Source organism: Hyalella azteca, unplaced genomic scaffold (genome assembly GCF_000764305.2).
Source record: "Hyalella azteca isolate HAZT.00-mixed unplaced genomic scaffold, Hazt_2.0.2 contig14337, whole genome shotgun sequence".
NCBI classification, from domain to species: Eukaryota; Metazoa; Arthropoda; class Malacostraca; order Amphipoda; family Hyalellidae; genus Hyalella; species Hyalella azteca.
Genome location: NW_025944227.1, coordinates 24,405 through 88,693, shown reverse-complemented (window position 1 = coordinate 88,693; position 64,289 = coordinate 24,405). Strand labels below are relative to the sequence as shown.

Below are 64,289 nucleotides of genomic sequence, written 5' to 3'. Positions count from 1 at the left end.
CCAGTTGCCACTCCCAGTTGCCACTCCCAGTTGCCACTTCCAGTTGCCACTTCCAGTTGCCACTCCCAGTTGCCACTTCCAGCTGCCACTCCCAGTTGCTACTTCCAGTTGCCACTCCCTGTTGCCACTTCCAGTTGCCACTCCCAGTTGCCACTCCCAGTTGCCACTTCCAGTTTCCACTTCCAGTTGCCACTCCCTGTTGCCACTCCTTGTAGCCACTCCCAGTTGCCACTCCCAATTTCCATTTCCAGTTGCCACTCCCTGTTGCCACTCCCAGTTGCCACTACCATAGTTGCGTATTCTATAATCATTTTCTGTCATGCTCAATTTTTCCGCACCTATTCAAAATCTCCCGACAGTTAACGGGAAATAAGATCAATTTTTGCAATGCATTAATTATTTCTTAAAAATTCTCTTCGTATGCTAATCTTAATTATTCTTGGCTTTTTTTTGCGACATATTACACTGTATTTTCTGGAACAAATTCTGTTATTGTATACCACGTGTTTTGGTCGAATTGATTTATACCTTCAATCAGAGCTTGGTGTGGGTGTTCATATTGCTATTATTGGACTAATAAATTGCCCTTAACTACCTACTTTTTATAAAAATCCAAGTTTTAGGTATTTTGTTTATTCTATTTGTTTTATTACGCAAGTTATCAACCCCATAATAAGGTTAATTTCATTCATATTAAGACACTGGTTCATATTAAGACACTGGTTCATATTAAGACACTGGTTCATATTAAGACACTGGTTCATATTAAGACACTGGTTCTGAAAAACTACTTCCTGAAACTTGCCTTTTTATCTACCGTCATCTGAAGAAAAGTTCCACTCCCTGATAATATAAACCAACGAATTCTCTGGTCATGATCAATCGCACATATATCACTATTATTGAACTAACAAATTGCCCTTAACTACCTAATTCTTATAACAATTCAAGCATTCGGTATGTTGTTTTTTATTCTATTTTTTATACAGGGTGTCCCAAAAAAAACGATACCCAACTTTGAATGGCTGTAACTCAAAAAGTAAAAGAGTTAAAAAATTTTGGAAGGTCAGGATTTGTTTCCTGTGTTTTTCCGCATCTCTCCACCAAAAATCAGACAGATCGTTGCAGCCAGAAGCGTTTGATAGAACTTTCAGTGGCATGTGCTAAAATCGTGCTTGCGCAAAGTTTTAGTAAGATCATTTCGCATACTCATTATGTTGTCTTGACATGTTTTCTTTTCGCTGTTTGATTTTTAGCGCATTTTCTCATTTATGAAAAAAATGCACTATTGTGCTCGCCATGTCTAGTGACAGAGAGCGCATTTTCTCGTCGACGAAAACATGAAGTCACGGACGGACAGACAGACGGGCAGAAGGACGGACGGACAGACGGACATGGCGAGCACAATAATGCACTTTTTCATAAATGAGAAAATGAGCTAAAAAATCAAACAGCGAAAAGAAAACATGTCAAGACAACGTAATGATTATGCAATATGATCTTACAATAACTTTGCGCAAGCACGATTTTAGCACATGTCACTGAAAGTTCTATCAAACGCTTATGGCTACTTCGATCTGTCTGATTTTTGGTAGAGAGATGGAGAAAAACATAGGGAACAAATTTTGACCTTTCAAATTTTTTAACTCTATTACTTTTAGAGTTACAGCCATTCAAAGTTGGGTATCGTTTTTTTTGGGACACCCTGTATAACCTCAAGTTATCAACCCATAAATAAGGTTAATTTCATTCACATTAACACACTGGTGTGCTGTGTTAACAAACATTATTCCCTGTTGCCTGGCCAGACTGGGTCAGAATGACCCACTCAGGGACAAAAAGGACATCTCCATTTGGACAAAGTATCACTGATTTTTGTGAGTGAAGCGTAGGCTGACGTAGCGCCTCAAAAGTTAAGCGAGGGAAGACGATTTCTTACGAGGGAAGATCGTCCTGAGTTACGGCCCCTGCCCTCGGCTGTCACCCTCGTTTATATACTCGGGCGATATGCCGTCGAGTTCAACTTATTTGTGTCCCAGCAGGCATATGACGTTGAAATAATGTTGATTGAAGGTTGTTTTGACGACGTCGACTCGTAATCAAGGTATCTTCGTCATTTGCCTGATGAATAAAGCTTGAACTGAACTTTGACAATTTAGAAGTCGATGCTAGATCAATAATACGATACTAGTCAAGAATTTTTGATCAGATTGAAGCTAGAACGAACTCAGTGTATGGGCAGAGTGAAGTCAGAGTGCACAGAGTGAAGACAGACATAACCCAGAGTGAAGACAGAGTGAACTCAAAGTATAGACAAGGAGAACCCAGAGTGAAGACAGATTTAATTAAGCCAAAGTGGAGACAGAGTTTAACAAGTGGTGAGTAGAACTAGAATAAATATGGCATTGCAGTTCTCCAATGGAGGCTTCAAACACATAAGAACAAACTTGTTGAGACTAACAAGTGCTGAAATAAATATTATTAGAGCTCTACAATATTTAAAGTGAAAAATAGTTGTTGACTCAGATATTATAGTCCATCTTGTATAGTGAACAAGTTGTAACTACTGAATTTTTGTTGTACCAAATAGAATTTATGAAAATAAGAAAGCACTCACTAATTAAGAAGGTATATCCGCACTTGATAACTAAACTCAACTCACTTCAATGACCCTATATAAACATCACATCCCCTAACATGTAACTCGGGAAATAATTCTTTGGGCGAGACATAATAATTCTATAGTCGAGACAATATTGACCGAGGTACAATAGCAGGTCGCACATGCAATTGTTTCAGCTGAATGATCATGAATGCGAGCCTTCGTTACAGGAGTCATCATGAAATGTTGTGTCGCTGCGTTGCCAAATATGTCCTCAAAAGAGCTACGCTAGCGTGAAATACAAAATCGAATCATTGGTGAGAAACTTCTTGACTGGCGTCAATAGAGGGCGTTTGCCTACTGTGCTAGTGCTGCTAGAATGGACGCTCTCTAGGGCACCTCAGTGAGGGACAAGAACAAACCTAGAGGACCCAGTGAGGAACAAGAACAAACCTAGAGTACCCCAGTGAGGGACAAGAGTAAATCTAGAGTACCCCAGTGAGGGACAAGGCAAATCTAGAGTACCCCAGTGAAAGACAAGAACAAACCTAGAGTACCCCAGTGAGGGACAAGGCAAATCTAGAGTACCCCTGTGAGGGGCAAGAGTAAATCTAGAGTAACGCAGTGAGAGACAAGAGTAAATCTAGAGTACCCCAGTGAGAGACAAAAGCAAACCTAGAGTACCACAGTGAGAGACAAGAGCAAACCTAGAGCACCCTAGTGGGAGACAAGAACAAATCTAGAGTACCCCACTGAGAGACAAGAACAAATCTAGAGTAACCCAGTGAGGGACAAGAACAAATCTAGAGTACCCCCAGTGAGGAACAAGAACAAATCTAGAGTACCCCAGTGAGAGACGAGAGCAAACCTAGAGTACCCCGGTGAGGGACAAGAAGCAAACCTAGAGTACCCCAGTGAGAAACAAGAGCAAATCTAGAGTACCCCAGTGAGGGACAAGAGCAAATCTAGAGCACCCTTCGTTAGGCNGTTTACTTTGTCGCCGCGTATATATACGAAACAGAAATCCAAACCATACACGCTATTTACTCACCTCCAGTCACCGTGTTGATTGAGAAAATCAGTTTGTATCTGCAGTCTACGAACGAATTTTTTTCACCAGCCTTGTAAATCAGAATTAAAAAGCTATGTCTCTGTATTCGTGTGTAAGAAATGAACCCAATTCTTTCGTTAGCATCCGAACCTGAAAGTTGGACAGGTTAATTTTTTATGTTATTTCAAAAGTTCGTGAATAATTTGGCATTGTGCAGAGAGAAGTTACGTAAATTGAGAATAATGCAATAACGTGAAAAACATGAATTAGGAAAATACTTGAGTATTCTAATGGCCGAAAGCGCGCTTTTTATCCATGGTATTTATTCTGTGATGGAATTTACTTAGTTATGTTTCCAGGATGGAAAATTTACAGAAGATAAAGAAAGCTTTAGTCACCCGGATGTCGGAAGAGGATGACATGAGCTCGAGGAACTCAAGCCTACATCGTCTAAGAAGATTTTTACACGTAGGAAGGCGTCATAATCTCGAGTTAAGAGCTTTGTTGTAGAAAGTTGTGTACGATTTTCCCACCTTTACTGACCACTTCTAGACGCCATCACCGACTTGAGCCGCTATAACTGCCTTGCTTAAGCCGCTAACTGTCTTGTTTAAGCCGCTAACTGCCTTGTTTAAGCCGCTAACTGCCTTGTTAAAGCCGCTAATTGTTCTTCTTAAGCCGCTAACTGGTAGCCAGTATTTGTGTTATGCATTAAGCATTGTGGTCATTTCACGGTCGGCCGACGCTTCTCTTTTATGAAGACCTGCTAATGAACTGCGCTGGACTTCACTAGCTCGAGAGTAAGAGGATTAACAGTAATTATGAGGAGTGTGGCGTGTTCTGGTGTTTTCTTAATATATTCAGAGCAGATGCTGCTGCTGGTGGTGGTGGTGGTGCTGCTGCTGGTGATGCTAATGGTGTTGGTGCTGCTGCTGCTGCTGGAGCTGCTGCTGTTAATGGTGATGGTGCTGCTGCTGCTGCTGCTGTTGGTGGTGCTGCTGCTGGCGTTGGTGCTGCTGCTGATGGCGCTAATGCTGCTGCTAGTGTTAGTGCTGCGACTGTTAGTGCTACTGGTGTTAGTGCTGCTGTTTGTGATGTTGGTGCTGCTGGTGATGGTGCTGCTACTGGTGGCGCTGATGCCTGCTGTTGCTAGTGTTGGTGCTGCTGGTGGTGCTGGTGTTGCTAGTGCTGCTGCAATGCTTGTGTTGCCGTATGGAGACTGCCCAAAAGCAATCGCTCTTGCAACCCACTTTTGTCCAACACAAGGGCGTATCACTGCTACGTGCAGAAAGTGAGTCACTAACTTACATGACCCATCAATATTTATGAGTGCTTTACAACACTTGCATCGATTCTTCCATAGAAGATAATAACTTATGTTTAACGTGTGTCCAAGCATCCTTCGCTGTACAACACTAGCATCGATTATTCCATAGAAGATAATAACTCATGTTTAACGTGTGTATTATGTTTAACTTATGTTTAACGTGTGTTCAAGCATCCTTCGCTGTTCAACACTAGCATCTATTCTTCCATAGAAGATAACGTTTCGCGCGCGCAGAAGTGCCCACTATACAATTGACTGGAAGCCTTCGACTCTTGCAGCTGCTACACTCGATCGCACGTCGCACAAATCTAATCAGTTTCCGCTTAATGATTCGATGAGAAGGCAACACGGACGGTGTTAACGCTGTCTCTTATACACATCTAGATGTGTATAAGAGACAGCTTATGTTCAGCTGACATTTAACGTTGGACAATTACAATAAAATTATTTAGATCGCGATTTTTTGGATTTTACGAGTTACTTCGGCCTCTATAATATTTAAATTTATTAGAAACTTTTTGAGCGGTCATATTGAAGTTTGGATTTTAAGAAGTTTATTCAAAAATGGCAAAAAGTTCTACAGGAAAAATTATTAAAATTTAACTCGATGCCAGTCAATGTATCTGAACAACCGTAAATTAGTTAACCTAACGTTTATTCTCAAGGTTATACATGTAACGTGATTTTAAAGACATTAATTTAATTATAGGATACTAACGATAGAATAAATTATATTCTCGAAAATTCGAACTTCGATGGTCAGTTATTGCCAGCGATTTCTATGCAGCGGCATAGAAATCAATTATCTTGATTATAATTTCTTGATTATTATACCATAAACTGATAAAGCAGTATTTCGTCATTCTAATTACCGAGTAACGAATATTCAAAAATTTCGTTTAATATTCTTACAAGTTCTTACCAGAAAATATACTTTTAACAACAAAGCCATTAAATAATGCAGATGTATCTGTATAATGTATATATTTTTTATATCAAACCATCGGCATAGAATGGAATGCTGAAGGGACCGCAACGGCTGGGACGAAAATATGCACGTTCTCATAGGCGACCAGCTGTGAAAATTTTGGAACAATTAGAAGAAAGATTAGAATACCATCAGAGGCGTATACATACCACACCATAAAAAATACGACTGTGGTATGCTTACCATCGGCGGGTGTGGTACGACTGCCACGTGTGACTGGCTTGATCACAAAAGGGCGGGAAACAAGCATAGGTCATGCAGTGCTATGTAACGTCTCCCGCGTATGTCTGTATGTACATACATACATCACTGGTCATTTATGTAATGTATGTATGTCTGTATCTATCTATATATGTATCTATTAGTATAGGCTCTGTCTCTTATACACATCTAGATGTGTATAAGAGACAGGCTCCCATGTATGGAATTTATGCAGGACTGTTTAAAACCTTTTAATCTGTACTTCTATTTTGTGTAACATTTACATGTTACCCCAATAATAATAAGGTCTCCTTATTAATCGATAATACAGTGTAATGTAATTCTATGTTAAACTTTTGATTGCGCAAGTTAGCTGACGCATAGCAAACTTACATGGGTCACTCCCTGTCTCTTATACACATCTAGATGTGTATAAGAGACAGTGCTAATGGTGTTAATGCTGCTAGTGCTGATGGTGCTAATGGTGCTGCTGCTGCTGCTGCTGTTGGTGGTGCTGCTGCTGGCGTTGGTGCTGCTGCTGATGGCGCTAATGCTGCTGCTAGTGTTAGTGCTGCGACTGTTAGTGCTACTGGTGTTAGTGCTGCTGTTTGTGATGTTGGTGCTGCTGGTGATGCTGGTGTTTCTAATGCTACTGCAATGCTTGTGTTGCCGTATGGAGACTGCCCAAAAGCAATCGCTCTTGCAACCCACTTTTGCCCAGCGAAAGTACGTATCACTGCTACGTGCAAAAAGTGTGTCACTATTATAACATGACCCATCAATATTTATGAGTGCTGTAGGAAAGGTCGAAGTTGTTTTTCCGCACAACCCACAAAGCCCGGACAAATTACCCACACAGGACCGGATTAGTGAGGTCGTCGGGTGGCAGATAAACAACCGCTGAAACAATAGATTTGTTCCGCTTATTTTTCGCGGTGTATGGAGGGCCATGTGAAATTATCGCTCACTTCTAGTGTCTTTGTAGACGTGCTGTCACTGAGGGAATTGGATGGGTAAAATTGTTCAAATATTGGCGCGCTGTCTCACCTACAGCATGAGCTGAGAGCTAATGTGATGGGTAATATAATGGTTGAATTAATATAGTATTAATTGGTTGAATTAATTTATTATTAATTTATTAATTTTATTTTTTATTATTAATTTATTAATTAATTATTATTAATATTAATTAATTAATTTAAACAATGGTTGAATTAATATAGTATTAATTCAACCATGGGTAATATGGTCTAAATTGTGACGCACTTTGCCACCCTCAGCGCGAGCAGAGAGCGGACTTAACAGTGATACGTGCTTTTGCCGGGCCAAACTGGGTCAGGATGACCCACGCAAGCGTCAAATGTGCATCTTATTTGGACAAAGTGTCACATTTCTCTGAGTGTATACTGTTACGGTGATGGTAGGGAAGTGGGTGAATTGACGATTTTATTTGACGATTTTAATCGTTATTTTAATTTAGGTCGAAATTATTACATTTCACATGTTTTGTGAAGATCAGTTAAGCTTTTGTTTCCAATCCAATGTAAATTATTTCAAGGTAAATGTTTTATAAATAGGAACATTAATTAATATTGTTACACAAAAGAGCATACGTTACACAACACGTTTTAATGTATAAAATTATGTAGTGTACATGTGTCGTGTTGTTCCGATATACATTCAGTGTATTAATGAACTCCACTCTTTTTCTGATCTTTAGTAATTATGAACAAAAACGACCTAAGTTCGTCTTGAATAAAATCAATTAAAACATGTGATCTGGAAAACCAGCCCAATACTCTCAACTTAATCAGTCTAAATAATTATTTAATTTAATTACGCATCTACTTTCAATGTTATATATTCCATAAATGTACTGTAGATGAAAATTCTAATTAAAACTCATAAATGAATGATTTGAAGCGTGGCGTGACGCATTAACCAGAGTGTTGGAAATCGTGAGATTTGGGCCACACGCGTGATCAGAGTCAAGGCCTTTTCCCGGCCAATTTGGGCCTTTTTTCAATTACGTTGGCCGGTAAAAATCTACGTTGGTCTTGAATACACTTTATTTTTCAACGTGTAAATAACCAGAAAATTTGAATTTTTGCATCACACATTGCAAATTTGCTAGTATAATTGTATTTTATCGCTTTATTTCAATTTGAAAATAACCCGAAAATTGAAATTTTGCATCACACATTGCAAATTTGCTAGTTTAATTGAATTTTATCTGTTTTTGCCTGTTTTGGGAACGGATTTGGTCGTTTTCTCGGATTTAGGAGCCAAGATATAGGCGTGGGAACTCCGGTTCTAACTACGGAAGTGATTGGTGTTTCAATTCAAATATATTTATCTCCAAATCTAATCACAAATTATTTATCCGATGTTTGAAAGGACGAAAATTTGAATTATTAGTCATCGTTTCTATTTAATGTATTTAGATTTTATTATCTTTAAATTTAATTGAAACATTTCGGAAGTACTATTAGTTTATTTAAACTTTTCCTTCTAACTACGTTGTCACGATCTTAAATAGCTTTTCAATGGGCTCCCATGTATGGAATTTATGCAGGACTGTTTAAAACCTTTTAATCTGTACTGCTATGTTTTGTAACATTTACATGTTACCCCAATAATAATAAGGTCTCCTTATTAATCGATAATACAGTGTAATGTAATTCTATGTTAAACTTTTGATTGCGCAAGTTAGCTGACGCATAGCAAACTTACATGGGTCACTCCATCAAAAAAATAAAAAGCAAAATTCACATTCGTCACTCCATAAAAAAAATTAAATAACATAATTCACATTTGTCACTCCATCAAAAAAATAAATAACAAAACTCACATTTGTCACTCCATCAAAAAAATAAATAACATAACTCACATTCGTCACTCCATCAAAAAATTAAATAACAAATCTTACATTTGTCACTCCATCAAAAAATTAAATAACAAATCTTACATTTGTCACTCCATCAAAAAATTGAATAACAAAACTCAATTTTTTCATTCCATCAAAAAAATAAAAACATAACTCACATTTTTTACTCCATCAAGTCAGTTAACCTCTCACACCTTCTAGTGTCTTTCCATCTACACGGAAGTGTCATGCACTCAGAAATTAATGCGCTATATTGTCCAAATATTAACACTCCTCTTTTTCTGATCACTTTGTCAAGATGACCCACACAGGGCAAAAAATGCATTGACGTACGTAACGGCCCGTCGGTGGAAGGACGTACGTATATATAACGGGCCGTCCATTGGTTGTAATATCATGTGGATTTACGCATGTTCGCTTCATTGAAACATTTTTAGTTTTCCTATTACCAATTGTTGTTAAGCATCATTTATTGCTTCATAAATAAATCAGTGGGATTTTGTCCGAATTTCGATTCAATTTTCGCCGTAACGTGTGTCATCATGACACACTTTGACCCGGCTACGGTCAAAGTGTACGGTATCGGTGCAACGTGCAGAATTTTTCTCAGTATTTGGACAAAATTACCCAATAATTTTCTGAGCTTGTGGGCTTTTTCGCGCCTCCAAAATTTACATCGAACTTGTGTTCAAGCCTTGCACTATGAAAGTCCGTCTAGTCATATTTTAGCGGCCTTTAGAGTGTTGAAATAATTTTAATCTTTTTAAATATTAATTTAAATAATACCGATTGGTATTATTTATTTGTCTTTTAATTAAAATATTATTCGGAAGATAATTATTATTCATATTTTTATTATAATTAATGCCTAAAATTAATATTTGTTAATTTATAATTAGAAATAATTATTAACATAATATTCAAGATAGCTCTCAAAAAGGTTCTGTACAAATCAGACTCCTACTTAACTTTTCCCGGCTTGAAATGTCGCTCATTTTCGATCAATTTTTCTGACAGTATTGACAAAGATACTGAAATATTTATTTAGATTCCGAATAAAATATCGTGATAATATTGATAACTTTATTAATTCTATTTTGTACGATTTTAAACAATACTGTTTAGATATATGGACCCAGCAGCCTCTGTTATCTCGTCTGTTATAGACTATATTTTTTAAATGTTATGTTCATGTGCATTGATAGTGCTCATAAAACTTACTTTCAAGGATAAATTTTCTGCAAATACATTATTAATCTTTATGATATACATATGGATACGATTATAATAATGTGTATGATATGTATATTATGGTATTTTTATGATATGCATATGGATTCATAAATAAATATATTTTGATTATCTCATTATTGTATATTGTGTATTAATTCCTGCTATTCTATTTAAAAATATTTTTAAGCGTGATGTATGATGTATGCATCTAGCGTGTATGCTCACAATTTTGATGGATGCATATGTGGAATTTCTTGGCTGCATGATTCATTTAAATTCCAACGATTTAAAAGTTTTTCATGTTTCTCAATTGATTACATACAATGTTAACTTGTTTAATATTGAACAAACGTGACAGCTCTAAGTGCCTATGTATAATAATTGTCATAATAATTATTCTTCTAGTTACCAACAAGGATGTTATTAACATACACTCGTGTTTGGCTCAAGTAATGAAAGTTACTGGAAGTGGTGGAGCATTTTAAACAAGAAAGAGAAAACAATTCATTTTCAATTTGATTTCAAGTTTGATTTCAAGTTTGATTTCGAGAATTCAGTTTGATTTCAAGTTCTAAACACGCATGTTAAGTCCGGTGGTTTAAAATTAATTGCAATATTATCGTTCCAGTCAATAAAATTCCATTGAATTTGTTTTGCCCATTTGTAGCTTGGAGCGAGAGTAACATATATGTAGCCGCAACTTCATCGCATAGCGCGTAGCATTGTTTAGTAGTTGATTAGTACCCACTGCGCTACTTGTAGGCGCTATTCTTTGTTTCGACGCCAGCCGGTAAGGTGTGGCGTTCAGACGGTCATTAAAATAAGTTAAGGGATCCCATACATGAACTTTATATAACCAATTCCACACATGATAAAGGATCCAAAACATGAAATTATATCCAATGCCATACATGATAAGGGATTCCATACATGAACTTTTTATTCAATCCCATACATGATAATATTGGGAATCCCATACATGAACTTTATATAACCAATTTCACACATGATAAAGGATCCCAAACATTAAATTACGTCCAATCTCATACATGCATGATAAGTGATCCCATACATGAACTTCATATCCAATCTTATGCATGATAAGGGATTCCATCCATGAACTTGATATCCAATCCCATACATGAAAATATTAGGGATTCCATACATGAACTTTATATTCAATCCCATACATGATAATATAAGGGATTCCATACATGAATTTTATATTCAATCCCATACATGATAATATTAGGGATTCCATACATGAATTTCATATCTAATCCTATATGCATGATACCGCACAAAAACTCATCAAGTTAAACTTGCACATTTCTCTCTGCGTTTNATATCCAATTCTATATGCATGATACCGCACAAAAACTCATCAAGTTAAACTTGCATTTTTCTCTCTGCTATTGTTTAAATATTGAATAATGAAACTTTTTCCAAACTCCGTTTGTCTGCTCTTTCGTAATTTGCATAAAATTAAGTTACGCAAATAAAATTTAATCTCTATAGTTTGCATGAATTTTTCTAACGCACACATACATTATTAACTCCAAATCGTACTAAATGTTAAATCATATATCCAGTAAATACTGCAAATGAAGGCTATAGAAATTACAGGGTTATATGTTACAATGAGTGTAGTTGCTAACAATTTTGTTACAATGTAGTAAATAATGTTTTACATGAATGTCTTTACTGCATGTTAATTGTTAATTTTAATTTTGTACTGTTAGCATTTGTAAGTTAAAAAAGTGCGATGCATGTAAATCTATTGTTAACTCATTGTAAAATATGCTTCAGTGCCCTGCACAAAATGATCCGTAATCTAAATTGCACAATTGTATATTAACTTAAATTATATAACCAAGCCGGCAGCTAGAAACATTGGAGTTTCTTAAACATTAAGTATAAGAGTCAATGTATGTGGCCGTTTCTACTATTTTCAAGGGGCCCTTTATTCACATTTTTTTCAATATATTAATCCATAGAGGCTCTAATTAGCAAAAATCATGTTTTATTCTGGCTGCAGTTAATTTAATACGAATTGATCAAATTACTCATCACAAGGTACCGAGTTTTGCATTTAAACTAATTGATAAAAACTCATTATCATTTGTTAACTAGTTTGACCGATGTCCAATGGTATATATATAGTTATACCCGTCTACTCACATCATATTAACCACGCCTATATAGTCCGTGAGAAGTGAAACATTTCTCCCACTTATTATTAAAGGAATTCATTCAATGATCGCATTTAGTGAAGGACATGCAAAGCTCATGCGATCGACAAATAAAAATATTATGCATTTATTTATGATGAGCTTGAAGTTCCGATAATATTAGAAACAATTAAACTAAATCAATTTATTCTTTAATTTTCCTTCTCATTTCAGCATATAAAAACACACAAAAATATACGAAAAATGGAGTTTAACATTTTTTTTAAATGTATCTTGAAAGTTTTTGTGGCTATTAGGGATGCAATAAAATAGTTTTAGATATATTCATAGTTCCCTTCCTCTATGGGAGATAATCACTATAAAATAATGAGTTCCCTCTTTAAGTGATGTTTGAACGAACAAAAATCCATACGCGGTGGATAATGTTGGAAAAAATACCATGATAATCTCACAATTTTATTACCGCCAATTTTTGAATCGAATGTAATTATTCGTGAAGAATTTGTCATCAAAAAGTTTAGAATAGAGAATATTGAATTTTTTAACAAATGACGAACTGTTATCAAAAATTATAGTCTTATATAACAAACGTCTGAATTATTCCACGAGATATTCGAGCTCGAATTAACTCACCAGCTCAATACGAGTACACCGGTGGTTTGAAAAGCTATGGCCGAAAACAATTAAGAAATTTCTTATATATACATGATATCTAAAAATACATTTTTCAGACGTCAATTCACATACATTTCACATCCAACAGTTTATATGCACGATCTATACATAAATTTGGACAGAATATATTACAATAAGATTTAAATCAAATATTTTATGCCTAGAGCTGATGTCAGTTAGACGGTGAAGATTCTAACTGAGCCAGCTCCTGAGGCCGCCACGGCCACGACAGCCAGTTGTTGTTGGAAGATTGTCTTGGAAGGCGATTTGGCGAGGACGTTTCTTCCCTATAATCACTTTCTGATTTGATAGATTCTTCTGTTGGTGTTGATGGAGCCTCTTGTTTCAGGCTATGTCGTCGCGACTTAAGTAGTTGGTCTACCTGTTCGGTGTGGTCGTCGGGAGCCAGGAGACTGGCTACGTCGAACTGTCGTTTGCGGGACGGTGCCACGACCAGTTGAGAAGATATGTGCAGTTCGGCAGAGGGTAAAGGAAGACTTATTGGTGGGGGTGTTGGTGGAGGAGGTTCAGGAGAACTATCGTCGTCCACGGTCAGGCCCATGTGACGTCTGACTCTACGTTGGGCCCGTCGGCGTCTGAAGTCACCCCTGCTGAAGTCGTCCATGTTTGCGGGGTGTATGGCCCAGTAATGGCCTTTGCCGTTTGCTGAGCGACCAGCCTTTACGAAACAATCATTCAGTGACAAGTTATGTCGTATAGAGTTCCTCCAGCCGGGGCCTCTCGTTCGGAAGTATGCGTAGTGTTCCAAAATATATGAATAAATTTCGCTCAACACCAGTTTCTTCTCGGGGACACTGAGGATGGCCATCGCTATGAGCCCGATGTAACTGTGCTGGGGCTTGGGTTCTTCAGGAACCCTATACAGGGTTCTGGGGTCTACCATGAACCTGTAGGGGTAGAGTGGATGATAGGCTGGATGAGGTTGTGGCAAGGGAACGTGTCCCTGTATTGGCGGCAAATGGAGTGGTGGATGAAGTTCAGGCCGTGGCCAGTTTGCGGCGGCGATCCTGATGCGCTCGGCAAGCGCTAACTGGTACAACTGATGAAGTCTTTGCTGTTGTTCAACGGCTGCCACTGCTGCTATTTGCTGTTGACCCATCTGTTGTTGCTGCTGCTGTTGACTCATTTGATGCTGGCTACTGATGATAGCCTTCACTGCTACCGGTGCGACAACAGACGTCGGCGGAGACGCCGAAGACGACCGAACACAAGCGACGGACTCCATTACGTTGGCCAAGACGTTTCTATACCTCGTGATTTATCAAGCCACGTTCACAAAAACCCGAATCGCGTTTATCAAGTTAGGCAAAGGTCGTTCACTTGAACACAACATGCACTTATTGGGCAGGCGACGTTCACAAGACCAAGCCTCGCGTTTATCCAGCTGGACAGACGACGTTCACAAGAACAAGACTGGCGTGCCTGTGATGAAGATGTGTCAGGCGCACCACTTTTCACGACCCAAATGAGCTGAACAAGGCTCCTCCTACCTTTCCAGAACCGCGCTGGATCGCTGCCTGCTACTGGAAAGAATGCTGGAATCGCACCGCCCTTCTGATTGGATTACTGGCTGCCACCAATGGAATAGTTGTTGGTGTAAACATTGATTGCTCTAGACCAATCAGAAGCCACTTGTTTGAGCAGTGTTTTGGTCTCGTGGGCCACCATTTTCCAAATATTGTGACTGAGTGGCTAGCGACAAATCCCTGCGACGCTTGAGGTTCTGACTTTGACAGACTTTTCTATGTTCACTTATGCTGGTCATTATATTGTTCATGATTTACCGTAAGTAATTATATACTTCATGATTTACCGCAACTATTTAGTCCCATGGTAATGCAATCACAGAGGCAATAACTTTCTGCCATGCTTTAGTAATCATTACCTCCTAATTCCAAAACTTATCAATATTATTCAACTACACCGCATAAACAAAATCAATTGAGTTTAGAATTATTCTTGAACGTATTAAAGTAAATTTTATATTTTAAATCCATAAAATTATAATTCGTCTGGAAATTTGTTTATGGAAAGCGCACGAAAATCGAAGAGCTTCATATATCGAGCTTTATTTCATGAAATTTTTTTATTATTCGATGTAATCACTCGATTCGATGTTAATAAATATATGTATCATTTATCTTATTTGCCTTGTATTTCTGATGACATATATATTTGATTACTCTGTTTATACCTCGATCTTATAACTACACCGAAATTTTAATTATATTTATATAGTTTAAATGCAATGTAAATATTATTTAACAGCTAACAAATATTAAATAGATAAGAAATAATAATCATAATAAAATATTTCTTGGAATCAAATAATAAAATAATTCTAATGACCGTATTATTCTTATCCCAAAGACAAATGATGTTGAAAAACGTTGATTTTACTGATACATCGTTGATTATTAGTTGATTTTGTTAAATATCGTTGATGATTATTATTATTATTACGATTATTAATTGATTGATTTGTTGGAACAACGATGATTGATAATTGCTTCTGTTGAAAGAAAGATGACTAAAAGTTTTTCTCTTGACACATCGTTGAACAGGAGTTGATTGTGGTGAACTAACGTTATTTCAACTTTATGTGTTTTTCGGCAGACAGTATCGCGTCCTGAGTGCCCATTAGTCTACGGTGATTGGGTGCCACATTTCAGTTATTGTTGTTCACACACAAAGAAATGGGTGGGTCGTACTATCCAAAAATGACGCATTTTGCACTTCAGATATGCGCCTCAGAGTGAGTCTGGATCGCCTGATTAAGAACAAAAAGTGCATCAATATTTGTACAAAGTTCATCATTTATTGTTTTCGGTTCTTCCTGCAGTGCTATAGTTAGTAGAAAAGTATAGGATTCATATGTTTTTTCTATCAAAAAAGTAACTTGTAATCATTGCTACACTATTACCATGATAACTACAGATGCAACGGTATAATTTTGGCAGAATCCATTCATCGTATTTGCTTAAATCTAATAATTTTTTGAAATATCACATTGCGTGCAAGGTTATGTGTGGTGATAGGCAATATCACTATTCGCATCATATCAACATGTATCATATATCACACCACATCCAAGCAAACGTTAGCTATAAGCTCATTTACCAACCCTGCATTTATTAAACCATTCATTCATCAAATGCATGTTTTTTTGTGAAGGGTAGCTGTTATAAATGCCGAATTAATGTTAAATAAAAAACGCGATTGCTAATTATCGTACGGATCTCATGTGGTATATTTATCTATGCGTTCTTTGTTCTTTGGTCGTTCTTCAAATAATGTCGTCCTACTTAATATTCGGAATGTTGGACTCGATAAGTAATTCAATTAATTGCACATCGTCGTAAACAAAATACTGATTTAATTGAACTGATTGCTTGACGAGCCATTATAATGAACGCTCATTTCAACTGCCGATCAATATTCTTTTGTAGCATGCATATACGCTGCTTATGCTGCAGTACAGGGCATTAACGGCAGTTTTCACAGCGGCGCTTGATATTTACAGCTGTTTTCACAGCGGTGCATGACATTCACAGCTGTTTTCACAGCGGTGCATGACATTCACAGCTGTTTTCACAGCGGTGCATGACATTCACAGCTGTTTTCACAGTGGTGCATGACATTCACAGCTGTTTTCACAGTGGTGCATGACATTCACAGCTGTTTTCACAGCGGTGCATGACATTCACAGCTGTTTTTACAGCGTTGCTTGACATTCACAGCTGTTTTTACAGCGTTGCTTGACATTCACAGCTGTTTTCACAGCTTTAAGTAAAATTAACGGCTGTTTATCCCGCAGTTCTTTTGGCACTTACCGGTGTTTTTTACAATTATTTATTATTCAAAAACTTGACGCAATACATGTTTTATCCCTGAATTACATTGAGTAAACCTTTCATGCACTCCGGCAACCTAAATATCAAAGGAACCGACGCAGGGTAACTTAAAACAAATAAAAGTAAATAAAATAAATAAATAAAAATAACAAAAAAGGCAACCATAACCGCAAAGCCGGTTATGGTTGATTCCATCCGTCGGTCCGCATGCTTCCGTTGCTCGTTGACAATGCGGACGCCGGCGATCAAAAATGCGGACCGCAGCGCTGCTTCATTGGATGATCCGCAGTGCTGCTCTCCGCCCATGCGATGTCCGTTCCGCACTCTGGGCTCCGCCCTTGCCACCAATCGCGGACGCTTTCCGAACTTTATCGATCATTCGAGAGGTTTTAATAGATTTCACGAGCTTCTCGGAGTGTTCTTTAAATCGCATGAGACCGTGCGACGCTCTGACAACATCACAACAAAACGCGGGCAATCGTTCATGAAGTGCAATCAAATATTGCATGCCAATTGAATCTCAGTCGCCGAATTTCCAAGAACAACTTATTCTCGAAGAGCCATGTCAGTCATATGCTAGAAGACATACATGAGTGAACATGATGGCTATACCAGTCATGTTCGAGAAGACTTTTATCATTGAATATTATGTCTACATACCGATCATGTTTTAGAAGAATCGTATATATATGAGTGAACATGATGGCTATACCAGTCATGTTCGAGAAGACTTTTATCATTGAATATTATGTCTACATACCGATCATGTTTTAGAAGAATCGTATATATATGAGTGAACATGATGACTATACCAATTAATCTATATAATACTAAATATATAATATAATATATACTATAATAAATATACTACTAAACGATATACTATATGGTCTAGATTAAGATATATGATTGAACAGGATGGCCATAGCAATCATGTTCTACAAGATTCATAAATGATCGAACATAATGAATATGCCATGCAATCATGTTCTATAGAAGACCCGTATATATCAATGAACATATAATGGAAGACATCACAACTTTCCTCACTATATATATACAGCTGGCGGCGATTTTTATATCTATGTGAAATACATAGACATATTTTACCCATAGTACATGTTAGCTAGTATATATAAACGATGATGTAGGTATTGACATACTATATAGATTTACTCTATTGCTTGATTAGAAATGTTGATAATCTTTGATAATCTTTTCCAATAGATCGACTACTAAAGACCTTAATTTACACATACTTCATGGAAAAATACGTTGTTTCCACCACTCGCGGAAGCACATTAAAATTGTAAGGTAATTAATGAATTAACTTCTTCATACTCTCGTCGAAAAAACACTAACTCGTACGCTCATTGCTCGTTTAAATCAAAATTGCGCAGCTTTTGATAAAAAAATAAGACTAATTTTGGCTTATAATACCAACTCTTTCGACTCAATACCATCTCTTCTGACTCGATCGAGGTACCATCTCTTAATTATTTTCGACTCAAAATACCACCTTTGCCGACTCAAAATACCACCTCTTCTGACTCAAAACACCTTCTCTTTCAACTTAAAATACCACCTCTTCTGAATCAAAATTCCTCCTCTTAATTTCGACTCAAAATACCTCCTCTTTTGACTCAAAATACCACCTCTTCTGACTCGAGATACAATCTCTTTCGACTCAAAATTCCTAGAGGCGCTATTTATTATAATAATTCTGGGTAAACCAAACAGGTTATTCGCGACTTGTTTCTTTAATATTAATGCTTGTAATTAATTAGAACGCTATTATTAGTATGAAGCCTCTCCTTGACGAATGATTCGAACTTTGAGTTCGACCAACAACAGAAAATGGTAAAAATGATCAAACTTTCGGTAAAGTTCTTACGACAAATAAATTATTTCCATGTAGAGAAAAACACAAGTTTTATCGGCTGCACTTTTTAAGAGCAATTTTCTTACAGCATTAATTGATATTATATTTACTCTCTGCATGCAAATTAATGTATTTGATTATATATACTAATAGAAAACATATAGGATAATAATTTGTGCTCGTAACTTATGTATTCCAATAGAAAACATGAGATAATTTTTCGCGCGGTATAAAATTCCCAAATTTTTTAGTAATATTTGAACAAGTACAACAGGATATCACAGTTAATCGGTCATATTTCCATATGTACCAAACCGAATGCTTAATATAACAATATTTCTAGTGAAAATTAATTCTTTGTTGTAATCAATCGGTTTGTGTGCATCGTTCCAAATTATTAAATCCTCATCTAAAGTTAAATTATCATTTTTTAACTATGCCATTGTGTTTTATTATAGAGAAAAGTCCCAGAGCATCTCTACATGTGATGGTCGGCCGAGCGCTAATGAGGCATGTGCGCCAGAGATAGCGATCACCCGCACGGTAGCCGAGACGCCGAGTTCTTCTAATAAATAACTCGTCTTCACCAGAACCTGAACCTTAGTTCGTGAATAAAAGTATGTGTATTTATTGAGTAAGATAATGTGTACTTATTTTCGTTTAAATAGAAATCTAAACAGTGGTGTTATTACAAAAAATAAGGTTAATATCGGACCCCATAAAAGTTATTTAACGAAAATAAACTACACATAGGCGTTGACATCTTATACGCGCGCCGCACTTCGCTGCCCGCAGTGAAAGCCTGCAATTATGCCTGGCCTTCTTTGTCTCTAGTCATCATTGCAAAGCTGCTTTAGTGCTTTTTTTTATTAATAAAAATAATTTTACAAGAATGTCAAGTACCATGAGTTGCTTGGCTCTTCAGAAATGGTTGTAGGTATGGTATGCGAAGAGGATACAATATTATTGAATTTACCGACATAACATATTAAACGATTATAAATCGTATTTATTTAGATGATATGTTGTTATATCGCTGGTATTACTTGAATTTGGAGAAAATAATTCATTCCTTCACGTAGGATGTTTACTTACGCTGGGTTTCTCCGTCACTGAACGACTGGGTAGGGACTGCAAAATGAAAAAAAAATACATTGCAATAATAGTGAAAACTAAAACAATAATGAAATCAGATATAATCACATTTGATTTCATACTGAAGGATGTGCAGTAGACAACAAAGGGTTTTCCACGTTAGGATATATGAGATAATTAAAGTATAACATTGATATAAGATTAACATTTTTATTTTACAGCAGAATTTGAGCAGTGAGTTGAGTGTTCGAGACCACAAGAAGCTGTGAATATTTTGCGATGTTTGATTCGGGGACAGGCCTACGGCCTAATGAACGCTGAAACCGCTTTAATATTATTATGATATATCTTTATCTGCTTGCGTTTCCAGCAATTCTTTTCCGAGATTTAGAATCTGGTCGAGACGTAGCTTCGAGATGAGAAAATGGTATTTAGCTTGGACTACTGCGTTAAGATGACAGGTAAGATTGTTCGTGCAAAAGCAAGTGTGACTGGCTAAAATGCTGGATGCGATAAGCATCCTCTAAACACATGCCTTTTGTTCCCGGGCCCTTCATCTGTTTGTGCCGCTAATGGCTGCTGCTGCTCGACCTCCGCAATTCCAAATCATTCTTTAAAAATTGATTTCAAGACTTCGGGTTGTAGCATTTATGTTACATGTCGTGATTTTTTATTTCGATGGTAGAACGATCATGAATTTGACAATTATAAGGTATTGAATTCCGATCTTGTATAGATAATAAACGTGATAAATATGATTTATATATAAATGTGAAATAAACATTCAACACATCCGCACTAATTGGGTAACTCGTCAAATCTGTAGAAGAACGGATGAAATAACCATTCATTTCCGATAAATTTTGCAAAAGATAAGCACAATGGATACAAAAGGCAAAGCAATGACGGGTAAAATAATAAATTTACTATTTTAGTTTCCATTAAAAAATAATATGTATTGCGAAACTTGATTTTAGTTTTCTAGGTAAAAATATTTCAAGTCTATCGGGTCGTGCGGGCTGCGGCAGAGGTACTGACTACTGAGGTTAGAGGTAGTACTAGGCTAGCTGGCTAGGTAGTGCGTACTCAAATTGCCAAAATTTTGCCAAACTTGTGCAATTTTGTTATTGTTAAAAAAAGAGTCTATTCTAATCTAAGCAGTAAGTGGTTGAAACTTGAAAGTGATTCCAAACTATTTGATGATAATCTTAAATTGATAAAACCAAATTTTATAGCCTATATTTGGGTTAAGAATGAAACTTTTATTGGTAATAGTACTAGCAACATGAAACTGATATAGAATATAGATTAGTGTAACTTGTAAGACAAAAAGCAACTATGATTTTTCTTGGTAAAGGTGGGTTGGGTAATTCTAATTTAGGGTAACACATTTAAATAAAAGAAAAAATCAATTTTTTTGCCCTTTTAGGTGCAATTTGGTCTGTTAATTTTATACCCCTTGTTAGCCTGTTAGGTTACAAATGTCCAAATCCAATTTCTAAGATATGCTACTGTATAGATTTGAATGGTAATATACATCTTAAAACTTTTTCAGCCTACAATTCCTGAAGTTTAGATGTAACCATCAGTATTCAAAAACTAACTTTAGCCTATTTAGCTGTAAACCTGGAATGTTTCACAATTTAGGTTTTTGGAGATCAACATTCAATTGATTTAATGCTGATTACATATGTCCCTATTGAAGAGTCCAGGCTAACCTCATGTCCTCATCTACATTTCATTCCATGTTCAAGTGATGGGCCCAGTGGATCCTGCATTGCTTGGCCAGATTTTGCCCCATGAACACATAAGCGTCAACTTTGGATTTGGATTTGTGGAGCCAGCGGCTTGTTCCTGCGAAGCTGGGCCTAAGACGGAGTGCGACTTCACGCTTCCCAACATTGGGTGGATACGACAAAACCCGTTAGTGGTTGCTGATCTAATATTCAACAAAATCACTCAATGAAATAACATTGGATCAAGTGGAAAGGTATAAGTCCACACAGGTGCATGTTTGCAAAAAAAATTGATAATTATAGAACAATTCTGTTTGAATGAAAAAAATTGGTGTTAAAAGAAATTGAGCATATATGTGCTTAATTAATATCATGAATATTGAATTCTTACTCTGATTTTCATTGAAATTCCTACATGTGGATTGATTGAATGTGTCCTCTCTTGGGATCTTGATTACGGTATACGTATATTGTCTGTTAATAATTTACATTATTACAGTTGTCATTAAGTTGTCATATGGTAAAAATACTTCCCCCTCATTTTAATAATAAAAAGAATAAACACACCAATGCAGTTACCTGTCTCATTAAAATACATTGAGATTACTAGTTTAGTTTGTTCTTATACAAAGTAAATGGTCATCCCTCACTGTCGAGGAATGTGTGCAGGAATTGCACTCATTGTGCGCTGTGCATGTGAATAATTATCATCATTAACACAGGTTAATGACTTATTTGGTTTACGAGGCATTGGGTCCATGTGTGCTTTGTGGTTATAAATTGCCTTCCAATTAAAGGTAAAAAATAGTTGCTTTAATAATCACTGTCAGATGCCATCAGCCAAGACTTGCTGTCTGGTCCAGCAAGCTGAATTTCAACTTCAGCAATTTCAAATTTGCCCAAATTCTCAACAGTTGATGGGAGAAATCTTAAAAGTGAATAAATGCATGCATCACTGCAATTTGGTCATCTTTATATTTTACTTCATTCAACATAATTTGGTACCTATTTAACAAATTCAGAATTAGAAGTGTGAAGTGAAAACTTATATCAAAACTAAATACATTAACTTCCAGCTTAAGGATTTTTATTTCCAAACTAATATATTCCTCAAGAAAGCTATAGTTGCGCACTATTTTCTCTTCTATTAAAAAAATAGTATCTGGGTCTTAAGTTAAACAGGCTGTGATTTATTCATTTGAATAATTCTAAAGATGACTTTCATACCTTCATGATGTGCAGTTACAGCCACAAGAAAAACATCAAATACAGCGGAGATGAGGTGGAGCGCATGGTGGAAGACGAGTTCAAGCTCTTCAAGAAGGCTGGGGGTGGCACAATTGTTGAGAATACAATCACTGGAATTGAAAGAAATTTGCTGGCATGTAAAAGGCTCATGAAGGCAACAGATGTCAACATCATTGCTGGCACAGGTTATTCTAGTTCTAGATTACTTGATGAGCTTTCTTTATTGATATATCTAAGTAATATGTACTTATTCAGTTTGAATCCTTAATTTTGCTGCTATTTCATATAGGTAAGTACATACTTTCTTTTCAAATTTTTGAAAATCAATGAAATATTTTATTTTGACATTTTAACATCTAGAAAGGAGTAGGTAGCTTTGTTGAGAGTAATTCTCTTTTAAGAAAATTGTTAGCATTTTGGAGAAGTCTTTCGCTGATGGATGCATTTCATGTTACTATTCTAACCAGTAACCACACAAATGTCATATTGTTGCCATGATTAAAATATTACATTCTTTCCTCAAGAATTATGGACATTCATTATGCATCATGAATTTAAATGTTCACATCACTTATCTATTATGGTATCAACATTCCCCGAGAGTTCAAATGAAATTAATGTCTCAGGTTTCTATGTGTCACCAAGTCTGCCCAGTTCAGTGCTAGCAATGAGCACAGAACAATTGTGTGAAGTAATCCTGAAGGAGGTAACCCAGGGTTGTGATGAGGACCCAACCATCCGCTGTGGCATTATTGGGGAAATTGGCAGCTCCTGGCCCATCACAGGTAAAACTTTACCACCTATGCCAGCAACTTAGCTAACTGAGACGTGCAGGTTTTGCTTGTTGATGTGTTTTTTTTTTTAATAGGTAGTTTGTAGCCCATCACAGTTAAAGCTGTGCTCCTATGCCAACAGTTTTCTGTGTGCTTAGCATGCTGAGTTGTGCAGGCTTTGTCCTAGTTAAAAATTATCGGAATTATTGTGTATTGAAATTTAGTGACGGACTATATCAGATGGAACAATCATTGACCGACTGCTTCCGATATAAAGTTAGTGACAGACTGCATTTGATGAGACAATCTGCCACAGACTACATCCAGTGGGACAATCATTTGACGAGACAGTCTGCCACTGACCGAGTCTAATAATAACTCCGCCATATTTCTTCCAGATTTTGAGCGTCGGAGCATCAGAGCGGCAGGCATAACACAGGAGCAGACAGGTGCCCCTGTCATGTTCCACCCTGGGCGCCACCATGACGCCCCTGCCGAGATATTGCGCGTGTATGCCGAGGCGGGAGGCGACATTCGGCATGCCGTCATGGCGCATTTGGACCGTGAGCTGTGCCATATTTCCTGCCGTTTGAACTCTGCATCATAGTTAGGGAAAATGTTTGGTACTACTATTTATGGTTGCTAAATTACTTAAAATTTTATGAGACAATATAAGACATAAAAACCTGTGAAGTTACTGAGCCTTTTATGTGGGCGTCCTGCCAATTATTACATAGACACAATCTATGGATGAGAACACGATCTAAGGATGAGAACACAATCTAAGACTAAAGATTTCTGGCACACACTCGGCTTATTATATAAGGCCGAGCTGTCATTTGTGCGTTTTCTTGCTTTTTCCCAGTCAAGATTCTAATTTACTTTTTGACATTCGTGTGATAAACATGTGAAAACGCTTCATCAATTATTATGTGACAGACATAATTTCTCAGTTTTACTTTCATGTGTAACTTTGCATTGTGCACATGTATAACAGGAATGCCAGAATAAATCAATAAATCCTACTTTTTTTACTTTTATTATAATCGAATTCAGTTCTATTGAGTCTCGAACTTAGTCTTTTTTAATATCATTTGGATGGCATACAGGTACGATCCACACCATGGAGGGTCTAGCAGAGCTGGCAGCCTTGGGCAGCTACCTGGAGTACGACCTGTTCGGGCTGGAGACATCGCACTATCAGCTCAACGCGGCCGTCGACATGCCGTCTGATGCTCAGCGCATCGCGCGCATCAAGCACCTCGTCGAGTGCGGCTATGCCGACCGAATCCTTATATCTCACGACATCCATACCCGCAACAGACTGGTATGACGTAGTGTCAAGTGTTTTCTGCTACTGAATACTTGGGTTTATTGATGATTCTCAGCTGTGATGACATGTTTTCAACTCCTGAGTAGATAGATTTATTGTTAATTCTCAGCTGTGATGACATATATGCCCGCGATAGACTGGTATGACGTTGTCAAATGTTTTCTGCTACTGAATAGTTGGATTTATTGTTAATTTTTAGCTGTGATAATATAGTTTAGATTTATTGTTAATTCTTAGCTGTGATAATATCTACCCCCGCAACAGACTGGTATGACGTGTTGTCAAATGTTTTCTGCTACTGAGTAGATAGATTTATTGTTAATTCTCAGCTGTGATGACATCCACCCCGCAACAGATGTATGACGGTATTGTCAAATGTTTTCTACTGCTGAATTAGTTAGATTTATTTTTAATTCTCAGCTGTAATGACATCTACATCCGCAACAGACTGGTATGACGGTATTGTCAAATGTTTTCTACTCCTGGATAGTTAGATTTAATCTAAATTCTCATCTATGATGACATCCACTCGAGAAACTGACTGGTATTGTATTGTCTTAATCAACTTTATATTTTTAATATATGTCACTGTATTTCTGGTCGACAAATGTTTCTAGATATCATGTTGTTTGAAAGTTTTACATTGCACATTTCTATATTTTACTTCCGATTTTATTGAAAGCGTCATTGATGAACAGAAAACCTCATTCTCTTTGTTCTTTCATGGATTCTAACAACCTACTTCTAATAATCAATTTTCTTGGACTAGCATTTGTTAGTACCGGTAGTTAATACCTGAGTGTTTAAAAATGTAAACTCATTAATTTTTGTAGACTGAGTACGGCGGGCACGGATTCTGCCACATCTTCGAGAATGTTGTGCCCAAGATGATCTCGCGAGGTTTGGCTCCAGACGTCGTGTCGGCTTTCCTCACCACAAACCCGCAGCAATGGCTCACATTCTCTAAGTAATGGGGCCATTTGTGGCCTTTTTGTGGAACTTTGTAACCTCTTTACAGTTATACGTGGCCTTTTTGTAAAACTTTGTGAATATTTGAGGCCTTTTTGTGACCCCTCTTGGAGGTGTAAAGTCAAGTGTTGGCCGATGACAACAAACGTTTTATCAAATGAGAAAGGTTCGTCACAAAATTACGTTTTATACATTTTTAGAATGTGTGGATGATAGAAAAGGATTAACTTAACCCAAGTTCTTGAATTATGAATTGTCATATGAGAACGATAATAATGAATTGTTTTTTCATATATTTTAGGACAACAGAATATGAACAGATGCACAACGAATATATAAGAGAGGCGACTTTAATTGTGCTGTGGTATCGGATCCTCCTAGTGAATGTTTTTCAATTATGAATGAACTTTGTTCATTTAAATGATTGCATTACCTATGTTTTAATTATTATTATTCAATTCTCCAAGAATATTAGAACAAATTTTATTTGTTTTTGAATTGATAGCTTCTACCGGCTTAGAAACATGGAACCACGGCCTTAGTTGTTGATGTTAACATTTGCTCCTAGTCTCTTGTTGTTATAATTGTTTGAATTATGAGAAATATTGTTTAAGTTTTGAATAGTTTGTTTAGAGTTTTTCTAGTTAAGTAAACTCGGGAATAGCTGCTGTTAACTCGTTTAGTTCTCGTGTGATACTTTTTCTGGTTGAATTATGTTAAAAAAAGCGGGCGCACTTGCCTAATTTTGCATTTTTAAAATAATGTTCTTGAGTTGTTTCGTGGATTGTATGCCGTGTATTTAAAAAGTTATCGTAAGTTAGGCCTTGCTGCTATGTTAAATGATTTACGGTGCTTCGCTACAGTGTGATATCTTGCCTTGTTTTGACTGATGTTATGGGTCCAGGAAATATTCCTGGTTTTGTTAGCCATTCTACTTGTTACTTGTTGATTATAATGTGAAATATATTTTTGTATTGTCAATTGGTTTGTCAAAAAAAAAAAAAAGTATGAGAACTGAATTTTTCGTTTTTGCTTTCCACTAAACGCACTACAATGTAACCTGCGAGAACTAGAATGCTAGCTATGCAGTGTCTCGTAACTCGGTCAGTGCTTTGCTCCATTAATGAAATGTTAATTGAACTTTGTTATATGATTATTAACTCGGCCCACATATCAAATCATTTAATAAATTCAACCTTCTGTGAACAAGGCACGAAAAGGAAAAGAATCGGCGACAGACCACATCAGGCCTACACTTAAGCGCCGAGATCAATATGTTATGTTATGTTATACATTTTACTTATCAAATTTGCTAAAAGTAGATGGTGATTTATATTAATTTACACATCAATGTTATGACGATTATTATACCCGCAAGGAGGCAATCGGGTTTACCCTATTGCTAGGGGCATGCAAACCCCCGGGACATCCCAGCACGTTTATACCAGTTTATATATATTAACATAACCAGTTTATATATACCAGTTGACATATGCGTATATTAACGTATATTAACCAGTTTATATGTATTAATATAACTGTTACGTGTGTGTGATCAGCTTGTAGAAAGATCACACATCTTTAAAAACCTTTAGCATAGGTTTTTTTAACTTGTATTCTATTTGTACACTCAGGGAACAGTTTTGTGATTAAATCTGTGAGTCAATTGGTATAAATTAAATTGGTCGTGACGATTCTTGAAAATAAGGGCTTTAGACGAGCTATTAAACGAGATTCCCTTATAATCTTGAAAACATTGACATAAGTGTTGGTATGTTCAGTCTTGGTCTTGCTGAGTCAGGGGTTCTTCCTTTAGTTGCTTAGCTTCTTAATTACACTTGCCGTCCATATAAAATCTAAGGGACAAATATGTCTATTTAGTTACGTATAAATTGCAGATATGAATTGTATTGCATTTTAGAGTCATTTCGCGCATCGATAGGAGAGCTCGTTATAATTTATAGTACGTTTTAAATTCCTGCTTGAATGCTCTAAACATTTTTTGTTTTCTTTGCAGAAATATTCATCATTCCTAACTTCGTGCCTGTTTCATTCCTTTAGTCTTCTAGCGCTGCCATTCTCATCTATATCTTATTTGTTTCTCGACATAAAAAAATTGAAATTTGTTGTAGTTTTCCGTCTCTGCATCTTGCGTTTCAATTGTTCCATAGTGCCACAAAACGCCCCGGAAAAACTTATTTTAAACACTCTAATATTGTCACTAAAAACTTGTATCTAAATAATCTAATTGAGTGTCTGACTAACACTAGAGACGTGCGATATAGAGCAGTTTTTATGTATCTTGTGCGTTATCGAAGATAGGTAATGCTCCACACTTCTTAGTAGCTTTAGATAGATAATTCATTCAAAGCTCCTGCATGTCTATTGAGTAATAGCCTTATTATTTTATTTTAATTAGCTCGATAATGTAGAGAAATTAATATTACTTTCAATGAACTTTCGATAGTTCAAACTTGGAGATTGAACTTTCCTCGCAACCAACTCATCCCCTGCCATTTTTGTTGCTAATTATTAATTGTGTCGTTCCCATCAGCCTGCTCACTCGCTTGTCTAACACCGTTTGCACTGAAAAATATCATTAACTTAACTAGGAAAGTCTTGACTGCTAAACTCAGGAGTCTTACCATGGTTACTTATAGCTGATTAATTCTTGATTATAAATTTTTTAACTCATTAAATCTTGTCTACGAAAAACTCGAGAACATTTTACGTGTGGCAAAATGTTCTCTTGGAAGAGCGACGACAAAAAGAAGAAGCCCGCCTCACGGAGCGCCCCTCGACCTCCACGCGATGACGCACGTCTTGCACAAGTATGCTATGTTACATTTCGTAATAATATGTGATATATAATTACGATTCCTAATAAATGAACTAGTAATAAAATGATTAAATGAATATTATCAGTGATTTTTTAGAACCTGCTGGAGCTACAGAAGACATGGTAATTTTTTTCTTGTGTAGTTGTGAACGTAATCTTACATTTATTGATTTGTACTATGACTAAAATCTCTACTATTGATGGCATCAGCAAAAGTAATACCGGTACAATCTTTCAATTGCAAATACATATTAAAATTTTACTGTTATAGATATTGTAATCTCTGTCTGTATACTGATAATTAACTTATCGTATACTAACTGTAATCCTCACTGCCGGACCTGGGGCCATACTTTCAAAATTCGTTAAGTTAGCGTAAGTACTTAAGCTCTATTTTCTTGTTTATGATTGCTGGACTTTGCTTGAAAGGCCGTCAATGATTGGCTGATGAACTTACGATTTCTTAACTTTTTTTGAAAGTATGGGCCCTGTAGGCATAAATATAATATCATTGCTAATATAATCAATGCATTCTTTAACTCAGCTTTAATTTGTTATAGATGGGCTTCGTAGGCGTTAAAGGAATAGACGACCACGAAGGTTGGCCTTCAGTCACGAATATCATTGCTTCATATTAATGTATCTATATTACATTAATATGGATACATTAATGTATCCATAAACAAAGCATTGTTTTTTGCGCATTTTCTCATTTATGAAAAAATGCACTATTGTGCTCGCCATATCCGTCCGTCCGTCTGTCTGTCCGTCCGTGACCTCAAGTTTTCGTCGACGAGAAAATGCGCTCTCTGTCACTCACTGCAGTGAGTACTGAGTTATATNCACAGTACACTACATATTTAGTACTCTACACTATTTATGTATACTGTACAGTACACTATGTATACCGTACAGTACAGGGGCCATACTTTCAAAACTCGCTAAGTAAACGTAAGTACTTACGCTCAATTTTCTTGTCTATGGTTGGTGAATTTTGCTTGAAATGCCGTCAATGATTGGCTGATGAACTTACGATTTCTTAATTTCTTAACTCTTTTTGAAAGTATAGGCCCTGTATGCTATATATAGGTACAATAAATTAGACAATTTATACAGTACAGTACGCTCTGTATACAGTACAGAACACCATGTTCAGCACCCATTGCCCACAGGACGAGCTGCTGGGGCTGAGCGAGACAGCGGCCCCTGAACCAACAAGCGTGGCCCCCAGAGAGCCAACACGCAACGCCCCTGTGATCCAGCGCCCCTCACCGGCCGCCGCAGGGGTGTCGGTGCTGGCGCTACTCAATGCCAGGATAGACAACTACGAGCGCGCCGAGGCTCAAGCCAACCGCGACAACGAGATCTCCAGGGCAAAACGGTGCGAACATTTAGTAATTAAGTATTAAATTTATGTAATCGAAAAACTCCATTAACTTTGCCACACTAACCTTCCAGGGCAAAACGGTGCGAACATTTAGTATTGAATGTATATTAAATTTATGTAATCGAAAAACTCCAGTAACTTTGCCACACTAACCTTCCAGGGCAAAACGGTGCGAACATTTAGGATACTGAATTATTAAATGTAGGTATATAAGTAGTATACATGTTAATAAATGCTTGTATATAATGCTAAAGGCACTGAAGGTTTTGTATAGGTTATGATTGAGGTGATCAAGAATGGTTGTCATTGGTTATCCAGGGCAAAACGGTGCGAACATTTAGTACTGAAGTATTAAATGTATATAAGAAGTATACATGTTAATAAATGCTTGTATATAATGCTAGAGGCTCTAAAGGTTTTGCATAGGTTATGATTGAGGTGATCAAGAATGGTTCTCATTCGTTATCCAGGGCAAAACGGTGCGAACATTTAGTATACCGGTACTGAAGTATTGAATGTATATAAGTAGTATAAATATTAAAAAATGCTTGTATTTAATGCACAAGGCTCTAAAGGTTTTGTATAGGTTATGATTGAGGTGATCCAGAATGTACGTCATTGGTTAAAGTTGAACACGTTTTTCCTACTTTTAATGGCTGAAGTTCCAACTTTATTCATCGAGAATATCAGTGAAGAACGAAAAACAGTGTTAGTATTTTGTTGAGTGAAAACAATGCTGACTTACGGAATAATGCCTTTTCTCTGTTTCTAACTAAATTGAGTTNGTTTAAATGCGTGAGCAGGAGAGCCCTACACACAAGTTACAAGAGCTTCAGAAGACCTACAAGCTCGCGGCGCTGGACGCTAAGCAGCGCGGGGATCAGGCCGCCGCCGTCGCCTTCTTCAGGACGGCCAAGCAGCTGCAGCCGCTGCTGGACGCCGCCCTCAGGGGCGAGCCTGTTGACATGACGTCACTGCCGCCCTCGCCTGCTACTGGTACATTTATTATATACTTTTATTATAAATCATGTTATACACTTTTTATACTCATAACATAGTCTGTAATTTTTGTATATAGTCAATTTATTTATAGTACCTAATATTCATCATGTTATACATTTATGAGTATTCTATAATAAAGTTATAAGGTTTTTCATACCTTATTATAGTTTCTGGGAGTGGTCAATTTATTTCATAATCTTATTAGAATCTCTAGAAATGGTCTATTTGTTTTTGGTTATTTTATCATCTCAGGAAATTTTTAACTGATGATAACCTGTAGGTAATTCTTGTTAAATGTATGAGCCACCTGCAACTGACAGATATAATTGATATCTGTATAAATGTTATAAAAAAGGGTGAAAGTGAAAGTTAAAGAAAGTCACTCTATAATTAGTTTCAGAATTTAGTCTCGAGTCGTGAAGCTTTTCTATTTAGAGTCCAGCAGACTATTTCATAGTCTGTAGTTCATGAGGGCCTTGCAGTTGCTACGCGAACACATTCGGTTTTATAAACTAATTTATCATATTATTTTTCACTTGGTAATATAGTTGGTACATATATAGTCAATGCCTAACACAAGATAATCTGGCAACGATTTGCAACTGTTGCCTCTCGCCACCCACAAGGGCCTAAGATCCCACTGTTAAATCCAAACGATACACACTTGATGCCCCGACTGCTAGTGACTGTACACTGCTAAGCGGTGACTGTACGAAGCCTCTCATGGCTATTCGTTCACAAATGTTTGAGAAACTTTGGTCTCGTGAATTTGTAATAACTATTGCATCTAACCAGTGTTTCAAAAGATACATGAAAACATTTCCGTTGTACTGAGGTCTGCTTTTTGCAATATATAAATATTATACATATGTTCTTTCTTCAAGCAGAATTTATAATATAATTCACAATGTGTTGACTTGGCCTGACCAATCCTGTTAACAACGGCCCAAATTTCCAGCAGCCCACACAACTGATGACGCACGTCTTGCACAAGTATGCTATGTTACCTTTCGTATTAATATTTAATATACAATTAAGATTCCCAATAAATGAATTAGTTATAAAATGATTACAAGAATATTATCGCTGAATTTTTTAGAACCTACTGGAGCTACAGAAGCCATGGTAATTTTTTTCTTGTGTAGTTGTGAACGCAATCTTACATTTGTTGATTTGTACTATGACTAAAATCTCTACTATTGTTGGGCATCAGCAAAAGTAATACAATCTTTCATTTGCAAATACATATTCAAATTTTACTGTTATATATATTGTAATTTATGTCTGTATACTGATAATTAACTTTTTGTATACTAACTGTAATCCTCACTGCCGGACCTGTAGGCATAAGTATCGTCACTAACATAATCAGTGCATTCTTTAATTCAGCTTTAATTTATTTTAGATGGGCTTCGTAGGCGTTGGAGGAATAGACCACCGCGTACCTAGGTTGGCCTTTAGTCACGAATATCATTGCTTCTATTAATGTATCAATATTACATTAATATGGATACATTAATGTATCCATAAACAAAGCCTTGTTTTTAGCGCATTTTCTCCTTTATGAAAAAAATGCACCATTGTGCTCGCCATGTCCGTCTGTCCGTCCGTGACTTCACGTTTTCGTCGACGAGAAAATGCGCGCTCTGTCACTCACTGCAGTGAGGACTGAGTTATATTTATTTTTCAGATGGGTCTTTTGGGCGTGGGTGGACTGGAGGACCTGGTGGACGACAAGGCTGACGAAGGACTGGAGGCTGAGCTGCTCGCCCTCATGGAGGAGGACGCCCCTCCTCCACCGAGACCTCCTAAGCAACAACGTAAACGCTTCTAGCCTTTTTTTGCATTTGTTCTAATTGTTTTCTTTTTGTTCCTAAAAATGACATTATAATTTGTTGGTCGATTGGAGATTTATTCTCGTTCGTTACCTGTCATATGTCTTAAAATGCCTCGTATCCTACGGAACAACTGAAATCTAGAATCGATTTTAAATCTACCGTCCGTTGAAAAGATATGATCAAAAGGCCAGTCTAGTCAAGAAAAGTGCAAGAATCGGCGACAGGCTTATGCAGGCCTATTTTTCAATGCCGAAGATACTATACTACTATACTATATGTGCCACATTTAGTGTCACTTTTATCCTCATTGTGACTATATTAGCTTAACGTTAATTAACATTAATTTTCGTTAACGAGGTCACTTTTGCATACAGGTGCAATTATAATAGGTGAAACTCGATAATTCTCGTGACATCCGAAGTATGCATTCCCAATTACGTGCATGTTAGATTCAAATTTTATTTTGTTATACTGTTATATGTTGAAATTACTAGGCGGTTTAATTACTTTCAACTTCTCAGGTTAGTTTTTTTGAGCAGAAGTCACTAGAGACAAGGAGAGAGCGGTGCTACCAGAAGGTCTACGGCAGCTGGACAACATGGTTACTGAATGCCTCTCAGAAAACTACGACGTTGAAGTCACGTCAGACGATGAGGACGATCCTGCTCTAATGGTGAGCTCATCGTCACAAATATATATGACGTGCTTCAATATTTAAAATATCTATTTGTCTATTTTGAGGCATTGATAGCATTCAATGTTCGTGATCAGTGGTCTATCTTCCGTGTGTAATTTAGCTCCTAACAACTTTCCTTGAACGATTTAGAGAACTGGAAACTACTCAACCTGCTCATAAATAAATATGAATGCCACCCAAAATATTTGTTTTCTTACACTAGATCCTGCACTAGGCTTGTTCCGCATTGCATGCACGAGACGGCTCAAAACAATTCATATTAACAATCTTCATTGCCTAAATACAACGCTGTTGGCTCCCCATTTCATTCATAATATCTCTTACACTGCATTGTACACTGTGTTACTTGGTGCATTAAATGGGGCGGTCAAATAAATAGAAATGTCGGGTAGATGAGATACGTTCCTATGTGTTACTTCTTCGCTACCCAGTAGAGAAGGCTCAGGAAAAAGCTTTTCTTCACAGTACACTACATATTTAGTACTCTACACTATTTATGTATACTGTACAGTACACTATGTATACCGTACAGTACAGGGGCCATACTTTCAAAACTCGCTAAGTAAACGTAAGTACTTACGCTCAATTTTCTTGTCTATGGTTGGTGAATTTTGCTTGAAATGCCGTCAATGATTGGCTGATGAACTTACGATTTCTTAATTTCTTAACTCTTTTTGAAAGTATAGGCCCTGTATGCTATATATAGGTACAATAAATTAGACAATTTATACAGTACAGTACGCTCTGTATACAGTACAGAACACCATGTTCAGCACCCATTGCCCACAGGACGAGCTGCTGGGGCTGAGCGAGACAGCGGCCCCTGAACCAACAAGCGTGGCCCCCAGAGAGCCAACACGCAACGCCCCTGTGATCCAGCGCCCCTCACCGGCCGCCGCAGGGGTGTCGGTGCTGGCGCTTAGAATGTACGTCATTGGTTAAAGTTGAACACGTTTTTCCTACTTTTAATGGCTGAAGTTCCAACTTTATTCATCGAGAATATCAGTGAAGAACGAAAAACAGTGTTAGTATTTTGTTGAGTGAAAACAATGCTGACTTACGGAATAATGCCTTTTCTCTGTTTCTAACTAAATTGAGTTATTTATTCCTGAGATTGTTGAAGAGTTACTATGACAATGATTTAAAATTAAATTAAAACGTTTGATCTCCAGAAAGTCGTCGAAAATGTTGAATAATCTTCCCGTTTTCTTACCAATCATCAACTTTGTTGACAAATCGTTGAATTCCAGATTCAGTCGAGGCCTCAAAACCCTATACCAGATGAAGAAGAGCCTGGAGGCCGGTAAGGCAATCAACGAAGAGGACATCCCTCCTGAAGTGGTGGTCAGGAGTGCGTCTCGTGCCGTCACCCCCACACTTCCCACCCCCGCTGCTACTCCCACGGGACCTCTCAGCCCCGAACATTTCACTCCAGCGCCTTCCGACCCCGCGACTTTTACCCCGACTCCTGCTTCCCCGAGGGAAAATTTACCCCCGCCTGAATTTCCTAGTAGGCCTGCAGCCAACAAAAGTTTTGAAGTGCCCGAAGCCCGGGATGCCCCTTTAAGAAAAGCCTCTACGTCGTCTCTGCCTCACGCCCTGGCTTTTACTGAAACCGTGCGTTTTCGATTTATTAAAAAAAAATAGGTATTAGTCTAAAAGTATGATACTTAGTTTTAGTTTTCGGTTTGACTTCAAATGAACTAAGATGAAATTATATCATCTCATGATAACAAAGTAAGATTGTCCCCAGTTATAACAGCTGAAGAAATTTACAGTAAATTATTTCATGTTCTTTCATTATAACATGAACATTACTTACACAGATAATTCTTGAACATTAAACATGAAATACAATATAAAAGCATTGTATTTAATTTACATACCGTGCGCATATCACATTAGTCCTGGGGCCATACTTTCTTTTCTATTTAGAGTCCAGCAGACTATTTCCCAGTCTGTAGTTCATGATGGCCTTGCAGTTGCTACGCGAACACATTCGGTTTCAGGAACGAATTTATCTTCTTTTTTTCACCTGACAATAAAGTTCACTGCCTAACACAAGATAATATGGCAACGATGTGCAACTGTTGCCTCTCGCCACCCACAAGGTCCTAAGGGCCCTCCGTTAAATACACACTACAACGATACACGCTTGATGCGTCGACTACTAGTGCTTTATGGAAAACAAAATGCTGCTAGTAATATTTGCTAATGCTACTGCTGGCATTAGGTTCTAATACGCTGTTCAGCGGTGACTGTACGGAGCCTCTCATGGCTATTTGATCACAAATGTTTGAGAAACTATGGTCTGGAGTATCTCGTTGAAATTGTAATCACTTGTGCAACCAGTGTTTCGAAAGAGAAATGAAAACATTTCCGTTGTACTGAGGTCTGCTTTTTGCAATATATAAATATTTTACGTTGGTTCTTTCTTCAAACAGAATTTTTAATATAAATCACTGTGTTGATTTGGCCTGACCAATCCTGCTAACAACGGCCCAAATTTCCATCAGCTCACACGACGACATCAGTTCCCGCCACCCCTACCGTGAACGCCACCACCGCCGCCCCTGCTCCCGCTCCTGCAGGTGTTAATGAGGACTGAACTCTTAGACTAACTAACTTAAGTCTTATTACCTTAACGATGTTTTTATATATTTGCCTCTGATCTATATAATCGATTTAAACAAAGCTCCTACTTCTCTCTAAGTTGTAAGCTCTTGCTTATTTCAGCGAGTGAAGAGTTCGAGAGTGTCCCCGAGCCTCCGCCTGTACCGCCGGGTTCAATACTTGACGCTCTACAAGACCGGCGTGCGAAATACGTCGAGCAACTCGAGAAAGCTAAAGTATAACTTTCTAATGTCCATAAGAAAGAAAGTTGATAACATATTACGCATATTTTATGCCTTGTGTGTAATAAAATTTATGTGTACGCATGTTTAATGCGTTATGCAAGCTTAGGTGCAATAAAAAATGAAACATTTATTTTATATGACATTAAATAAAGATGTCGCGTTGTAGAGGTCATCTGATACTGATAGTTGATTGATTGATATTGCATCAATGAATTTCCTTCATAAACCTCTTGAGCGTGACGTTGAAGTTAAACCATCAATTTTCACGTCTTCAGTTGCTACAATTTCACTGTTAACTTGATGTTGGTTCCAAATAGGAATTTCATTAGAAATCTTCGTATTACGCATGGCTCATGATGCCTAAAAGCAATTTTTATTAAAAAGTTTATTTTTATTAAAAATTTAAATTAAAATAATAGTTTTATCAAAAATTTTTATTTTGAAGTAATGAAAACGCTTGGTACATTCATCATATCTACTTGGCTATCTACTATCATATCTACTATTTCTTTTTGAATTCATGCTCACCGTTTGATTTTAGCAGATTTATGATATAAGTACTTCAAGAGCCAAATAAGCGATGTTTTATTATTCGTTTGTCAAGAATTTGTATTTGGCAGTCGGAGGGCAACGGGCGCAAGGAGCGGATGAACGACCGCATCATCAAACAGTACGACGATGCCATCAAACGCCACAAGCTGGGCAAGCCTGTGGCGTACGGTGACCTGCCATCACCACCTGGTCAGCAGCCATTACCTTCTGCTCGACCATTGACTTATACTGCGTCAACCTATTTCCACAACTATTACCTCATGTTATTTAACTATTCCCTTTCACTACACCTTCATTACCTTCTGCTCGACCATTGCCTTATACTGCATCAACCTATTTCCACTACTATTACCTCTTATTGCACAACCATTACCTTTCACTGCACTACCACTACCTTTTACTACTGTGCTCTGTGCTGCATGTTGACAATGGTGTCCAGGAACAAGTTGTTACGGAGAATTGTTATCAGTTTAATGATTTTCAATTTCATACCTGCCGCACCAATCTGTTTATATAACGTATTTCCGTAATTTTTCATTTATTTTATGTGCAAGAAATATAATAGTGATAATCAAAAAAATATTATAGAGGAGCATAGTTTGGTGATTTCTTCAAATTACAACTTATTGCCGTGATGTTTTCGTATAATATTACTAAAGAGTTTTGATGCATATAACACATGTTCAGTATATCTTTGTTTCCAGGTTTTGCACCTCTCCCTGCCAGCGTGGTCACACCGGCGCCTGGAGCTGTAGCTCCAACCACTCCAGCTGTAGCTCCTACCACTCCAGCTGCTGCTGCTGCTACCACTCCTATTGCGGCTGTTACTACTCCAGCTACGCCTCCTACATCAGCTCTTCCTGCACAGGCTCAAACTCCCGGTGGTGATAGTAATTCCCCAGCGAAAGTACCTCGTCAACAACCTCCAGGAGTTACTCCTCCAAAACCAAATGGTAATTTCTTCAAAAATATGTGGCTTGGTATTCTGGAGTTACTCCTCCAAAATGAACGGTAATTTCTCCTCTATATTTGACTCTACCTTCTGAAGTTACTCCTCCGAAATCAATCGGAATTGTTTCATTGTATTCGACTCAAGCTTTAGTCAGGTTAGCATGCAGTATTTATTTCGTCTAAAAATATTATATCGGGATTTCCCATAAACGATATTTCTACATGTGTTCTTGATACATTCAGTGCGAGCTGCTCCGAAGTCACGCGTGGAACGCCAGATGTCCCTCCTCACCAAACGACAGGATCAGTTCAAGGTAAGGTGATTTTACTCTTTACAATGAGAACTAAACCTATTTTAGTGGTTCAAGTGATGTAAAACTTTCAGAAGTTTAGAAAGCGCTGTCCTGTTGATTAGATGATACGCAACTAAACTATGACCTAGGAATAGAAGTTTTGATGTCATCTGCATTGTTAGACACAGAAGTTGGTCGCACAGAACTTTGTATTGTTGACGTTGTATCTAAAAGCGTGTTTGTTTTATTCATTGCTACAAGGACAACCGTTTCCAGCTTCTGGGCGTTCAATGCAGGATTTTGAATACCTATTCTACTCTCTTGTTGAAAATTTACGGTCTATGTTTATATGATGTATGAGCATTCATTTATTTATCTTCACTTTTTGTCTTGCATTTTATTTTTAGTCAACTCGATTTTAGGTTTAAACCTTATGCATTGAATTTTTTATCCATCAGACATCGATGCTCTATGAGATCTATGTCAACGTTGTGTCGTCGTCACATATCGGTTGAAATATCATAATTTAATGCAGAAGGCTGGTAAGATATTTTTGGTTCACGAATTTAAAGGAATATTTTTCTTTCAGGCGGCTGCTCTAGAGGCCAAGAAGAAAGGAGAAATAGAACTAGCCAAAGAATATCTGCGCAACAGCAAAGGTTTTGATAACCTAATTCAGGCAACTGCTGCCGGACTACCTGTAGATATGAACACTGTGAGTCGTAATAAATTTCATAGGTAGCTAGTTAAAGGAGAGTATAACACTATTAATTCTCTTATCGTCATGATATCGTCTCTTATCGCATTATGAACTCATTTTGCCTAACCAACTCATATCAAAACCCCGACTTGAAAATAACTTTCGATAATAATATTAATATAATAACTCAAGTCATATTAATAGATTTCAGATACATTTTCGTGAATTCTTGGATGGATAATTTGGTAATTTATACTTTTCAACTAGCAATTAGTTCTGTTATGTAGTGGCATCAAATTGTTCACGGTTGACTGAGCATCTGATTTTAATTAAATATTACCTCCCAGATCCCAGTGCCGCCTCAAGAGAAGGCTGCTGGAGGCCCAAGTCTGAACCGAGAAGTGTCTGTGGATGACGCGTTTGAGGTCATCAACGCCGAGGACTGTGATATGCCTGCGACCAGCACGCCAGCTGACTTGGTCCTCATCTACACCAAACTTGAGGAGGATCTCATCAAGCAAATCAAGGTGACACGGCATAAAGTGATATTGTGCTAAATGCAGTTAAAGTTAATGTACATGTGCCACATGGACAGTTAAATCCGTTAGGAAGTGGAGAGTGGGTTGAAAGTCGTGAATTTATTAAACTTAAGAATGTGATGGCAGATGTGCGCCACAACGCGCGAGCACTTCAAAGCAGTCGGGGACGTGGCGAGCTGCAATCGCTTCGAGCAGCTCATTGTGAACACGAAGAAGGAACTGGACGCCGTAAGACTTGCCTTCAAGCGAGGAGACAAGCCTCCGCGCTGCCACTACGAAAACCGAAGCTTCTCCATTGTCGAGTTTGTATAAATTTTGTTGGTGGCAACTCGCAGCATGTAGAATAAATGCATAATGATAGTAGTTACATGTGTGGAGCCCATATGACGATAATAATTTCACGCGCAATATTACAATATAATCACAAAACGCTGCTCAGCATCGACCTATAAAACTTTATGACGATAATGATTGCGCGTGTGGAGCCTATATGACGATGATTGCACGTGTGGAGCCTATATGACGTTAACGATTGCGCGTGTGGAGCCTATATGACGTTAACGATTGCGCGTGTGGAGCCTTTATGACGATAATGATTGCGCGTGTGGCGCTTATATGACGATAATCATTGCGCGTGTGGAGCCGTTATGACGATAATGATTGCACGTGTGGAGCTTATTCGACGATAATGATTGCACGTGCGGAGCCTATTTGACGATAATTATTTCACGTGTAGACCATAGTGACCGAGTGAAACTTGTGCACAAATTCGTACAAGGCTCAGTCCTTTACATGTGCTTCTACCGACAAAACAACACAATGTGCGCTATATGTAAAGTATGTTAAATAGATGCTCGATGTATGTAATTATTGCCGTGAGCAAATTTTAATTATTTTAAACATCTGTGCCATTGCAAAATGCGTTGTAGGGACTAATGTACACAATTTTACAAATTCATTAGTAATATCCCTTTCTTGTGTGCCCCCGATCACCTGTGAGTGCTGTACCTAGATTTTTTTTTCAGATGCAATACGGATCTAAACGACAGTGACTGCGAAGTTACAGTGATGCGTGGCATTAATTATAACGTGCAGAATCCAACTGACGTCGATACTTATGTGAAAATTGAGTTTCCTTACCCGTCCGTGAGTACAGCAGTTTAAAACTTGAACGTCTATAAACTACGCGCTATGTCCCTGGTGCCGCAGTCAAACTGTTCTGTTGTTGCGATCATCTATGAGTGGATTTATGGATTTACAAGGTTTAAATTTATTTGTAGATTAAATTGAATTTCTGTTTACATAGGAAAACTGCCCCGTGGACAGGACTGGTGTGGTTAAGGACACCAACAACCCAGAATATAACCACAAAACTCTGTTCAGCATCGACCGGAAGACGCGCGCGTTGGCGCGGTGCTTTAAGCGCCATAGCGTCAAACTCACCGTCCATGCCAAGGGGTAAACATATGGACTAACTGAGCAAAATAATAAATGCTCTTTAAAAAACGTTATGCTTTAAATTTTCGAATAGCCAAAAAATATCAATTGATCGTCACTCCCGATTCCTATTGCATAAATTAAGTGCTGGTTTTAAAATGTCAAATTTCGAATATCTGTCCCAGGTAACGTGCAATACAAATAATTGACCAATAAAACTTGTTAACGCCCCGTTCCCTCACGCAGAGGATGGTTTTCAAGAGACACCATCGTGGGCTGTGCCAAAGTCCCCTTAGTCGCTCTGGAGAACCATTGTACGCTGCACGATTCATTTGATGTAAGTTGAAAGAACTAGTTGGTGAAGTTATCATAATACTCTTAAAATGTTTGCTCATTACAACTTATCAGTCAAGTTCATGGTGAAAACATTGGTGATTTTTGTTCTTTTTCAGCTGAGTGACGAACGGAAAAAGATGGTCGGAGGCAAAATAGAAGTGAAGCTCAGGGTTCGTAATCCAATATTAAGTAAGGAGATTAGACAGCTAAACGAAAAGTGGCTGGTCATTGATGGATATTAGCTGTTGACAGAAATATTTTAATATAATTGATTGATATTAAAATTAGACGAGAAGCTTAACTAATGCAGCATAAATATTACTTAGAAAGATGAAGTAATAAAACACTATATCGTCATTTTTTTTCTTTATTCCTGCCGAAAACAATTAGTTACGACGGGGCCCACTGAACGGTGTAGCCACAGTAGGTTGCGTAACTTGCAGGCCGGGTAGCTTGTCGAAGTCCTGCGCAAACACGTTGTTTGTTCAACATTACTATCAATTGCTCTACGGTAGTTTTACGTTTAGTCTAATATTTATTATTCAAAATGTACTTACATCGGTATTTTCATTAACACCGTCCTTGCTACAACATACACACCTAACGTATTTCCTACATTTCTCTTATCCTGTATCTATGTCAATGCCAGGAACTATTTAGGTCAAATCCGTAAAAGTTAGATCAACTTATTCAACGTTGAGCTCACCATCATCTTGAGGAGGTCCTTGGTGTCGGCGTCCACCTCGATGATGTCGAGCTCGAGAGCCGACACCTCAGGCACGTAGTTGTCGCGGCGCTCACGCTCCTCCTCCTGCAGCTTGATCGAGATGCCGCGCACCGGCGCACGCTGAATACGCTTCATCAAATGTGTCACGAATCTGAAAAAAAAAAACAATCTTTCATGCTGATAGATTTACTTATATCATTAGTCTACTTCAGTCGCAAGCGCACCAAAAATTTTGAAGCAAGATAACATAAGGTATATTCACCATATCTTCAACATTTTCATGAAAATGATGAGTAGGTTTCGGACCAGCTGATCGATACAGAGATGGTGAATTCTCTTGAGAAGTTTTTATTCCATTCGAATTCTTGAGGAATAAAAATTGTTCATGATAAATAAGACCCGCTAGTGAAACAACATGCTCAAGTGGTATTCTACTCATCCTGATGTATAAAAATATACACCGCGATCTATTAAGAACACCGACCGCTTAGGATTATGAATCTTTCATGAATATCATTCTTACTCCATATGACATTTTTTCTTGCTTATTCACTCAACGAGCTGATGCCTGCATCATTCAAGTTTACAATTAATTCGTTCAGAATATAGAGAGGAGGGTTTATTTCGGGAGCGCGGGGCGACCCGGTACTCCAGTTTATATCATCCCATAACACAAGACAGCGTCAAAAGAAAAATGCCGCCGCCACTTGAAGGAAGCAATGCTCACCCAGCAATTTTGTTGCGGAGGCTTTTCGAAGGGATGACGGCAATCTCATCACAAATTCTCTTGTTGGTCTGGAAGTCGCTGCCGAGGCGCGTGTAGTACTTCTCAATAATGACCCTAGCGGCCTTCTTCACGGTCTTGGTGCGAACGCGACCCTGAAATGTAATACACGCGTAATTTTTATTCTTCAGTGCTAATAATGATCTACATGAAAATGAGGTGCATCAAAAATTACAGTCATAATCTCCAACAAATAAATTGCATACAGGGAATTTATCATCACTTGCTGTGAGCATTATATAACATGAAATATGAAGCGAAGACTCAAGCACCTTGGAGGGATTAAAGCAAAAATCTTGCACATTACATCACAAATCCTAGTAGTTTTACTCTCTCGTTTCTCCCCAAAAAAACGTGTTTCGGGCAGATTTATGATTAAAGCGAAAAGCACACAAAACTTAAATTTTGGAAATTTGATGGTGAATGTACAGCCCGACCCACGTTTTTTTCGGGAGAACAATAATTTATTTTCTACTTTTTAGTCCACAAGAAAAACGTGTTTTTTTAAAAAGTTTTTTAAAGTATTTTATTTTCTACTTTTTAGTCCACAAGAAAAACGATTAAGACTTGATTAAGTATGACTAGACGTACGTATCGATGATACGCAGCGTCAGCGCCTGCTCGTCTATAACGTGAGCGCCCGCACGTCATACTATATATATACTATTTATATATACTTTACTCAATTAAACTAATTTCGGTCTCTAATTACTAGTTTTTATGATTGTATCTGAAATTGTTAGGCGAAAATAGCCTGCATGCCGAATTTCAGATCTCTAGAACAATCAGAAGTGGTCTAATTTTCGTTGTCAATGTTAACAACAAACAAACAAACAAACAAACAAACGCGAAGCTAAGCTAAGAAAAACGTGTTAAAAACGTTTTAAGTACAGGTCTAAATGTTGAGATTGTTTGTGGAGGAACTTTCTGGCTCAAAATGTATGTATATATTATATATCTGCTGTGCAGCAACCTGGGTATCATTAACAGAAGTTCATTTGAAAAAAAAAAATTCTTTTCAATCCAAGCATCAATTGATACTCTAATGGCATGCTCATTTTGGAAAACAACTCGAGTATGTACTGCTAGTGAAACACCATTCATTTCTTGTTAATGATTATAAATCATAAGATCTCAAATTTACATAATTACAGCAAAGTTAAGCCAAGAGTTAAGAATTTTCCATAAATCTTGGGTTAAAACAATCATTCATAGGCCAATTATTCATACTGAATGTTTATACATTGATAACACTAACTTCATAATGAATGTTGATAACACTATTATTAGAAATGTCTTCTGGTAGTCAGATTTCAAATCTACAAATACCAACAAAAAATATCATTTGACTTATTGGAAAATCATCAATGAAACTCATTCTCTGGCCTTTGTTCATGAATTAGTTTAAAACTTTTTTTTTAGATCAGATCATAAAGAATTATTTGAATATTTGTTTAAAAGAAAAATTCTGTCATATTATAGCTTTATAGGTTATACTAATAGCTCAACAATTATACATGTTCCATACCTAAGCCAGGAAAAGTTATAGGAATTACTGTATAGATTATTTCCATTTAGAAATTTACAGCAATCATCGAATCTGGATATCATGCAGAATTATTCAGAAATCACTGTTATATATATATCATTTCACTGGGAATTTTTAAAAATAGCAGGCAAAAATTGACATTTTTTTTAATTTAATTGAAGAAATTGGAAAGGACTGTGGGAACAGCCTAACAGGAAGAAAAAATATGTACCTTTTAAACTGCAACCTGAGCTTTATAGCCATTTTTTGAGCTGCAAGACTCTTGCTAGATGAATTGCCTATTTTAGTCATCTTTATAAATGACCTACCTAGTACATACCAAAATCACCTATCCTGCTAGATGAATTATCACAATCAAGCCATGAGAGTCCATTTATCACAAACTTGTCACAAAGAAGCCACAAGGGTATGAATATTTCAATCCTGCATGGAAAAATATAAAACTGTATACCAGGATGAAACTCTAAAAATGATGATTCATATATTATTTCCGATCCACCAAGACCAGTTTTTTTATCCAAAAACGTTGTTTGAGGTAAAAAAAAATAACTTCTTATAGGCATAAAACACATACCGTAAAATGGGGCAACTTAGACCACTTTTTTTTATAAATGATGCCATTTTTTACTAGCTAAATTAAACTTGAATTGAAATGTGCAAAATACAGGTCTATACTCTAGCTTCTGTCTCTTATACACATCTAGATGTGTATNTAAATTGATAGATCTTTTATTTGTGAATATAACGATATGTCTCATTTCTGTAGCTCATAACTCTAGAAGATAGGTTTGTAGTGATAATAATTTTACTATTCAGTTGAGCCTGACAAAGTCCCAAGCACCTTGAAATAGGCATTCAAGGTGGCAAGAATGCAAGACTAGTCAATACTCGAGCTCAATTTCTGTCAAGGATGGTGCGAAAGACGGCACGCAAACCGTCCTACAAGACTGCAGCAGGGCTACTGAAGCAAAGTAACCACTGCTTGTTTTGGCATCCTGCAGCGAATTTGTAGCGTCAGTCGCTGTCTCTCGAGGCCCTCATGGTGGCACTTGTGCTGACCAGACTGGACTATGGCAATGCCACACTCTACAGACTTCCCATCACGGCACTTAACAAACTGCAATTTGTAATGAATGACTCGTTTGTGCCCAGCAGAAATTTGACCACATGATACCGATTTTCCGTGACCTTCACTGGCTGCGTATCCAGCAGCGCACACAGTTAAAAGTTGCTGTTCTGACGTTCCGCTGCCTCCACGGTTTAGCACTACCTTATCTTGCTGAAGGCCTGTGGCATGTGTCGGATCTGCCTTCTAGAAGGCGACTGCGTTCCTCGTTGAAGGCTGACCTTGTCGCCCCGTCCTCACGTCTGTCCACCGTCGGCGACAGAGCGTTCCCGGTCGCTGCAGCCAGAACATGGAATGGTCTGCCAGCACTGGTGACATCTGCTTCCTTGCAGCCGTTGTTTCATCAACGCCTAAAAACAGAACTTTTCCGTAGAGCCTTTGAATCTTAGACCTAGCTGTCATCTAATCTATCATGGATATTACTGGTTTAGCATAGATGTTGTTTGTTCTAGCATAGACGTTGTCAGTCTTGGCATATGTCCTTTGTTTTAGCATAGACGTCATCTGTTTTTATCCTCTCGTGTCTTTTTTAGCCACTTGTAACGTGCCCTCGAAGTTTGATCTGAACGAGACACCACGACAATCTCTTCGTGGAATAAAGTGTTAGAAGACTAGTGCACTGCAGCAACTTTTCCCTATGTTAAATGTTAAAGAACTCCACCACCCCCTACCCTTTTGTGATGTTGTGAATACATAAATCAATGTACAGATGGTTTTGCTACAGGCATTTAAATTTTGAAACATCTTTCCATAATTTAAATCTCAGTGTGGAATGTGGATCAAATTTATTTATTGTGAATTTAAACTTGACAAGACCAAAACAAGGTGTGTGAGGCCATCTGTCAAATGTTTTCATGGAAGCACAATGTGCCCGTACGCCGTGAATTTGCATGAAAGAGTTGCAGTTTATCCCATCATTTATGATATAAAAAACTTTGTTGGTATAGGCCAAATGGTGTGAATTTTTTGCGGAAGTTGATGTAATATTTCTTCATCTTGGAACATATTCATTGCAAAAATTTGTCAACTTCTGATAAACAACTAGTGAATATAATTGCTGACTCAGTATTGTATTCCTAACCAAGGCCCACATGCGATAGAATATTCACGGCAGTTTCTGTTTAGCTCAGCCAGCCTCAGTGTATCAATTGTCACTGCAGTGGAAGCATAGTGGCAAACCAGTGAATTTTTGGAAACGGATCATTTTTAATTTTCTCATTTACTCAAGATTTAAACCAATATCTTATGTAGGATGATGTTGATATCCATGATACTTTGCTGGTCTGCTTATAAAACTTGAAATTTAACTTGAAAGAGAGGCTAAAGATCTCCTTGCTTTGTCACTGTGGGTGGAGCCTGGAAGGTATAACATGATATGCTTTTTGATACATTTTCTTATGTGCATGTGAGAATATAATAACTAGGGTAAACACACCATATTGCAACACCTTAAGAATGTAGCAACTAGCAAGAAATAAATGGCTATAAATAGATCACCGTATGCGCAACTCAAGTTCTGATTGGTTTACGTCACTCTCAAAATGCCACACTATGCACCAGCAATGATGAAAAGTCACAAACTGTTGCCATATTTATTTAAAAGCCTTTAGAATTTAAATCTCCAAAATCACTGAATTCCAACACTGTGTGTGACTAAATGTGGTGTATTGTGAGACTAAATCCGACAGTGCTTTAAAACCGTAATTCGTAATTCTAACACCCTGTGTCGGAATTAGTTTTTATGTGTCTAGAACCATCTCTTAAATCATTCTTCTATTAATTTATTTACCACATAAAATCAGCAAATACAAGTATACCTTTAAGTATACTTTTTTTGTCAACAACAGCTATGCAAACAAAACGATTGACAAAGAAATTTCGAATATCAGAGCACGTCAAAACCGAACAGATGATTCCTCATCAAGAGGTTGTGTCACCAGAATTTACTATCAAAACCAAATGAACGATGGTCATAGGACTGACGAACGAGTCCTCAATTCAATTGTGCAAAATAACATCAGCTGCACAACAGTAACTGACCGAATACAACTTATGATTTACTACAGAAACAAAAAGATCAAGAATTTAATCATGAAAAATAATCCATGTAAAAAGTCCGGACCACTACAAGAAACCAATGTCATTTACAAATTTTCCTGCATGAAAGAAGGTTGTAGACTTCTCCAAAATGTAAATTACATCGGTTTGACAAGCACGACATTGAGCCGTAGACTNAAGCTACAACAATGAGACATATATCATTCAATTTGCAAATAAACTATCTACAAAATGTTCATCCCGGTTTTTCTAGTTTCATTATAGTTTGAATTTTATTCTGCAAAAAGAGGGGGGTGGCGGGGGGACAATTGAAAAATTTTCGAACATTTTGGAAAAATGCACCCCACTTCCACAAAAATTGGAATTTCAAAAAAAGGGGATGAACATTTTGTAGATGAAGACCTCACGCATCGAATGATATGAGTCTCAATGTTGTAGCTTGGAAATCCTAGGACTAGATCCATTTCTACAGTACCCCCTTTTATAGCCATTTTCTAAGAATTTCACGTTTTCTTTCCTTTTTTTTTGAAAAATTCACACGAACAAAATGCGAGTTTTTTTCCATTTTACATATGTGTACCAAGTTTCAGAGTGATCCGACTGTAAATAGCCGAGATGATTTTTAGGGTAGACGCTCCCCTTAATATAAAGGAAAAAGTTGAGAAGTGTCGCTGTGTCGGAATTAGGAACCCACAATGAAGGAATATACTGCGTTTACCCCCATGGTCAGGAAGATGTGCCAGGTGTGCGGGAATTTATTTTGTCATTTTAACGACCTGCGCGGTGCGCCGTACTATGTTGGTAAAAAAATGCGCCGTGCGCCGTACTTTAGAAAGCTAAAATAGTTCTACTATTTTAGTCGACAAAATACGCAAGTATATTGACTACGCGAGTCGAACTGACAATAATAAAATGTAAGACATGTCCGGGTTACTTCTGACTCTTCCGGTTGTCCGCCTTGTCGGACAGTGGCAAACCAGAGATTTTTTAGAATCGGTTCATTTTTAATTTCCTCATCTACTCTATATTTTAATCAATTTCTTATGTATGAAAATGCTGGTATCCAAGATACTTTCCAGGTCTACTTATAGGCTAGGACTCAAAAATGAACTTGATGAAGAGTCTAAAAAAATTGCTGCTTTGCCACTATGTTGTCGGATACGGAACGTACGGTAATCGTACACTGCGGCTGTTATACATACGAAATGTAAACAGACGGTGTTCAGCGTTGCCATATGACTTTGGAGAAAATTTCTTCTAAAATAAAGATGGCCGGGATTGCGCGAACACGTGCGCGAAGATAATCAATTTTCATTACATTGCGCCAACTGTGCACAGCAATAGCTTAAAAAAAGTGAAAATGCACGGGAAAATTCACCGAAAACATACCTACATCATCCTGATTGTGGGTTTACCCTACCTACACTTTCAAAAGTGGTTTACAAAATTTTAGGAGGAGATACTACTTTTATACAGAATAAATTGAGAAAGCCTGTAGGCCAGGTTTCATAAAGTGGCAAGAGTCGTTGGAATTTCAACGACTTTTTGTAAAGTTAACGACCATTTTTTGGTCATTACAACGACTCCAAACCTGGATTATAGTTAATTTAAATATTTCAATGACTATGAATAATTTAATACATGATATTTTTAAAAAATAATACACTGACTGCTATCACTCATGCATTTTTTTGGTTTCAGATGCCAGTCACGCCACCGCTGGAAACAGAAATGTTCAAGGCAGCATCCGCCGATTATCAGCCACAAGTTTACAAAATTCTGGTTCGGTCTGTCCGCTGTCGTATGTGTTCAAGCTTGGAAGAAAAATCCGACAGATTGGCGCTGGTTGTTGACTTCTTTTCACGTTGAAACTTGACTACAATAAAATTTTCTGTGTGCCTCTTTAGTAACCTTCATACCATTTGTACAAATGGAGGTAGTTTTCGCACAACGGTCAAAATTAATCGCACAATTATAATCAATATCAACCGATCACAACGATATTCAGAGAAAAATTTAAACTATTACATTCGTAACATGCTGACCGTACGTAGCAAGTAATAAATTTCTAGACCTCAAACTTGAAGGCTTTAAGTCGATGTTCTATTCGAAATTTATTCCTTCCCTATAGTTTATAGCTCTTCTCATATGAATGTCTAAAGATCAGCCATATAACTTGAGAATGCAGCGGTAATCGGAAAAAATATTGCGATCTTAACACATGCAAAAAAGCTTTAGTGAGTCCTTGTTCTTGAGTTTATTAAGATTTGCTAAGTAATTCGGAAGAATTTGTTGGCCACAGGAAATTCTTGCACGTATTGCTGTGTGACTTGTGATTGGAGTCGAAATTATAAAATTTGTCACAAGCTAAACATCTGTCTCTTATACACATCTAGATGTGTATAAGAGACAGGCATAGGATAAAGAGTTGAAAATGAAACAAAATTAATATCTTAGTTTTTGTATTTAAAAATGAGTTCGCCATTCCGAGAAAGCTGTGCCCTCTGCATTTTAGGGATAGCTTGCGTTTGATTACGAGCAATATTTACGCATCACTATTAGAAGCGGTCAACGTGAGTGATACGTCAGTGTTCAGGAGTAAAGAAGGCACGGTACTACCTGGTGTGAAGAAATTAAACCATTAATGCATTATACGTGTGGTTTGTTGCATATTAACAATCCAATGTACGTACAAAAACTTGAGGTTATCTACTAATCTTCTTATTAACGATGTTTTTCGTTGTTAACTGACCTGTCACCTAACTAGCTACTAAGAAACCTACCGACCAACGACTGGAAAACCTACCGACCAACGACTGGAAAACCTACCGACCAACGAGTGGTATGTGAATTTTCAACGACCAGATGACCCCTGAGATACTATTACAACGACTCTTATGCCACACTATGAAACCTGGGCTGTAGGAATGGGTGGAAATGGACAGATCACAGATCAACAAGCAATTTTCTCCAATTCACTGATGCTCTCTGCCCAAATTTTCCAGTTTCAACTAGCAGCTCCTACAATTCCATCTGATTTTTCAATTTGGCCAATTGAAGCAAATCAAAAAAATCAAGTAGGCCTAGGGCTAGGCCTATCAAAAAAATACCTAATAGGCTAAGTAGGTATGGGATTATCAACTTGACATTCATAGACAGGTTAAAACAGTAAAAACACAAACTCATGACAAAACACATCAGGGTTTAACAAATGAATTAATAGATGTAAGTAAAAATTTGAAAATTTTGACCTACGTTAAACTCAGCCGTTAAAGCTGTTAAATTGCAGCAAACAAGGGATGGAACATTTAATTTTGTAGCTATGTTCCGTAGCCTAGGTACCTAGGCTAGCTATTTGATTTTTTTACCACAACATCGTCTAATTCTGTCCAAAAGCAAATCAAACTGCGAGTCACTTGACATGATAAATTAGTCACAAAATGATCTGGATAACATTGAAAGAAGCACAATACATCATACTTTAGTCAACAGCGACACTCACCATTATTATTAACTTTTATTTACGATTACACTCGTATCACCGCATACATGAACCAAAACACTCCGCTTGAAGACTAGCCCGATGTTGCCAACCGACGAACAGGACATATTTTCTGTGGTAGTAATCTTAGAAAACTAAAAAGGTTGTGACCTCTTTGGCCAATGAGCACATACCATTCGAACTTGGAAAAAATAACTTCATTTAATCCAAACTAATCTCATGAAAATAAATAACAATTAAACAAAAAATTCTCGCATTTCAACTACAAACATAGACTTCAATTAAAACCCTTGTAGTTGTAAACAACATTATAAACTCCCTTTTTCAATTTTCGAAGATGCTAAACTCTCATAGTTTATGTAACAATAGTAATTTTTTTCGAAAAATAATACGAATGGGCGTCATTACACACATTGCAAAAACATATTAGGTCAGCCGCATTCATTAATTCTTCAGAAAGAATAATTATAATGTTTAATTGTTGTGTGAGCGTTAAAAACCAAGACACAAGCCCAATCGTTGATCAGGCCTGAACATTTAAGAATTCGCGGCAGGTTCAATGTCATACAATTCGTCAATCATTATGCATAAATCTCACTGTCCAAAAATTACCTGGCCAACTTACTGAATCGACAATTCTACGGACCCGCCTGCGGACTCGCGCAACTGGGCCACTCATAATTCCATTAAATACTTAACGGATCTGTATGAATTTTGGAATATGAATATTAATTATCGATGCGCTGCCGCAGGAATTATTACAGACTTTTACATGAATTACAGGCGGGTCCATAGAATTGTCGATCGAGTGGCCAACTTGCCGGATTCGAGCAGAACTTCGACTCTGGTTTCGAACCTAAATCGCTGGTCCAGTCTTCGGGATCATAACCACTCCACCACGCCGCGTATCGGTATTAAATTTCACGAGAATTATTTGCAAGATTATAGAATAGAAGTGTCGGCACTGAAGAAATAGGCCCATGGCCTGTTGCCGATTCCTGAATTTTTCGTGACTTGATTTGATTTACAAGGGATCCGGCCTTTGGAACCCGATCTTTCCATAACTGACGATTGATTGAGTATCAATAAATTTAAAGATTTATTTTCTAGCTCATACCTGTACATTTTAAATTTTCATTATTCAATGGTAAGTCATATTTAATTCAAACGTATAAATTATGCGCTAGACGGGACTCAAGACCGTGAGTAAAAAATGAAAACGATTTTAGGGTTACCTATATTTCAAGACAGTTTGTTTGCACGGTGACGCAAATTTGTATTGAACAATACTTCGTCCACGTAGAGTATGCAATGAAAAAATATAATTCCTGACAACACATTTCAACTAGTTGCCGTAGAAAAGTAATTGCAGAGAATTTGACTTAAAATGCCTTAAAATGTGCCATACCGAGCCCAGCAATCCGTATGTGTGAGATCAATGCCAAATTTGGAGCACACGACACCTCCACCTCTATTTCTTATTTCTCTATGATGCTCTTTATCTTCAGTTCCGGTACATACACGCTTGAGGGATTAAATTATCGCATCAGGTAGTATTACGAACGTTGGGCTTATGAGATTGCATAACTAAAAGGGCATCATTATGGCAAAGCAAGGGTTCCGCTCAATTGGATAAAACGTTATGGATGACCAGTAGAAGCGAACTGCGGTTAAGTCTCACGCTTCCGTCGCAGAAATCGATATTGTTTGGATTTAATAATACGAGATAGAGCATGGCCAATCTTTCCTCCCTCTTCTACGGTTTATAATAGATGGTAACAGCAACAAATTATCAATGAAAACAAACCTCAACCAGCGTTGACAAATTAGATCACAGCCCCTGACTTCGGAAGACATGGAATACTATTTATTTTCTGCGCTTGTTGAGCGACTGTTTGGGTAGTTTTCTGGCTCGTGAATTTTCTTTTGTAGGTACGAGAGGAGTTTTCTTCGAGTCCATCAAATCGAACTCCTTGACGAGAGCATCAATAGCAGAAAGTTCATTTCTTTCTTTTAAACGCATCTGCTCCTTTCGTAATTTTGTCTGTAGATCCACATTATTGACTAGCTGCGACACTTTTTTGCCTCTTGAGTCAACCGACTTGACGATCTTCGGAAACAGATTGAGGACGTTGGGCATAAGAATGATGTCTGCAACACAAGAGTGAAGAGCATCCAACGCGTACGTCATTTGTTTTCCAGGACCAAGACGTTCAGCGAGCACAACGCCAGGGTCCTTGCAGGAAGTTAAATCGCGAAATGCATTGTAGGCGAAAGTGTTGTTCAAAACGCGATCCATTGTAGGCACTGAAAAAGGACTGCCCAATAAACCGTTGAGACTCGCCAAAGTGCCGTAGCAGCACTGAAACTCTGACATGCAGTGGATGAAGTGTCTTTGAAAGCTCTTGGCATCTACTGCAGGATCGATTTGATGGTATCGTGCTAAGCCAGCAGCCGCCACAGCACAGGAATAAGTATCTAAATGCGATGCTATGTAGCAGATGTTCTTCATGTAGTCTTTAGCATTTGCAATAAGCTTGGCAGCTTTGTTAGTTTTCTTCGACTCAACTCTTACCATCTCTTTCAATTTTTCATCCCATCTAATCCTGCCTATCTTCTGTTCAACGAAGAAGAACATCACTAGGCTTAGCAATATCGCATACAGATGAAAGTGCGTCACAGCTTGACGGCTATTTTTGTGCCAATAGCACACGCATATAATGACAAACTGAATATCATTAGGCAGGCGCTTGACGTGGTTGAAGTTCATGTTTATGAATTCACAGAACATTTCTTTGCGTTCAGCGTTACACTTCAAATGAAGCGACAATATGGACGGCACTTGTGACAAACTGTTCTCGTTCTGTAATCTCATGACTTGCACAGATTTCATTGTAGATTTCCGGCAAAAGAAAGACAGCGATCGTTTGATGTAAGGCAGAAGATCTGAAGTTGCATTACTAGAATATAGCATAGCGTTCTCATAATCACCATCAAGCCGGACACTCAAGACCGATTCCATGTTGTCATTTGCTTCCTTTTCCAGAATGGGTAGCATCTTCTTGCGTAAGTAATTTGTCATCTTTTCTAAAATGCGCTCTCTATATCCATCAACAAGTTTATCCTCTTTCTCGTACTGTTCAACTTTATCGATATGTCTTCTGTACTTTTTCAGAGTCCCTTCGAAAAGGTCTCGATATTTCATTTCAAGAGGAGAAGACAGCTTTTTCTTCAGCCGCAGTGTAAATCCGTCTTTAGTAGTATACATCACAATGAAATCAGAATCACTTGAAAAGGCATCATTCTCGTTTGTGTCATTCTCAGCCTTGGACATAGACTGAATACTTGGACGTTTCTTAGCTGGTGAACTCGTGCCTTCGTGTTTAGGAGTAACTTCAGAGACAACAGAAGATGCCGTAATTAGGTTATCCTTTTGCAACTGAGAAAGTCTAGAGGAAGCGATATTTGCGGCAGAAACAACTGCATCAGAAGGTATTGAATGACCAAAAGCCAGTCTAGAAGGAGAATTGCCTGACGTATTGTGATGAATAGGGTTCAGTTCTTCAACGCCAGTTGTAATGTCAGAGGGATTTAAAATTTCTTCAGAATTTTCACAAGTATTAAAATTTTCAAGCTCTTGGATTTCTTGCAATAATTGAAGCATTTCTTCACGGTCCACAATCTCAGCTTCGACGCTGTCCTCTTCTGGATCATCGTGGAATGTACTTTCATCCACAACAGAGGTATCTTCATTCTCTTTCTGGACACCATTAATCGCAGATGTTTCCATATTCAAGAAATTTTCATTAGCAGTCGATGTGTGATCATTAATCACAGGTTTGTACACAATAGAAGGATCTTCATCATCTTCTATCAAGACATCGTCATCATCAGAGTCGGTGTCAGGGATGCCATCGTAGATTACGGAAGTCCCAAATTCGATAGTTGAAATTCGCAATGACGTCAAGAGGTTGTCATCAGCGGTGGCGGAAATCTTCTCTTGAAGCTCGCTTTCATCGTCGATGTCATAGCGGGTATCCATTAACTCACTTAAAGGGGCATCCTGTAAATTGCTTTCAAAATAGGAGAAGTCAAAATCTGATCCTGGTTCTGCAAAAAATGATGGATCGTCAGATGCATGTAAGTTCTGGGTTAGATTGTTGCACGCGTCAATATCAATGTTGTGCTGAATGTCTTCCTGTACTGCCGAGTAAAAAGAACAATCACTGTCACTATCTCTTCTCTTGCTTAGTTCTCCTTCAAACTCCGAGGTTACATTCCTCAAGTCAGGTGACTTTACGGCATCAAAATTTGAAGTATTAACAAGTTCGTCGCCAATGTCGATTGATTTGAAAGATGTGAGAGATGAGTTTAGAATCTCTGAAACAGAAGAATGAGAGCCTTCATCTTTGTTGCATTCCACAGGAAGTGAACTACTTTCATCTGAAGTAATATCAAATGAAGAAATATTTTCGTTGATACTTGAAACAACATCCGGAACCGCTTGTTCCTCTGGCAGAGAACAGGATGACACAGGCGGAGATATGTGGCTAGTATCAATAGCTGACATTGGTCCTGTTTCATCCCTAGATGAGTCTTTGGAAAGTCGTCCCTTTTTGACTTTGATTTCAGGCGAATTGTTGCACAGTAACTTTTCACTGGGCGTCCCTTCACGCTGTATTTTCAACTCTTCAATTCGTTGTGCCAGCTGAGAAACTGATGTTGAACACGAAGCAACGGGTTTCAACTCTTTGTTCTTGGTTGCAATATTTCGACGGAGCTTCCAAATGTTTTTCTTGTAGGCAAAATAGTTAAGTTTACGTTCAGTTAGATTGCAACGAAGCATTTCAGCCAAGTCTGCACTTTCCTCTCCAGGAGTCCCTTCTAAGAATCTAAGTTGTTCCTCTAAGTACTCTTTCTCATACTCAAAATAAGTTTTATCACTAATGGCAATCATAGTTTTGACGATCGGCACAGCAATTGAGCAGGCAGATTCTCGGGTTACGGACTCAACCATTGGCAAGGAGAATAACGTCTTCTTCACAAGTATTTCAGCAGCATCGAAATCTAGAAGGCACAGTCTTATACTTATGACTAGCCATCGAGGTAGAGGCAGACCACCTGCAAAAGTAGCAGCAGTCTCAGCATGTGGGCAGCTTTGGTCACGCCTTTTAAATTCTCCTAGAAACGACGCCTGGAAAACAGTGTACGCTGAAAACTTCTTTTTCTTTCTTTTGATTTGATCAATGAGTTCCGGAGTGGTGAGATTGTCACTATCTGGAGTACATGATGATGTGTAGGCAGCGTGTCCACATGGAAGGTCTTCTGGACCACTGGTGAACCACGGCATGAGATAGGACGACGTGACAGACACTAGCAGGATGCGCTGGAGGGCAGTACGCAGACTGTGGCGCATCTCTTGATACTGCGGCAGCAGGTCTATTACCTGAGGTAACGTGGATGCATTACAAAGGAAAAGCGAGAAGAGAGTAGGCAGGCGATGAATGAACTATGTGAATAAAGAAAGCATAATGTATGGAGAAAAAATGGATATGAGAGGTGATATAAATGAAAAAAAATGATGTTAAAAGAAACTTAAATAGAACTAATATGAGAACAAATAGAAGTTAGAAGATGGAAGGTATAAACTTAATGGGTTGACAGAAAGTGGAGCGAAATGAGTGGTGACGAAACAGACATGAGGAACTAAAAAGTGTTACGAGAGAAGCAGTGTTACAAGAGAAGCAGTGTTGCAAGAGAAGCAGTTTTGCAAGAGAAGCAGTGTTACAAGAGAAGCAGTTTTACAAGAGAAGCAGTGTTGCAAGAGAAGCAGTGTTACAAGAGAAGCAGTTTTACAAGAGAAGCAGTTTTACAAGAGAAGCAGTGTTACAAGAGAAGCAGTTTTACAAGAGAAGCAGTGTTGCAAGAGAAGCAGTGTTGCAAGAGAAGCAGTGTTACAAGAGAAACAGTGTTGCAAGAGAAGCAGTGTTATGCAGAAATTTGGTCATTAAAGATTTTTGCATTCATTATGAAAGCTTGTCTGATTGAACTCGTATCACTTTATCGTCACAGAGAAACAAGTAAAATTTGTTTCTATAGAGCAAGTCTAAGAATGCAGCAGAAATATGCTACAGAGCTTGAGTGGATTTTATCAGCAAAGTTGTTACTTAATGGTTAAGAATCTTAAATTAAGTATCAAAACTTGAAAAAAAATCTCAAGTCATTTTATAAAGAAGAAAAATCTTAAATTAAGTATCAAAACTTAAAAAAAATTCCCAAGTCATTTTATAAAGTAGAAAAATCTTAAATTGAGTATCAAAACTTAAAAAAAATATTCCCAAGTCACTTTATAAAGAAGACACTTCTCTTATGAGACGTACTAACCATTTCAATTATTTGCGGCACGGTTTTATCCTTGTTAAGAGACAGCCAGTGTCTCACCGCCATCATGTTCCGCGTGCTGCAGTTAGGAATGGAGAAAATTTAATAATAATCCTATATATTAGAAACTTTTAACCATAAAAGTTGCTTTTAAATCCTCTTGCTTTGAATCCTCAAAACTTCAACCTGCCTACTTACACGGGATTCTTCAAAGACGTTTTAAAAAATTGGGTCATCAAATTATGAACATCACACAATTTCTAGGTTAGATAAAAGCATTTATCAACATGCATTGGCCCGTCATTCGTGATAGTGAATCTCAAGGCTTCTACTTCATACCTAATGCTCACAAAGTGATATCACTTTCCCAATTTATACCCCATGAGATATTGTAGACAAACTTGAGTATCTATCAAGTCTCAAGTTTACTAGAGCATACCTTGCTCTGACAATGGTCTCGCTCTACACCTCTTGAGATATTTTAGACAGACTAGGACGAGTAGTGGGTCTCAAAGCTTCTAGTTCATACCTTGTATTCACAGAATGGTCTCGTTTTACACCCCTTGAGATATTGTAGACAAACTGGGACAACTTGAACCGCGTGAGCGATGGACGCATGCCAAGCGTTGCCAGAAGCGTGATGTGGTCAGGATGAATATCCATCACCTGAACAAAATGTATAAAATCAATCAATTGCTTCAAATGATTTCTAAAAAATTCACGGAATTCTTTTAATATATTCTCCTAAAACACTTTTGTTTATTGTGAATAGACAAAAAAATTGCACAGTAAACATCGGTATTTAATTTTCAACACTGAAATATCATATCATTATAGAAGCATATTCAGCTTCATTCATAGAAACCATTACACTAGGAACAGAAAAATGAATTTCTTCCATATATGTATGTTTACTTATTTTAACTCAAATTACTTACATCACAAAATTTAAGTTTATCAAAAATGCAGCAATTGAGATAAAACTGATCGGGATTTTCTTCATCAGCAATAGGCTTGTTGTACTGAAGTTTCCTCAGGTCTACATATGCTAGTCCGTGCACACAAAAATCCGAGTCCCCGCTGAGCACGGGAAGACTGAAAGCATTGCACAAAGTGATGATGTCATTATCAGCAGAAGAGTCTGACTGCAAGATGGTGATTCCATGACTACGCACTCTCGTGATGAACAACTGACGCAGGAGTGGAGGATACACCTGCAATCAGGAAAAATATGGAAATGGAGGCAACACTGACAGCAGCTTAAGCTACATGAGTCATTCAATTATGTAACTACTATCATCAGGCACTTGGTGCACGTCACAACTGCTAGGAAAGCATCAAATGAATATAAGGAAATAAAGAGTGGCAATCATTGTCGTGTCTTGTATTCATTAGCCTAATAAGGTACCGCTAGTAGGTATGAAACTGCTTGCACAATTTTACATTATGGCACTGATATTTCAAGATTTTAATTATTTTGTTCAAATCAATCAAAGTTCTTGCGTGGCCAGTTTTTTCCACATTTTCTGTAATTTTTCATCTTAGGAGGAAAGCCGAATGGCCTGCTTGCACCCTCTTTAATCTTCCAACATGAGACTCTTTACTGACCTGGCCCAAAGCACAATTTATGCTTGGCTACTGCTCAACCTGTACTCCACCTGCCACACGCGCTTTTATGGGACGGTTGACGGTTTGGCGGGGTTGGTTCCTATCAGTCAACTATCTTGAGGGCCAGACTACACTTTGAAACTACCAGCTGTTTGAGGTATGGGAAATAGTTGGCAACTTGTTTCCTGGCCTTTGGCCAATTCAATTTGGAGACTTCTAAGGGTCAAAGCCTGTTATCCTGAATCTACACTTATTGGCCTTACCATCCATAAGAGTATTGAAATTGGTTGCTCATGTAAAACCAATCTATACTTTATATTCATCTAATCATATTTCTTGCTATTCAGTTTTTTCGCAATCATTGCAGGCAACATCTGAGTGGGCCAGATGGTCGGCAGAGCCCAAGATTGGTTGCTCCTTTTTAGCAAGCAATCTCTCGCCAAGTAAGCCAGACACTTGGTCCTTTCACTTTCTTATTTGCCCCATCATGATCCAAAATTAGCAGAGATTTGACAGACAGGAAGAAGTTTATGAAATCGATTCTTTGTGGTGTTAACGATTTTGGTTTTATTAGTTTATGGCTTTGCAACCCATGAGGCTTACTGAAGCCAGTAATATAAAAATCTAAATAATTTGTTACTACTCATGTACCTAATTGATTGTAATCCAAAGATATATACAAGTCTATAAGATTGACACATACAATACATGTCATGATCAGGGTTTCCTAGTCTTGTCAACTTAAGTGAATATCTTTGTTTGATTAGCATTTCCTTAAATTCTGTACATGAATGTTAGAGGGTAGCTTTCTTTCTTCCAGTTTACATGTTGAAAGTCAAGTGATAAAAATTCAAATATACTTCTTAATGTACCAAGTAATCTAAATCAAAGACGTGTATGGAACAATACTGCGGCAGAATGTAGTGCAAGTGTGCAGTTAAAATTCATTATTTAACAACAAATTAAAACAAATTTTCATTGGATCCCAATGTACAAAAAAGGCTCACAATAATCTAAAATGCACCACTCGTTCTCTCTCATGTTTCTAATATCACAATTAAGTTTGCCAACATGGCAATTCTTTTACTTACACAAATTTCAGCCTAAGAATTCATCTTATACTGGAAAGTTGGGTAGGTTAAAAGTCTATTCCACCGCAATGATGGAGGAAGATGCCTTACCAGGCAAAACGACCTTTTGGTTCGTACTCAAGTTCAAAGAAAACATTACCCATGCTTCACCAAATCAACACACATTTACCTGAAACAAAAATTATAAAAAAAACTAAGTCTGCCAAGCCTTACCAAATCTTTACAATTGCCAGGCATGGCTTCAGCACATGTTTTGATGCCAGACTTGAGTAGATGCACTGCCCACTTGACCGAGGCAAGTTTCATTGCCACACCACCATCAAGAAGGACACAAGACTCAATGCCACATCGAAGCAGACTGCAAAGAAAACATTTTTTCTTTGCAGAAATATTATTGACTGCAATATTAAATATTTATTGTTAATATTATTTATTAATATTAATTAAATTAAAACAATATTAAATATTTAAATTAAATGCAGAAATATTATTGACTGCAAAGAAAACATTATATAACATGCAAAGAAACCATTGATTATTAGGCGACAGCACACAGGAACTGACTTGAAGCATATTCCTTCCACAGTGTAAGAGGAAATATAAATTATGATTCCTGGAGATAAATTGTAGGGAATAAGTTATCATTGCAGGATGATATTGTCAAAATTTATAATTGACTGGTTTTATTATGAAAAACAAACCTTCATACACCTTGGCCCAAAATAGGTACATATCTCCAGACTTGATGTCAAGTGATGCAAACTTGGAGTTAGTTCTATAAATTTTAATTCAGGGAATTGATTGTATAATTAATAATATTGATTGATAAAAAATTAATGTGCAATTTTAAGCTTTTCATAATATTATTACAGAAAAACTTAAAATTTAGTTTATAAGAAAACCATAATCAAATCATACATTATTAATTTGCCAACTTTTATTTTTGGTTAGTCTTTTGTAGTACTAAGACAGATATGACATAGCCAACCTAATGTCAAAAAAGCATTATTTCAGCCTTGAATTCAAATAACATTGAATGCAAATAACCATTACCTGTTAAAAAACAGGTCAACTTCTGCAGCAAACTCATCATAATCACCACCATAAGCCATCTTCTGTTTGCTGCACTTCCCAAAGAGATGAAACATCAAATTTTTACCATCTATGATCACTCGGCACCTGGAAATAAAAGACCAAAAATAGAATGAAATTTTATAATATTCATGAACAGAATTCCTTAATAAATTGTAAACTGTTAATATGAAGAAATTTTTTTAAATGAATCTCAGTTGACAGTAATTATACTAGGTAGGCTACACTAAAACTACAGTCTACATAAATACATATATAACAATTTCCAGACATATATTTATGAGTATATTTCTATAAATGTAATCTAACTAATTTCTGATTGTAAATGAGATTGAGATATAATTTATAATGTAATTTCTCATCAGGAATAAATAAATCACAAGTCATCCCTGCACAGCTGCACTCATGAATCAAGCTTTTTATCTTCAAAAGCAGATAGAAATACTATTACTATGTATTCAATTTTTATAGCTTGAACATAAGATATATCAAGTTAATCAGCTTATTCAGCTACACTCACTCACCTAGACAGCTTATGAGACACCAAAGAAGCTCTGGCATGCTCCCGTATGAAAGATGGGAGTCCTTTAACACCCATCTTTACAGTTCAAGATATAAATGATTAATAACTTGTAACTATGCTTTAAGCAAATTTCGTAATAACAACAGAGTGCGTTAGCGAAGACAGACTAGCTTTTCTTCTTTTCGGGGTGTCCACGCAGGGTGGACTTAAAGCCACAGGACAACGCAATGATGAACGTTGGCGGCCCTGAGAGCTTCTGCAGAGACAGACAGTCACAGACTAGCAAAACTAGCTCCTCACATGTGAAATTTTGAACGCAATAACAAGAAAAGTTACCCCAGAATTTGTTTTTTTTCCCTCAAATATTCACTCGATCGACAATTCTTAACCTAACTGATATAATTATGATTGTGTCAATTTTTAATAAAGAGGTATACAAAAATTTTTCTTTTTCAAATCACTATATTAACCATTTTAATGGCATTATGGAGCATTGAGTATTTTAAATTCAAAACCTGGATATGTAAAAATATAATATTGAACAATGCCTAGGTGGTTGATCAGACAGGATCAGGGAACTAATTTCTATGAGATAATCCTACAATTCTTCTAACGGCATCCGGACAATTGGAAATTATCGGTCATGCAAGGCCCATTTAACAATTTAAACTCGACACTAGGCAAACACACATAACTAACATTATATAACGTACCCAATTTATGAACACCGTGCGCTTCTTCGAAACTATTGGGTCAATGTTCAAGTTTTCTCATCTTAATCCAAAATTTTGGATATTTATTTAATTTTGATTATTCATAAACTAGCGAATTTACAGCAAATACTTATGTTCCAAATTGCAAGCAGATCCGTTACGTATTGAAGGAGTTGTGAGTGTTTCGGTCGATCAAAAAATACGTTTATTAGTTTTAATTAAAAACTAATTTATGAAAAAATCTGCAATAATTCCTGCCGCAGCGTATCGATAATAACTACTCATATTCCAAAATTCGAGCAAATCCGTTCAGTATTGTAGGAGTTATGAGTCCTACGGTTGCATAAAAAATATGTTTATTAGTTTTAATTGAAAACTAATTTATGTAAAAATCGGAAATAATCCCTGCCGCAGCGTATCGATAATAACTACTTATATTCCAAAATTCAAGAAAATCAGTTCAGTATTATAGAAGTTACGAGTCCTTCGGTTGATTAGTAAATACGTTTATTAATTTTAATTGAAAACTAATTTATGTAAAAATCTGTAATAATTCCTGCCGCAGCGTATCAATAATAAATACTTATATTCCAAAATTCAAGCAAATCCGTTCAGTATTGTAGGAGTTATGAGTCCTTCGGTTGAGCTGAGTCCGCAGGCGAGTCCGCAAAAGTGTCGATTCAGTGAATTATGAGCGGCCCAGTTGCGCGAGTCCGCAGGCGGGTCCGTAAAATTGTCGATTGAGTCAAATATTCCATGGTTGAATATTATTACTGGAATATTATTAATTCAACCATGAAATATTCTATCCTTCGGCCATCCGTGTGATTGTTCCTGTTATGTTCATCAAAAATCATGGAAAGACTTCTTGCCAATAGCTTTCAATTTGCTTTAGTAAAATGAAAATTAGTTCATCATATTACCGATAAAATATTAGTTAAATGTAATTTATGTTGGGTGTACCGTGTAATAAGAGTTTGAAATGTTGTGCGAGACGACTTACCCTAAAAAAAGGCCTTAACGTTATTTGCCCCGTGGAATGTTTACACCGTAATGTTTACACTCGTCAGCCGGGTTGCGCGGTATGACACATGAATAGGTTAATCATAAAGTTAATTTAAAAAAACACAACTAAGCCTAGTCAAAAAGTAAATTATCATGTTTCAAAAAGTATGAAAAAGTACAGAAAATCTATCTTATATAATTTTTTCTCCAATTGGCCTGGTAAAACACTCTTTGGACCATTCAGATTCCTCCCTTTACACTTTGCGTTAGGGGCTGGACTGGAATTTACCATGATCAAATGGCATGTCGGAGAAGTAAACTTTTGTAAGTATTACTACACTTTTGTTAGCAATTAGATGGAAAAATTCATCCAGCAGGAATCTTGCTGCTCTGAAGATGGTGGCCTATTAGTAATACACTAATAGTCTAATACTGAGTTACAAAACTAAAAACAATGAAATAAAACAACTATAAAACTTTTAAAAATCGCTTTTTCTTTATGGACAAAAAAGAAAAATATTAACTCCACCTAACATTGGAGTTATGTAGAATATAATGTAAGAGTTAATGTTTTTCTTTTTTGTCTGTTAAGAAAATGTGGTTTTTTAAAGTTTTTTATTTGCTTTATTTAATT

General features: G+C 37.2%; 5 protein-coding genes across 5 annotated transcripts; 2 read left to right on the top strand and 3 right to left on the bottom strand.

The window, feature by feature from the left end:
* Positions 1-12,795: 12,795 nt before the first annotated feature.
* Positions 12,796-14,590, bottom strand: LOC108664494 (forkhead box protein unc-130). Its single transcript, XM_018151089.2, has one exon. It carries the CDS (start codon positions 14,400-14,402, stop codon positions 13,329-13,331), a length of 1,074 nt encoding a protein of 357 aa, XP_018006578.1. The 5' UTR covers positions 14,403-14,590; the 3' UTR covers positions 12,796-13,328.
* Positions 14,591-20,839: 6,249 nt separating this feature from the next.
* Positions 20,840-26,492, top strand: LOC108664497 (phosphotriesterase-related protein). The gene is made up of 7 exons (XM_018151092.2): positions 20,840-20,917; positions 21,763-21,931; positions 22,987-23,177; positions 23,619-23,777; positions 24,164-24,328; positions 24,875-25,092; positions 25,932-26,492. The coding sequence occupies exons 1-7, from the start codon at positions 20,890-20,892 to the stop codon at positions 26,067-26,069; spliced, it is 1,068 nt and encodes a 355-aa protein (XP_018006581.1). The 5' UTR covers positions 20,840-20,889; the 3' UTR covers positions 26,070-26,492.
* Positions 26,493-28,519: 2,027 nt separating this feature from the next.
* LOC108664492 (coiled-coil and C2 domain-containing protein 1-like) lies at positions 28,520-41,853 on the top strand. Its single transcript, XM_018151087.2, has 17 exons — positions 28,520-28,898; positions 32,986-33,115; positions 33,673-33,806; positions 34,620-34,756; positions 35,081-35,451; positions 36,347-36,421; positions 36,567-36,679; positions 37,309-37,429; positions 37,945-38,193; positions 38,435-38,505; positions 39,074-39,199; positions 39,532-39,711; positions 39,850-40,025; positions 40,749-40,869; positions 41,030-41,181; positions 41,407-41,497; positions 41,613-41,853. The coding sequence occupies exons 1-17, from the start codon at positions 28,809-28,811 to the stop codon at positions 41,736-41,738; spliced, it is 2,463 nt and encodes an 820-aa protein (XP_018006576.1). The 5' UTR covers positions 28,520-28,808; the 3' UTR covers positions 41,739-41,853.
* LOC108664495 (40S ribosomal protein S17) lies at positions 41,850-51,336 on the bottom strand. The gene is made up of 4 exons (XM_018151090.2): positions 51,243-51,336; positions 42,951-43,102; positions 42,203-42,374; positions 41,850-41,960 (listed from the first exon to the last, which is right to left on the bottom strand). The coding sequence occupies exons 1-4, from the start codon at positions 51,243-51,245 to the stop codon at positions 41,883-41,885; spliced, it is 405 nt and encodes a 134-aa protein (XP_018006579.1). The 5' UTR covers positions 51,246-51,336; the 3' UTR covers positions 41,850-41,882.
* Positions 51,337-52,461: 1,125 nt separating this feature from the next.
* On the bottom strand, positions 52,462-62,201 carry LOC108664496. The gene is made up of 7 exons (XM_018151091.2): positions 61,939-62,201; positions 61,376-61,501; positions 60,536-60,680; positions 58,562-58,837; positions 58,153-58,289; positions 57,627-57,702; positions 52,462-56,688 (listed from the first exon to the last, which is right to left on the bottom strand). Exons 1-7 carry the CDS (start codon positions 62,010-62,012, stop codon positions 53,110-53,112), a joined length of 4,413 nt encoding a protein of 1,470 aa, XP_018006580.1. The 5' UTR covers positions 62,013-62,201; the 3' UTR covers positions 52,462-53,109.
* Between the last annotated feature and the right edge of the window lie 2,088 nt (positions 62,202-64,289).

Bases quoted from the DNA above. Each gene is read 5' to 3' on its own strand.
- LOC108664494 (XM_018151089.2), bottom strand. From the start codon at position 14,402: ATGGAGTCCGTCGCTTGTGTTCGGTCGTCTTCGGCGTCTCCGCCGACG.
- LOC108664497 (XM_018151092.2), top strand. From the start codon at position 20,890: ATGGATACAAAAGGCAAAGCAATGACGG. The intron at 20,918-21,762 runs GTAAAATAATAA...TCCATGTTCAAG, and splicing joins AAAAGGCAAAGCAATGACGG to TGATGGGCCCAGTGGATCCT. The intron at 25,093-25,931 runs GTATGACGTAGT...TAATTTTTGTAG, and splicing joins TCCATACCCGCAACAGACTG to ACTGAGTACGGCGGGCACGG.
- LOC108664492 (XM_018151087.2), top strand. From the start codon at position 28,809: ATGTTCTCTTGGAAGAGCGACGACAAAAAGAAGAAGCCCGCCTCACGG. The intron at 37,430-37,944 runs GTCAGCAGCCAT...CTTTGTTTCCAG, and splicing joins TGACCTGCCATCACCACCTG to GTTTTGCACCTCTCCCTGCC. The intron at 39,712-39,849 runs GTGACACGGCAT...ATGTGATGGCAG, and splicing joins ATCTCATCAAGCAAATCAAG to ATGTGCGCCACAACGCGCGA.
- LOC108664495 (XM_018151090.2), bottom strand. The intron at 42,375-42,950 runs GTGAGCATTGCT...TTTTTTTTTCAG, and splicing joins CTCCGCAACAAAATTGCTGG to ATTCGTGACACATTTGATGA. The intron at 41,961-42,202 runs GTGAGCTCAACG...GTGTTTGCGCAG, and splicing joins AGGACCTCCTCAAGATGATG to GACTTCGACAAGCTACCCGG.
- LOC108664496 (XM_018151091.2), bottom strand. From the start codon at position 62,012: ATGGGTGTTAAAGGACTCCCATCTTTCATACGGGAGCATGCCAGAGCT. The intron at 60,681-61,375 runs GTAATGGTTATT...TTTTCTTTGCAG, and splicing joins GTTGACCTGTTTTTTAACAG to TCTGCTTCGATGTGGCATTG. The intron at 56,689-57,626 runs GTTAGTACGTCT...ACGTTACCTCAG, and splicing joins TGCCGCAAATAATTGAAATG to GTAATAGACCTGCTGCCGCA.